The 70,537-nt window shown below is 45.6% G+C and overlaps 3 protein-coding genes and 2 pseudogenes across 7 annotated transcripts; 1 reads left to right on the top strand and 4 right to left on the bottom strand.

Annotated features, from left to right (window-relative positions):
- Positions 1-15,667: 15,667 nt before the first annotated feature.
- LOC103790514 (uncharacterized) lies at positions 15,668-26,324 on the bottom strand. The gene is given in 6 exon segments (XM_078375416.1): positions 15,668-17,592; positions 17,595-17,944; positions 17,947-18,558; positions 21,675-21,741; positions 25,332-25,480; positions 25,905-26,324. Coding segments are annotated over 6 exon segments (1,839 nt in total). The 3' UTR covers positions 15,668-17,351.
- Positions 18,548-30,981, bottom strand: LOC118153498 (leucine-rich repeat-containing protein 37A3 pseudogene; annotated as a pseudogene). Its single transcript, XR_013536264.1, has 3 exons — positions 30,951-30,981; positions 25,905-27,793; positions 18,548-24,021 (listed from the first exon to the last, which is right to left on the bottom strand). The product of XR_013536264.1 is annotated as a leucine-rich repeat-containing protein 37A3 pseudogene (transcript).
- Positions 30,982-31,921: 940 nt separating this feature from the next.
- On the bottom strand, positions 31,922-38,967 carry LOC100392926 (leucine-rich repeat-containing protein 37A). 4 transcript variants are annotated; one of them, XR_013535634.1, is made up of 5 exons: positions 38,129-38,967; positions 37,532-37,633; positions 34,401-34,453; positions 32,365-32,645; positions 31,922-32,081 (listed from the first exon to the last, which is right to left on the bottom strand). XR_013535634.1 is itself a non-coding variant. In XM_078373395.1 (5 exons), the coding sequence occupies exons 1-4, from the start codon at positions 38,280-38,282 to the stop codon at positions 32,510-32,512; spliced, it is 426 nt and encodes a 141-aa protein (XP_078229521.1). In that variant the 5' UTR covers positions 38,283-38,967; the 3' UTR covers positions 31,922-32,081; positions 32,365-32,509. The 4 variants fall into 4 exon arrangements, 1 of the variants encoding a protein (XP_078229521.1); XR_013535635.1 differs by having other exon boundaries at positions 34,401-34,450; XM_078373395.1 differs by having other exon boundaries at positions 38,148-38,967.
- A 10-nt stretch (positions 38,968-38,977) lies between these two features.
- Positions 38,978-41,847, bottom strand: LOC144582813 (uncharacterized; annotated as a pseudogene).
- On the top strand, positions 41,699-68,843 carry LOC108590065 (leucine-rich repeat-containing protein 37A3-like). The gene is given in 12 exon segments (XM_078373382.1): positions 41,699-42,002; positions 44,423-45,341; positions 45,344-45,513; positions 45,515-46,809; positions 48,560-48,631; positions 54,043-54,114; positions 55,171-59,827; positions 60,342-60,443; positions 63,520-63,572; positions 65,341-65,395; positions 65,477-65,621; positions 66,038-68,843. Coding segments are annotated over 6 exon segments (2,139 nt in total). The 5' UTR covers positions 41,699-42,002; positions 44,423-44,818; the 3' UTR covers positions 55,178-59,827; positions 60,342-60,443; positions 63,520-63,572; positions 65,341-65,395; positions 65,477-65,621; positions 66,038-68,843.
- The last annotated feature ends 1,694 nt before the right edge of the window (positions 68,844-70,537 follow it).

Raw genomic sequence — 70,537 nt, 5'->3', positions numbered from 1 at the left:
TCTGTTCTCAAGATACTGTGGGAGTTCTCACAAGAGCTGATGGTTTTTAAAGCCTTTTGGCAGTTCCAGGGCCAGGCATGGTAGTGCACACCTGTAATCCCAGCACTTTGAGAGGCTGAGTGAGGCAGGTGGATTACCTGAGGTCAGGAGCTCGAGACCAACCTGGCTAACATGGTGAAACCTTGTCTCTACTAAAAACACAAAAATTAGCCAGGGGTGGTGGCACATGCCTGTAATCCCAGCTACTGGGGAGGCTGAGGCAGGAGAATTGCTTGAAAAAAAAAAAAGAAAGCGTTCGGCAGCTCCCACTTCGCTCTCTGTCTCCTGCCACCATGTAAGACGTGCCTTGCTTCCCCTCTGCCTTCTGCCATGATTGTGAGTTTCCTAAAGCCTCTCCTGTCATGCAAACTATGGGTCAATTAAATCTCTTTTGTTTATAAATTACTCAGTCTCAGGTAATATCTTTATAGCAGTGTGAGAACAGACTAATACAACTGTGTTACCGACGGAGGGTACAATGGTGAGTGAAATACAGGCCAGGCCTTCTGGGTCATCACATGAGAGTGGGCATAGGCATGTTCACAGGTGATCACACCCCACTGTGGTGAGTGAGGCACCCAGAGCAACTCCTGACCCTAAAAGGGGCGGGGAGGCCTCCAGAGAAGGAGCCCCTGAGCTGAGCCTTGGTGGACACAGGGACCACTCAGGCAGAGATGAGAGAATGATCCGGGCCTGTGAAAGGCACAAAAGAGGCTGGTGATTCATTGAACTGTGGAGAGCATGATGCGTGAGGATAGCAGCAACCAAAGAAGGGACGGTGAGGAGCAAGTCCAAGCTGGCTGAGGCCACATCTGCCCCGCCAAGGGGCTCTGCCCTAGGGCTCTGTCCCTCGTTACCAAGCTATGGTCCATTCTAATTATCTGCAGCAGCTATGTCCCATGAAGTTACCATGAACGTGGCTGAACTGTGGCGGTCAGGTTCCTGTCGGCCTATGACAACATTGTCATCAATTGATCAAGACATAGCCTTTTTATGTGGATTTTTGTTTTAAAACCTTATTTAATATATGCTGTTGATTCACTAACATCGAACTCACAGCCAACAGCACTGTAACTCATGCCTGAATAAAGCTTATCTAATTCTCTATAAGGCACGTCACAGACTTCTTTTTTTTTCTTTCCTTTAGAAACAAGATCTCACTTTGTTGCCCAGGCTGAAGTGCAGTGTAGCAATTATAGCTCACTGCAGCCTCAACTTCCTGGGCTCAAGAGATCCTCCCATCTCAGCCTCTTGAGTAGCTGGGACTACAAGTGGGAGCCACTACACTCAGTTAATTAAAAAAAATTATTTTTGACTGGGCCCAGTGGCTCATACCTATAATCCTGGAACTTTGGGGGGCTGTGGCAGGTGGATTACTTGAGGGCAGGAGTTTGAGATCAGCCTGGTCAACATGGCGAAACCCCATCTCTACTAAAAATACAAAAAATTAGCCAGGCATGGTGGCACATGCCTGTAATCTCATCTACTAGTGGGGCTGAGGCAGGAGAATCACTTGAGCCCAGGAAGAAGAGGCTGCAGTGAGCCAAGATCTTGCCACTGCACTCCAGCCTGGGCAACAGAGCAAGACTCCATCTCAAAAAAATATATAAACTAAAATTTTTTAAATAATAATTTTTTTTTGTAGAGACTATGTCTCACTATGTTGCCCAGGCAGGCCTCCAACTCCTGGCTTCTAGGGATTCTCCTGCCTCAGTCTCCCAAAGTACTGGGATTACAGGTGTCAGCCACCAAGCCTGCCCCAATCACAGCCTTCTTGAATGTAGAAACACTAGACAACACTTCACTGCATTGAAGGGCCATTTTAAATAGTGAAATCGGCTGTGACGGTGGCTCATGCCTGTAATCCAGCACTTGTGAAGCCGAGGTGGGTGGATCACCTGAGGTCAGGAGTTCAAGACCAGGCTGGCCAAAATGGTGAAACCCCATCTCTACTAAAAACACAAAAAAATTAGCCAGGAATGGTGGTGGGCGATTGTAATCCCAGCTACTCGGGAGGCTGAGGCAGGAGAATTGCTTGAACCCAGGAGGTGGAGGTTGCAGTGAGCTGAGATCACGCCATTGTACTCCAGCCTGAGTGACAGAGCGAGACTCCATCTCAAAAAAAAAAAAAAAAAATGAAATCACCACCAATAAAAAGTACAAAATGCAAAAAATATGTGGCACTAAATAGACCATGAAAAGGACACCTGTTATGGTATGAGAGCGGAACAAGAAGTCAGGGTGTTGCTTTGTTTGAGTTCAGCGGGGAACACATCTCAGAGCAAGCAAAGTCTTTGCCACCCCGCACGTGTCCATAAATAGCCACAAATGTGCCCTGAGCCTTGATTTGGGGGTTAAAAACTCATTTTTAGCAAGTAGAAAGGTTTGCAAATATTAGAATCATGAATAATGAGGATCCAAACCATAAATATGAACTCCTAACTTCCCCGTACAGCCAATGACTACTATGTGCATAAGAACATTTTCTAGAATATTTTTATTCTCTCTACAGAGACTTCTCCTCGAATATGGGAGAAGGACATGAGTGAATTTAGAGATATCTACGAGTTGAAGACTAAAGATATGGGAACTCATATATGTCCATGCTACACAGCAGTGTTCAAACAGACACTGTGTCAGCCTAGGGACAGCCTGTCAGAGGGTGACTTACAGCTCATTCCCTGATGCAAGGCAAGCCAGACAAGAGCGAAGCCTCAGAGCCCCCAGGCTTTCTCTGCTGGGTCAGCTGTCAGCACTGACACTCTCTGCATTCATTCCCATGTGAAGAAGCATCAGGAAATCGGTGTGTCTTGCACCCATGAGTTGTGGACAGAAATGTAGCAACCCACCCAGAAATGTGTGGAGAGAACAGTCTAGGCGGCCTGGTGCTTCACAATTTTCCAGAACAGAGGGATGACTAAACTCCTGGAGCTGCTCAGGCCCAGGGATTCTTCTAGGGCAATTGCATATTTGAAACACCAGACACTGCACTGATGGGTTTTATTTACTATTTTAAAGCACATATTAGAAATCATGAATGTCAGTGTATTTTTTTTTAAAAAAGAAAACATTGTATTTGAAAGCACAGATAGTTTCCTATATGGCGGAAAAAAGGTATAGAACACAATTCCTTCAGAGTGTAATCTCCAAGCTGATCCACTGAATTCAGCGGGGACTTTCCTTTGTCATTGAAGTGTATAATTTATTGCTTAGAATTTCATTTTTAGGGCCAGGCACAGTGGCTCATGCCTGTGATCCCAGCACTTTGGGAGGCAGAGGCAGGCAGATCACAAGGTCAGGAGTTTGAGACCAGCCTGGCCAACATAGTGAAACCCCATCTCTACTAAAAATACAAAAAAATTAGCTGGATGTGGTGGCAGGCACCTGTAATTCTAGCTACTTGGGAGACTAAGGCAAGGAGAATCTCTTGAATCCAGGAGGCAGAGGTCTCAGTGAACTGAGACCGCGCCACTGCACTCCAACCCAGGTGACAGTGCAAGACTCCATCTCAAAACATAAATAAAAAAGGAATTTAATTTTTAAAGGATGTATGGTACACACAATAGTTGAAAGTGATCATTTGAAGCTTCGCAGGGGATATCTAACCCCCAATTTTTGTGCATTTCCCCAGTTATGTTTTATTTTTATTTTTATTTTTTTGAGACAAGTCCTCACTCTGTTGCCCAGGCTGGAATGCAGTGGCATAATCCTGGCTCACTGCAGCCTTGACCTCCTGGGCTCAGGCAATCCTCCTACTTCATTCAGCCTTTTCGGTAGCTGGGACCACCACGCCACTACACCCAGCTAATTTTTGTATTTTTTGCAGAGACAGGATTTCGCCATGTTGCGCAGGCTGGTCTCGAACTCCTGAGCTCAAGCTATCTGCCACCTCAACCTCCCAAAGTGATGGGATTACAGGCATAAGCCACCGCACCCGCCTATTTTTCATTTTTAATTTAAAACATAGACTATTTTTAAGAGCAATTTTAAGTTCATAGAAAAATTGAGCAGACAGTACAGAAAATTCCGGTATACCCTCTGCTCATCCATGCACAGCCTCCCACACTATCAACACCGCCCCCCGCCGCCACATAGTGGTACATTTCTCAAAATCCATGACCTTGACAAGTCATTATCACCCGAAGTCCATAGTTTACATTAAGGCTCACTCTTGCTGTTTGTTGTACACTCTGCGAGTTTTAACAAATATACAATGACATGTATCCACAATTATACTATTATACAGAAGAGTCTCACTGCCCTAAAAATCCCTGGTGCTCTGCCTATTCCCCCGCACTAATCCCCGGCAGCCACTGATCTCTTTGCTGTCTTCACAGTTTTGCCTTTTCTAGAATGTCATATGGTTAGAATCCTACAGTATGTAGCCTTTTCAGAGTAGTTAACCCCAAATTCTCAAGATCGATATAAATTTTTATTTTTTTATTTATTTATTGAGACAAAGTCTTGCTCTGTCATCCAGGCTGGAGTGCAGTGGCACAATCTCAGCTCACTCCAAGCTCTGCCCCCTGGATTCAAGCAATTCTCCTGCTTCAGCTTCCTAAGTAGCTGGGATTACAGGCATGCACCACTATGCCCAGCTAATTTTTGTATTTTTAGCAGAGATGGAGTTTCACCATATTGGCCAGGCTGTTCTCAAACTCCTGACCTCAGGTGATCTGCCCACCTCAGGTGCTCTGCCCGCCTCAGACTCCCAATGTGCTGGGATTACAGGTGTGAGCCACTGTGCCCGGCCAGATCAATATAAATTAATAACTCACCTGCAAATCACTACACTGTAAGCAACCTGAGGTCTTAGTCTTCATTGTATTCACAGTGCACAGGGATAATGTCTACCTCTCTGATTTTAAAAGAAAAATCAGAACACTAATCTAACAACAGTGAGTGATTGTACTTAGTATTACTTAGAAAAAGAGATGCTAATTCTTTTTATCCAGAATAAAGAGTAGCTTATGAAAAATGAAGTCCAAGCTAGGGACAGTGGCTTATGCCTGTGGTCCCAGCTACTTGGGAGTCTAAGGCAAGAGGATGGCTTGAACCCAGGAGTTCAAGACCAGCCTGGGGAACACAGTGAGAACCTGTCTCCACAAAAAATGTGTTTTACATTATCTATACATGATGGTACATGCCCGTAGTCCCAGCTACTCTGGTGGCTGAGTTGGGAGGATCACTTGAACCCAGTAGTTCAAGGCTGCAAGTGAGCTCTGGATCACAGCATTACGCTTCAGCCTGGGTGACAGAGTGACACCCTGTATCTAAATATAATAGGTATCGATGCCAGACTCTAGGTCATGAAATTTGACTCAGATCTTAATATTTCTGCAACATCTTCCATAAAGTAGGATTTCACCACTGATAGCATGGTTTACATGAAAGGGATTTCTGCTCATCTTTTTCAAGTTTTGTATTTGGGGCACTCTTCAAATCATCTGTCATCCCCTATGCTAGGATATCCAGAGTGTCTGCATAATGCCAAATATGATGAAAGGTGAGCTCATGGATCTGGGATGCCTTGTCCCTATTTCTGGACCCCAGGATCATCCTTGCTTTTTTGATAACAGTCATGCTGCTGAGTCATGGGTAACTCAATCCCTCATCTGCAGTTACCTGCTTCTTGCCAGAATCCAAGAAACCTAGACAAGGGGCAGTTGTCACTGGCAGGGTAATGGAGAGAAGGGCAGGTGAGAAGGAGGCATCCAGGAAATAGACACACAGAAAGGAACATGTGAGTCTAAACAATAATCAGAGAAAGGTACGTCCAGGGAAATGAAAGCATGGATCTGCCCCATTTTATATAATTAAGATGTTGAAAATGCATGCATAAATCAACTCATATTTCATTTGCAACAGGAGAACTGACGCTTAGGGGAATCTGGTAATGGTTCATTTTGGAGAGTGAAGTATTTGTCTGTAATGTTAATACTCTGTTTCCAATTTAGCTGTATTTTATAGCGATAGTTCCCAATATCGGCTTTGAGAGAGGACTGTTGTGTCTCATCAAAGCACCCTGCCTGGCAGACAGTTGGGCAGAACAAATGCATGTTAGTCTGTCTAAATATGCCCTGGATTTGGTGTCTGAATTTGCAATAGAAAATAAAGGAATGTTGCTCTTGTCATCTCAGTAGAAAATGCCTTTTTATGAAAGTATTTTCATGAAACTATTTCAAAGAGAAAGAGTAAGCTGCTCGTCATAACTGGGAGGAATTACCAGTTGATGGCTTATTAGCATTATTGTGGCTGTTCCCCAATGTCCCCTTCTCCCCCTATAGCTGGTATTTAGCTGGACACAAGACCCTGTAATAAAAATGCATTTTCCAGACTCGCTGGCAACTATGTTTGGTAATGTCTAAATTTTCTGGCCAGTAGGATGTGAGCAAGGATGTCATGTGTGACTTCCAGGAAATGTCCTTAAGGTAAAGTTGTTCCCTTCCTCATCTATTCCTTCCTTCTGGGGGCTAGAATACAGATGTGATGACTGGAGCTCAGGCAGTCATTTTGGACTATGAGGCAGCATGCTAAGGTTGGTAGAGAAACCACATAGCTGGATAGGAGCTCCCTGGTGGTCTTGGAGCTTCTAAAACAGCCTTCGACTCCTACTTCTGGACTTCTACATAAAAGAGAAATCAAATGTGTCTTGTTTAAACAACTGTTGCCTTGCACTTTTGTTACTCCAAAGCTGAACCTAAAACTAATTGATGCAGTCATTAAGGAAATGCTCATTTCATCCCATTGTAGCCTTTATGCAGGTCAATTAAGCGGATTTATTGAACTCCTTTTTATCTAGAAAAAAACATAGAGGCTCTTAACCTGAAGCTTCATGAACTTAGAAGGGAAAAGTTTATCTTTATTTTTTACAACCTCTACTGAAATATAGCATTTTAATAATGAATGTAGTATTAACAATATGAGTGACTTTGTCATTAACAGACATTTTCAGATTATAGGACATGTGTTACAGATATCGCAAATATTTATATTTACCACAATTTGCAATTAGGAGAGTTACTAAGGCCACTGCTAGATTTGGGTGTTAAAGCATTAATGAAGAAGCAGGCTGGGTTCTCTGAGACAGAGTTTAGCATGCAGGGTATTTATTAGGTAGTGCCCGTAGGATCAATACCTGTGGAGGGAGGGAAAGGAAGCACAATCGTGCAGAAGGAAAAGTCAGCTGCAATGCAGGCCCGACCACAGCCTCTGCTGACCACATGGGGAACTGCGGTCAGCAGAGGCTGTGGTCCGGCCTGCACTGGTTCATTCATTAGGTGATTTCTTCACGTGAACGTCGTAGAGTGTACTTACACAGCCTAGATGGCACTAGGCACTGCTAAATTCCTGAGCTATATGGTGTAGCCTGTTGCTCCTAGGCTACAACTCTGTATAGCATATTGCTGTACTAAGTACTGCAGCAATGGCAACACAATAGTAAGTATTTGTGCATCTAAATGTGTCTAAACATAGTATAGGTACAGTAAAAATAGTATAAAACAGTATAAATGCAGTTGCTCATGCTAGTAATCCCAGCATTTGAGGAGGCCCAGGCAAAAAGATCACTTGAGCCCAGGAGTTCAAGACCAGCCTAGGCAACACAATAAGACCTTGTCTCTACAAAAAAAAAAAAAAAAAAAATCGAAAGTTAGCCAGGTAGGGTGGCATGCACCTGCAATTCCAGCTGCCCAGGAGTTCAAGGTTGCAGTGAGCTTCGATTGCACCACTGCACTCCACCCTGGGAGACAGAGTGAGACTCTGTCTCAAAAAATAAATAAAAAGATGAAAAACAGTACATCTGTTTAGGAACTTACCATGAATGGAGTTTTCAGGACTGGAAGTTTCTCTGGGCAAGTTAGCAAGTGAGTGGTGAGTGAATTTGAAGGCCTAGGACATCACTTTACACGCTGTCGACTTTATAAACACGGTACACCTAAGCTACGCTAAAGTTTTTACAATGATTTTCTTCAACGATAAATTAAACTTAGCACACTGTAACTTTTTTTTGCTTTATAAATCCTTCAATTTCTAAAACTTTTTGACTGTTTTGTGGTAATGTTTAGCTTAAAACCCAAATGCGTTTTCAGCTATACAAAAATATTCTTTCTTTATGTCCTTATCCTATAAGCTTTTTTCTATTTCTTTTGGTTTTTTTACTTGTTACACTTTTCTTGGTAAAAACTAAGACACTAATGCACATATTAGTCTGGTCCCACACAGGGTCAGGGTCATCAGTACCACCACTGTCTTCCACCTCCACAGCTTGTCCCACTGGAAGGTCTTCAGGGACAACAACACGCGTGAAGCTGTCATGTCCTATGATCACAACGTCTTCTTCTGGAATCCTTCCTGACGGCCCTGCCTGAGGCTGTTTCACAGTTAACTTTTTTCTTAATAAGTAGAAGAAGTACACTTTAAAATAATAATTTAAAAAATGGTGTAATAAGTACCCAAACCAGTTACACGGTCGTTTATTATCATTATCCAGTTTTTTTTTGAGATGGAGTCTCACTCTGCTGCCCAGGCTGGAGTGCAGTAGCATGATCTCCACTCACTGCAACTTCTGCCTCCCAGGTTCAAGTGATTATTTTGCCTCAGCCTCCTGAGTAGCTGGGGTTACAGGTATGCGCCACCACACCCGGCTAATTTTTGTATTTTTAGTAGAGATGCGGTTTCACCATGTTGGCCAGGCTGGTCTTGAACTCCTGACTTCAGGTGATCCGCCCGCCTCAGCCTCCCAAAGTGCTGGGATCACAGGCACAAGCCACCAGCACTGGCCCTTAGTGCACTCATACCTATGTCATCCACATACCTCTGCCCAGATCTCCTTGTCTCCAATCTTCTAATCATTCTCTTTCCATGTCTATGATCAGCTGGCCAAGCCATTCACCAGCACCCAGGAGTTTATACATATTCTCACGTTGAGCTCTGCTCTGTTTATACAAAATGGGTGAACAGCTGCACCACCCAAATCCCTACCCATTAGGAGTGTTTTGCCTTGCCACTGTCTTTCAAGGCCAGCCCTGAGTGAGGTTGTAGTATATTTCCTGTCATTTTCAGCCTGAACCCGCAAACCAAGCCAAGTCATTCATAAACCAAATTTGCTCTTTCCTCTTCCACCAGCTGGTCAGAAGAGAACCCTCCTATAACTTTAGGTGGGTGCAGAGGGAGGATTCTGGTGCTACTCCGGTGGTGAATGGCTTGGGGATCTAAACAGACCGCACGTGCAGTTTGCTTGTGGCCCGGATCCTGTCCATGCTCAATCCCAAATGTACAACTTCCATCTAACAATGGATTGTTGCTGGGCTTGCCTAACCTTATAATTTAAGTCATCTGATGTAACCCAGTTAGTGAAGGGCAGATCCAGGTGCAAGATCACTTGGTATCCCACCATCAGGCGCTCCATTTCTACCAGGGCACAGCAGCGTGCCAGGAGTTGTTTTCCAAAGGCATATGATCCTCCACTGCAGATGGCATGGCCTTGCTCCAGAACCCTGGGAGCCTGCGCTGTGATTCTCCCACAGGGGCACACTACAAGCTCTACACAGCATCTTTCTCATCACTTGTGCCTTTTGTACTATAGAGTGTGCTGGGTTGATGGCCCAATTGCAAGGCTACTTGCACTGCAGCCTGGTCCTGCTATGGAACCCTTTCTTGTTCTGGGCCCCACTTCAAGCTGACAGCCTTTCAGGTTATCTGGTTAGCATTGGTCAAGGTGGTATTCCCAGGTATCTGGCTATCTCCAGAAGCCAAAGAGAACGTCTAGGTTTTGTGCTGCCTTCTTCGTGATGGGAAATACAAGACACAATCGTTTGATTTTGACTTTGGGTGGACTCTCTTAAAATTGTTCCTGGTGTGCAGGCTCCTAAATCTCTGCAGTATTCATCTCCCACCCTCTGGAGTGTGTGTAACCTACAAATGCCTTTAACAGGCTAGCCACTTTTTGCTCCTCTGGCCCATTTAGCAGGATGTCATTCACATAACAGATCAAGGCGATGTTCTGCAAAATATCCAGATGGCCCAGATCACTTTGTATCATTCAGGGTCCAAACAACAAACAGAAGCCACAAAGTAATTTGGACAGAAAAAGTTTATAAAGAAGTGGTGATTCCAACAGAGGAGGAATTATAAAGATGCTTGTGGGCAGTGCACAGAGGTAATTGGGGCATCAGGAACCTGCTTGCATTGGGGCAGAGTAAGTCCTGGGGTGTGCCATGTCTGCATTAGGGTTGCCCCAAGAAGCAACCCTGCAGGATACAGGTGAGTGAGCGCTGGCAGGTGGATACACGGAGGAGTCAGGGTATTAGGAGCTTAATCCCTAGCAGAGCAGCATGAAGCCCTCTCATTGGGAGAGCCTCAATGAGCTGGGCACTAGCTAGGGCCAATGCTGTGAAGCTCACCAAAAACCCCATATTCCGAGTATGCAGCTGGGGCAGAGGCCCTCTCTACTATGCCTCTGGCAACCAGACAGTAGAAGCAAGAAGAAGCAAAACCCAAGCATTTCAGAAACAGCAAGAAAAGCCTTTTCTTTTTTGTGTGTTTTTTGTTTGTTTGTTTGTTTGTTTGTTTGTTTGAGATGGAGTCTCACTGTACTGCTAGGCGGGAGTGCAGTGGCGTGATCTTGGCTCATCACAACCTCCATCTCCCAGGTTCAAGCGAGTCTCCTGCCTCAGGTGCCTGCCACCACACCCAGCACATTTTTGTATTTTTAGTAGAGACAAGGTTTCACTATGTTGGCCAGGCTGGTCTCAAACTCCTGACCTCAGGTGATCCACTTGCCTCGGCCTCCCAAAGTGCTAGGATCACAGGCGTGAGCCACTGCACCCCACTGGAAAGCCTTTCCTTTTCGCTTTGTCACTCTAGGGCATCTACAACAAAGCTTAACGTAATGCTCACCACAAGCAAGAAATGCTTAAAGTGTCTAGCTCCATTATCACAAAGCAGGTAATGCAGGGTGATTTGGAGATGAGGGTCAATATACTGAAAAATTGTATTGTGTTATAATATGCTATTTGCTATATTATACTGTATTATGTTATCATATATTCTGCTTATGGGTTAATCCTATCATTAAATTATTAGATTCTCACAGAATTTAGAAATAATAACTTTCTAACATTTATATTTGTTTACTTACAGTGTTGGATTATGCCAATTATACAATAAGAAAGCACTTAATTTGATGTTAAATAAATGTATGAATTAAATCTCTGTCTTACTGTATGGGGTTAATTTGGCATCAATATGGCTATTAAGTATATTGGACTCTGATAAGTTCACATATCCATTTAAACAAAAAGGCCCATCTCTCATTTCAAAGACATCTTTCCTAGAAGTCAGTGCTGGAAATAGCATTGTCAAGGTTGTTTTGCTAATCTCAAGTTTCTCTAAATCCATTACTGCCCAAGCTCTAATGTCAATTGCCTATTTTTCTAGATACATTATGCTCTGTAATGCTACATGCAATACTTCCTTGAGGTCATTACTATGACTACAGGTTTCTATTCTGACGTGTGATGTGGTGATAACGGAGCTTCTTTAAGAAGAACCAATTGTTCATTTTTCTGTACTTTCACACCTCAACGTCCCATCTGTCTGTGAGCAATCCTATAAGTATCTCTCTTGTATGGTCCTCCAATCAGTGAACCTCATGGCTGTGCAGAAAATCTTTGACAAGTAAAAATGAGTAAACTGCAGATTTGTTTTTTCATAGTTGCAACTGAGTTTACAGTATAAAGATAACCTCAGTCTCATACATTCAATTTGTCTATCTGATCAATTTCATGTCACACTAGAATTCTGGGCATGTTATACCTTACAAAGTAAAGTAAAACGATTGTTGATCACATCATAGCAAATTATCTACATCTTCAGAAAGAGAATTTTGAAAACCTCACACTGATAATCTAATAATTGTATTGCTTTTATTATGTTTTCTTCAGTAAAACATAAAAAGTACATTTCCTGGGGATATCTTACTCTTCTTTCCCAGTATTTCTGGAAAACTGTGCTGTGTAGAGTTTTAGAAAGTCACATTTGTCAGTAAAATAGAAATTTAAGAGAATTTACATTGCTCTTTAAAGTCATTCAAAATAATGCCTCCACTTTTTTTTTTTTTTTTTTTTTTTGAGACGGAGTTTCACTCTCGTTACCCAGGCTGGAGTGCAATGGCACGATCTCGGCTCACCGCAACCTCTGCCTCCTGGGTTCAGGCAATTCTCCTGCCTCAGCTTCCTGAGTAGCTGGGATTACAGGCACGTGCCACCGTGCCCAGCTAATTTTTGTATTTTTAGTAGAGACGGGGTTTCACCTTTTTGACCAGGATAGTCTCGATCTCTTGACCTCGTGATCTACCCACCTCGGCCTCCCAAAGTGCTGGGATTACAGGCATGAGCCACCGCGCCCGGCCCACTTTTTGTTTTTTGAAATGGAGTCTCGCTCTGTTGCCCAGGCTGGAGTGCAGTGGCATGATCTTGGCTGACTGCAACCTCCACCTCCCGGGTTCAAGCAATTCTCCTGCCTCAGCCTCTGGAGTCACTGGGACTACAGGTGCACACTGCCACACCTGGCTAATGTTTTGTATTTTAGTAGAGACAGGTTTCACTGTGTTGCTAACGCTGATCTCAAACTCCTGAGCTCAGGCAATCAGCTCGCTTTGGCCTCTCAAAATGCTGGGATTACAGGTGTGAGCCACCATGCCTGGCCACCTGCACTTTTTTAAAAAATCAAATTTACCTTGTTTGGAGCAATGTTGAAAATAACATTAAATGCAAATACAGAAGCATTTCATAAATGTTTCAAACTTCTCTTAATTTTTTCATTACAATTCATATAAAAAGTATAGAGTTTTAAATTGCATTTTATTTAGAAAATAATACTGTTTATTAAAAATGCTATGGTTAAGAAAGACACTTTAAATTGAACTGTCTATATTTCATAATAGTAATGGTAAACAAATGTTTTGCATGTGTTGTTATCCTAATTAAACCTAATTGGTAATATTTAAGCAGACTATTTGTTAAGTGGCATATTATGATCATTTACTTTCACTAAAATAAATATGCTTAATATTATTCAGATATTTGTCTTTTGCCTTCAGAATAATTTTTTCCATAAGCAAGACATTTTAATGATCTCTTTTCATAGAAATTGATGAAGTGTACATTCAAAATGGATGTCTTAAAATCAAGCACTTTAGAATTATTGTGTTCAGATAAATCACCAATGATCCTTACCAACTTTTTCAAGCTCACTGTGAAAAACCCTAAAATTTGAGTTTAGTTTACATAAATATAGTTAGGATCATACACTAGGGGAATCATTGCTGTAATAATGAAATCTGAACTATGACTTTTCAAAAATAATGATGGAGAAAAGAAAGAGTGACGGGTGGCACTGTCTAGCAAGATGAGGCTATTTTTTAGGAACGTAGATGTTTTTGTGCAAATTATACCTTGTATGAGTTCAGTCTAGAGATTATGAGAGTCAGAGGATCAAAGAATATTCCCAACCATGACAGTCTATATTGCTTGCCTGGTACACATTAGGGCTTACAGGAAAATCCAAATTGTGGCTGGATATTTTGTGTGAAGCTTTGGAGACATTTGTGAAAATCCAAACATCTCAGATAATGGAGGCCAAGTAATTGAGAGTATTGTTGATTCTCTTGATTTGCAGGTCAAAGAATCAGGAAAGTGGGCTGGAAGCAGGTGTCTGCACACCCTACATGCCTGTGTCTCCCTGCCTCCAAAGCCACACTAATGCCTTCATTTCTGCCTTCCAGAGCCCATGCAAGTTTGGCTACTGGCAAACTCTAACAGAATCATAAAGGGAATGGATTTTGGAATATGAAGTTCTGAAACACTGCCAATATCGTTGCAATACAAACAAAAGAGCCATCTCCAGCTTCTAGTGTGCAATCCAAGGTCTTTCCTGTTAATTAAAGTCAATGTTTTGATTAATAGCAAACAACAATGACAAAGGGCAAGGAGTAAGAGCTGAAAATAATAATTCACATGAGATTATACTCCGTGGTAAACCTTACTTTCTTACAAGGTGATGCCAACTATTTGTTAGCAAGGAAAATGAACTAGACTTGTTTTTCTCCCCCACCCCCCAAATACAGTAGTTTTCCCATAGAAGAGAAAGGTGGAATACATAATAGGATATGGGCTATCTAGAATCTGCCACAGGAGGCCAGTAGGAAAATCCTGAAAATCAGGGTCATTTTTCAATGGTAGTTAATCATGGAACTATTTTAAAACCAAACAAAAATTAAACCTACATCATATTAGATATTCATTTTGATTTAACTATGGGCACAACACATTTCAAAATGGAAGGAGAGAAATGTTACTAATCTATCAGAAAAAAACTCTATTAAGCAAATGCACTGTTCCCTTTATAGCACCCACAGAATTCTGTTATCTCAAGCTTTCCTTCCCAGACTAAGAATTAGAAATACTTAGTCCTTAGCCAGGCCTGGTGGCTCACGCCTGTAATCTCAGCGGCCGAGGTGGGCAGATCATGAAGTCAAGAGATCGAGACCATCCTGGCTAACATGGTGGAACCCTGTCTCTACTAAAAATACAAAAATTAGCTGGGCATGGTGGCATGTTCTGGTAGTCGCAGAGACTCGGGAAGCTGAGGCAGAATTGCTTGAACTTGGGAGTTCAAGCAATAAGAACACAATTCAATATTGCTTGAAAACATTCCGGTAACTTTCACTGGAAAAATGTTTATAACATAGAATGTGAGCTTAATGATAAGAAACTTGTTTGCTCTGTTTAATACTGAATTCTCAATTCCAATTACTGGGCCTGGTATGTGAAAAGAGTTTCTTGGTTTAAAAAATTTACTGTCAATGACTGAGGGAAAAATAAGACAAATTTTATGTAATATTACATACAATAGCAACAGAAATTTTGGAAATGATTTTACTTTTTTTTTTTTTTTTTTTTGAGACAGAGTCTCGCTCTGTCTCCAGGCTGGAGTACAGTGGCACGACCTCTGGTCACCTCGGCCTCCCAAAGTGCTGGGATTACAGGAGTGAGCCACAGTGCCGGCCCAGGTTTTACTTTTTAAATGCTGATTTTACTTATAATCTATACATAAAAGGAAATGGAATTAGGTTTTTATTAACTAGAAGTAGCTGTTATGAGAACATGGACAGAAGTCTTCTGAGCATTTTCAAGTGCAAAGTTATTTACATTTAAGAAACAACTTATATAAAATTTGCAGTTCAGTAAAATTAGAGTACGAGACAAACCATAATTTGTACGAAGAATTCAAAACCTAAATATGTCAATGGATCATAAGTATCAAGTGACAACAAATGAGTCACTTTTATAGGGCTCATCACCTCTGCTTATTACCTTTAAATGACTGTAAAAGAAAGAATAACTCTTTCGGCGGGTTAATATTTGGATTATATTGATCATATCATATCACACCATGGGTCTCCAAAAATGTTCTGGGCTGCATATATGTTCTGCATATGAATCTTGGAAGAACACTAATAGTTGTTTCAAAAAGTGAAATGACATTTTACTCATAATTTTCTTCTTTTCCCTTAGCATGTTGTGTCAGTTTCCTAAGGCTACCAGAACAAATGACCACAAACCACTTAAGACAATAGAAATTTAATTTTTCACAGTTCACGAGGCTAAAAATTCAAAAGGGAAGTATGAGTATGACTGATTTCTTTAGGAGGCTTTCAGGTAAAATCTTCCTCTTAGCTTCTGGTGGTTTCTGGCTGTCCTTGGCATTCCATGACTGTAGGCAGCATAACTCCAGACTCTGCCTCCCTTGTCCCCTGGCCGTCTTCCCAGTGGATCTCTGTGTTCCCATGGCCTATTTATAAGGATACAGCCATTGGCTTTAGGGCCCACCCGAATGCTCTGTGACCTCGTCTTAACGAAGTGCATCTGCAGAGACGCTGTTTCCAAATAGCTTAACATTCTCGGGTTCCAGGTGGACATGACTTTCTGTGGGACACTACTTAACCCGGGAGATATGCATAATTTTTTAGAAAATAATGAGTTCTGCCTCTGCTAAAAAGTCCCTTTTCTTTTCATTAGTGTTGATTATTATAAATAGCATGGAGAGTTGACAGACCTCCAAGTACTTGTGAACGGCTACAGTGTGGGAAACAAATGGGGGAGTGGGAAGAAATAAGATTTGAGAAACCGTTCAGGGCAAGATAATAGAAGGGCATATAATTCATGCTAAAAAAAAAAAAGTGATTTCTGTTTTGTGGCACGGAAGAGCAATAAAAATTTAGAAATATTTATTAGGTGTCTATTCTGCGTCAACAATATACAAAACCATTCTGGGGATAATGAGCTGAAAGAGTCATCGGCTTCATCTGTATCACAGTGCAGTGAGAAACCAATCCCTGAGACAGAAACAACTGGTAAAGGGGCACATTTGGGTTTGTCAAACTTGAAATTGAAAAGTATCAAGTAGAAAACAGGTCTAGCCAAGCTGAAATATTCCTAGCGTAAACAAAATAATAGGATGAAACTCTCTTGATATCTCAATGGGAAGACATGAAGAGATGACGGGAAACAGGATTCAGAGCCTTGCCACATTGGAAAGCATATGATCAGTTACCAAGGTTCCTAAAGGTTCCTAGAAGAAAGGGAAAACATTGGAAAATAAAAAGAGAAAGGCAGTTGGAGTGATAAACTTGGTGTTCAATTAAGGAGAGAGATGGAGGAAGGAAAGAATATACCAACTGGAAGAGCAAGAGCTGAAAAAACAGAACTTATGAGAACATTTTAACTTTAATTGAGGAATGTTCAGTGAAACAATAGAGCTCTCCCCACCTCTTCTCCCTCTCCCCGTGGTCTTCTTCGCACCATCTTCGCCCTCTCTCCGCACTGTATTCTTTTTTTTTTCTTTGAGACGGTGTCTTGTTCTGTGGCCAGGCTGGAGATCAACATCGCGGTCTCGGCTCACTGCAACCTCCGCCTCCCAGGTTCAAGCAATTCTCCTGCCTCGGCCTCCGGAGTGGCGGGGACTACAGGCGCGAGCCACAACAGCCGGCTGATTTTTGTATTTTTAGTAGAGACGGGGTTTTTCACTGTGTTGGCCAGACTGTTCTCGAACTCCTGACCTCGTGATCCGCCCGCCTCAGCCTCCCAAAGTGCTGGGATTACAGGCTTCAGCCACAGCGCCCGGCCTTCTCCCCACTGCATTCTGTCCTGCCCTCGCCTCAGCGTTTTCTTCCACTGTTTTCTCTATCACACCGTCTTCTCCCTGCACTTTCTCCCTCCTCCCCACCTTATTCTCCCCCTCTCCCACTTTCAAAGGTCGTTTCCACTCTCTCCTTCCCCTCCTCTCCCTCTCCCGGGCTGCGACTCCCGAGGTCTCCAATGGGCCGCGGGCGCAGAGCTCCGGGGCCGCTGGGCGCAGGACGCAGGACGCAGCAGCGCGCGCACCTGGAGAGCGCGGAGAAGGGAGTGGGCGAGGCGGCGGTTCCGGGAGAAGACGGTGGGGGAGGAAGAGGGGACTAGAGGGTGCGGAGAGAAAAGCGCGGCGGGAAGACGCCGCTACGGGAAGATGCCGCTACGGGAAGAAGGGGGGGAGATGGAGGCGGGAAGAAGACGGAGGGAGGAGGAAGATGGTGGAGAGTTAAGAGGCTGGGAAAGAAGACGAGGGGGAGAGGGAGGGAAGAGAAGACGGTGGGAAGAAGATGCGGCAGACAGACGCTGCTGCGACAGAGTGGGATGACGGGAAGAAAACGGTGCGAGGGGAAGAAAACGGTTGGGGTGGGGAAAAACGGTCGTGGGGACACGCGGGGAGAAGACGCTGCTGCGTGAAGAAGACGGAGGAAGGAAGAAGACGGAGGAAGGAAGAATAAGAGGGTGGGAAAGAAGACGAAGGGGAGAGGGAGGGAAGAGAAGACGGTGGGAAGAAGATGCGGCAGACAGGGTGGGATGACGGGAAGAAAACGGTCGTGGGGATACGCGGGGAGAAGAGGGAGTGGCGGGAAGACGCTGCTGCGGGAAGGTGGGAGGGAAGCGAGCGGGTGGAGAGGAGGAGGAGGGCGGGGAACAAGCCGCTGCTGCAAGAAGGCGGAGAAACCGAAGGGAAGAAAACGGTGGGGAAGGGAAGAAAACTGCGGGAGAGAAGAAGGCGCGGGAAGAAGACGGTGGAGAGAGGGAGCGGGGAGGAGGGGGTGCGGGGAGACCGCGGTGGGGAAGGAGGAGGGGAGAAGGACGGAGAAGAGGGGAGAGTGGGAGAGAAAAAGGTGGGAAGAAGACTTTGGGGAAGGAGAGGAGTCGGGAAGGAGACGGGAGGAAGAGGGCTGAAGGAGGGGGAAGGTGGGGAAGCAGACGGTGGTAAAGGGGAGAGGGAGGGGAAGAAAAAGTTGGGGAGGGAGAAGGAAGGTAGAAAGACGGGTGCTGAAAGAGAAGGCAGTGGGGAGAGGGAGAAGGAAGTAGGGAGAAGATAGTGGGAGAAGAAGGCAGTGTGGGAGAAGAGTTGGGGGAAAAGCAACAATGGAGAATACTAACGTTTAAACGTCGTCTTGAAGCAAAAGCAGCAAGTGCGCTTTAGAGTCCCGGCCTAACTTTGTTCACTAAATTCCCACTTCCAAATATGTTGTGTCTGCAGTGTGGGTCATTTTTAATGCTTAGATCCAGAGCAGTCTCTGATTGTTAGTGACAGTGCTGTCAAGGTGCATGCTGTTCACCAGCTAGAAACGAAAACATCACATTCTTTCAAGTGCATTTTAATACATAATTTTTCCAAGAATCTCATTGGGGAAAAAATTGAGGGGTGTACCTTTGGCATTGGACATGGAATCTCTGATTTTAGGTTGCATTGTTTCCCCAAATCTGTAAGATGGTGGCCGAAACATTATTGTGAATACCGCATTCTGTAGGGCAGTGCATGTTATTTTAACAGAGGTATGATAAAATGATGTGTCTATAAAAATGTAATTAATTCAATTTAATTCACTCATACAAATTCAGGTTTCCTTAATATAAAAAAACACCCAAAACTCTTAAATTACCTTCAGAGTCAGAATTTGTAAATGCAATCCTGTAATGCTGGTGTTACATTACACCTTTATATACATGTTAAACCTTAATATTGCTTTTTGATTTGGCATTATAAAGCTTCATAGTTTATGTGTATTAATACCTTAATGTTGCTTTTTGATTTGGTATTATAAAGCTTCATAGAAGTTTATATGTATTAATACTTACAGGTGAACTTGACAAATTATTGATGAACGATAACTATTAATGCTTGTAAAATAAGCAGTTAAGTTTAAGGATGTAAATACATTGTGTATTACCCTATGGGTGTTACAAAGATTTTCTTCTTTTGTATTCTACTTTAAAATCCTGGGATACTTACTGATACCTTATTTCCCCATGAAAAGGCTGCAGCTACCTATATTGTATTTCCGAACAAATGTCTGTACCAGAACATCAAGTGTAGAAATGAAGCAAAAACTGTATTTTAGGACAGGGGTGGTGGCTCACACCTGTAATCCTAGCACTTTGGGAGGCCAAGGCAGGTGGATGGCTTGAACTCAGGAGTCCCAGACCAGCCTGGGGAACATGGTGAAACCCTGTCTCAAGAATATACAAAAAATTAGCCGGGCATGGTGGTGTACGTCCTGTATTTTATTCAAATTGAAGACCTTGTTTACGCTTTGAAAACAAAATGATTTAATGTACTCACTTAGAAAATAATTATTTTCATGCCCAAAAGGGATTCACTTATAGCATACATTCATTCATCCTGTCAGACAGAGGGTTATACATGTCTGAGCACCGCCTATGAGTCAGGAACACAAGTCAGTAACCGCACTGACATTACCCAAGCTGTTCCCGTCTATTATATAGAGTAGCATAGATAACTTCATGGACTTCATCTCTTTTATTTGTTGTGGATTACTAACATGATCTTTTTGTATATAATTATCAATGGTGCTCCTAAATAGATGTTATCCTCTAGATAGTTACTAGACTCACCATGACTTACTGCAGATATGTCATCCATATCTAATGCGTAGTATACTAACTGTAATCTTTAATTATTAAGTCTCACATGGTGGTTTTGGCTTTAAATGAGCTCTTGGAGATCAGATGGTTTGTGTTTCTTGTGTTGTGGAATCTGGAACCTTAAATATGAAAATTCCTAAAACTCCTAAGATTTAAAATAGATTAGATTTTACTCTAAAATCTGTTGTGCCATCTGATACTTTAAGTTTTACACATGCACAGTTTTATAATATCACCCATTAGACAGTTTCACTGAGTTAAGCAGATCTTTTAAATGTTGGCACATTTCATTATACAATGTCAAATAAACAAACAAAAGCTTTGTTAAATCATTGCCAGCCTAACAAGAAAGATCTTTAGGTTTTTGGACAGCAGTCTGGCTCACAGTAGTTGATAAAAGTTTTCCAAAATTCTAAGTTTTAATTGAATTTTTTTATTTTATCACTGACATAGAGGTTATTGTTAGATTTCCTTGAAATGAGAAGTTCACTGTTTTTCACTTTATTCAGAGTTTACCATCTAGTAAATGTCACTTCTATTCTTCCATAAAAAATCTGGAATCCTCTGGGACTGCTTTCTCTCTCATACTCCAAACTAAGGCATCAGTAGATCGTGTTGGTGATTCTTTTAAAACATATTGTAAATCCAAGCATCTCTACAGGCCTACTGCTGCCACCCCGCCCAGCCACTATCATCTCAGGTCTCGATTAGCAACCTGTCCTTCTAGGTGCCTTTCACTCCTTCTGCTGTTCCTTTTGTCTTTCCAGAAAGCCACCTAGCTGATTTTTCAAAAATATCATTTAAAATGTCACCCTTTGGCTCAAATTCTTTAAATGAAGGCAAAACTCATGTTTTTTTTTTAATTTAACTTTTAAGCTCAGCGGTACATGTGCAGGTTTGTTACGTAGGCACACTGGTGTCATGGGGTTTTGTTGTATAGATTCTTTCATCACCCAGTTATTAAGCCTAGTACCCATTAGCTATTTTCCCTCTCTCCTCCCTCCCTCCCATCCTCCACCCCCAAAAAGGCCAAAGTGTTTGTTGTTCTCCGCTATGCGTCCATGTGTTCTCATCATTTAGCTCCCACTTATAAGCTTGCTAAGGATGGTGGCCTCCAGCTTCATCCATGTCCTTGCAAATGACGTGATCTCATTCTTTTTTATGGCTGCATATACCCGCTAGTGTATATATACCACATTATCCAGTCTATCACTGATGGGCATTTGGGTTGATTTCATGCTTTGGTATTGTCGACTAGTGCTGGAATGAACATACACATGCATGCGTCTTTATAAAAAATGATTTCTATTCCTTTGGGTATATACCCAGTAATGGAATTGCTTTATTGAGTGGTATTTCTGTCTTAGGTCTTAGAGGAATTGCTACTGTCTTCTACAAGGTCTTAATTGACACTTCCATCAACTGTGCATAAGTGTTCCTTTTTCTGCCACAACATTGCCAGCATCTGTTATTTTTTGACTTTTTAGTAATAGCCATTCTGACTGGTGTGACGTGGTATCTCATTGTAGTTTTGATTCGCATTTCTCTAATGCTAATGACTGGTGATGTTGAATGTCTTCTCAAAAGAAAACTCATTTTTCTTACACTGTTGAGCTGATTACCATCAGTTCGAAGCCTCACCCCTTTGCCCTGCTTGCCGGCTTTGCCTTGTCTGCGGCACAGTGTGAAACTTCATCTGCAGCATCTGCTAGAGGGATGCTGGAGAAGGACGGGGCTCTTCTTCCTGGTACTGAGTGATCATCTTAGCTTGCGCTTGTGATGCATGGCAGCCAACAGTCGTTATCACCTCTCTGGGGACAGAGCAGCTCATGGGCAGCACTTAGGGAAGCAGCTTCCCAATGTTTGTCAGTGTAGCCCCTCAGCAAAATTTTCTGCTGTTGAGCAGACCACAGCCTCACTCTCTCCAAGGAGGTCTAGCACTCATTTCTGGTGTGTGTGGGATTCTTCCAGACTGGTTTCTTCCTGCAGTGCTTTCCTGAAGCCCTGGAGAGCGCCGTGGTAGCTCCCTAAATTTGCTATCCCTATTTTTTTTTGTAGTGTTTGCTTTGTCTTTTACAAGCTTGTCCAACCCACAGTCCAGTACTGCTTTGAATGAGGCCCAACACAAATTTGTAAACTTTCTTAAAGCACTATGAGATTTTTGGCTGGGAGGCAGTGGTTCGTGCCTATAATCCCAGCACTTTGGGAGGCCAAGGTAGGCAGATCACTTGAGGTCAGGGGTTTGAGATCGGCCTGGCCAACAGGGTGAAAATTGAAAATCCATCTTATCTCTACTGAAAGTACAAAAATTAGTCAGGTGTAGTGGCACACATCTGTAATCCCACCTACTCAGAAGGCCTTGCTTGAAACCAAATTGTTCTCTAAAGACCTTGTGCCTAACTTGACTCCATATCGTTCTCTAAACCTCATGTGGAGACCTCTTGCCTTTCTCCTTCATGACCTGTAGGGCAGGGCCAAGAGGAGGAAGCAGCTTCAGAACAGAAAAAACACTCCCTGCCCCAAATGGCAGTCATCCCACAGTCAGCACTTCTGGAAAGAAAGGAGGAAGGTTTCCTTCTGCAGAAAGCTCCTTTTTTGCCTTGTTTCTGAAGCCAGGAAGGGTCAGCAGAGCCCAGCGCACCTGTGGTGCCTGAGTCACCGTCTGTACCTAGATGTGCATCTGTCCACAACCCCCACCCCCAACCCGGGCTCAACATTCCCTCCAGCTGGAGTCAACGTTGCTCCCGACACAGCCTGGCCTGTTTGTCCTGCCCTGGCCGAGTCTGGGAGGGCTAGACCTTGTATTCTCCTGGGTTCTCAGCCTTGACTTCCTCAAAGTCTAGCAGGAGTGACCATGCCCAGTCCTGCAACAGTGGGGGGAATTCCTTTGAAGACCCTGCAAAACACAGACAGACAGAAGAAGGCTCCAGTGAGACAGGACATGGGGCAACCCGGGGGAGGATCAGAGCGTGAGGATTCTGGAAGTCTCCAGCCTTTGGCTCCTCGGTTCCCAGAGAGCAGTGGGGTTTCCTGGGAGCAGGCCTTCCCCCAACAATTGAAAGTATGGATGAGCACTCAGGGTTGTGCACTTCGACCTGGACCTATTCCTTTTTTCCGGTCACCAGGATGCGTCCCTACCCCTGAGCTATGGGTAGCCCAGGTCCTGGCATTAGGTTTTCTCCCAGAAAGGTGATGCTTGCATGGACGGGCAGGACACTGGCAACCAGGCCTGCCGTTCTCTGGGTGAGGTACGGGGTGCTATGCACCCACTGAGAGGCAGATCGTGCCAGGTCACAGCCATGGGTGCCTGTCTCCTGTCTCTGTAGAAGGCCACTATGTACAGGGGCCACTCCCTCCCCATGGTACCTTCTTGCTGCTCCTATATTGTGGCCAGTCTCCAAGCATCTTCAGCCACTTCAGTCAGTTCATTTTATTTCCTGACGTCTTCATTGTCAAATGAGCCATCGATGGAGTTAGCAGAGCTACCAGGCCTCCACCAGTGGCTCATGGATGCGGGGTCCTGGGCTCCAGGAACTGGAAACCAGGAAAGGGCAGACCCTGGGGGCTGAGACCCTCTGATAGAATGAGCATCAGCTGCCTGGCCTTGTCACACCAGGACTCAGCATCCTCAGATCACACAAACCCTGGGTTTGGTTGTTTCCAAGCTTTCAGCGTGGGTACTGGAACAAGAAGGCAGTGACTTCTGAGCAAGACTGTGGTTCTTGGTTTGGGTTTGGATCAAGAACAGAGTCTTGGGGTCAGATGGAGCAGGAACTGCCATTTCTTCCAGTGACAGTGTGTCACTCTAAGTCACGACCACCTCGGCCCACAGGCTGCCCCCCTCTGCCTCACTGACCAGCCCTGCTTCCCTGTCCCTGGGAAAGCCTCCCAAGTAGCAGACACAGGCTCTTACCTTAACCTCCAGGGCACTGACAGGGGCAGCTCCGTCTCACTGTAAGGCAACCCAGGCAGAGCTGAGGACCTGACCAGGCCAGGATCCATCCCTATCCCAGAGAGGACCTCAGGGAAGGACCAGCCCATCCCCATCTACCTTAAATCTCAGCCCGGGAAAAGGCACAGGGAAGGAAGGCAAAAGCCTCCCTGCGGAGCTGACTGCCTGCAAGGCACTGGGAGCCTGGGAGAGATGGAGCTCGAGGCTGGCCTGGTGGGGGCTGCTTGGGGCCAGTGGTGTGCCTTGGACTGCACAATGGGGCTGCCCCTCCTGGGCTGGAGGCAACATCTTCTGTGGGAGGGCATGGTCACTCTTGCTAGACATGGACAAAATCCAGTCCTGAGACCGGATGGGTGCTGCCCAGGATGGGTAGCTGATCCCTGACTGACAGTAGTACCTCAGGAGAGACCACAACACCAGGCAAGTCCTGGGAGCCTGACCCGAGAGCTACCCAGGGCCCTGAGGATGTACCTGGAGCCCATTCCAGCGGACATTCCCCATGGGCCATGCAGGGCAACAAGGATGACCCAAGGGCCCTGCAGGTCATGGGGATGGCCCTACCATCCAGCCTCCAGCCTCAGCTGGCTCTCAGGGACCTTCAGCCCACAGCCTCCTCCTAGCCACTGCAAAACCAGGCCTTGGGTGCCTTGCTGTCATCTCCCTACTCCCCTGGTGACTGTGAGAAACCCAGGCCAGGGCCCTGCCCTTCTTCTCCCCCAGCCTCCTAGAGTTAAAGCCCTTGATGTCCCCATGCCCCTCCCTGTAGGATGCCTCAGCTGGGCCCTGTGTGCCTGAGTCACCGTCTGTGCATCTGACCACAACCCCCACCTACAACCCAGGCTCCACGTTCCCGCCAGCTGGAGTCCTGGGTTCCTGACATGGCCTGGCCTGTTTGTCCTGCCCTGGCTGAGTGTGGGAGGGCCTTACCCTATATTTCCCCGGGTTCTCAGCCTTGACTTTGTCCATGTCTAGCAAGAGTGACCATGCCCGGGCCCGCACCTCCAGGGGAATGCCTTTCTACACGCTTTGAGACAGCTACTGACAGAAGACGACTCCAGTCAGACAGGACATGGGGTGGCCCCAGAGAGGAAAACTGGCAAACAGGGCTGCTGTCCTATGGTGAGGATGGGTGCCACCCACCCACTGAGAGGCAGGGGGTGCCAGGTCACAGCCATGGGCACCTGTCTCCTGGCTCTGCAGAGAGCAGTCACAGGGGCCACTCCCTCCCCATGGTACGTTCTTGCTGTTCCTGTATTTTGGTCAGTCTCTGAGCATCTTCAGCCACGTCTTAATTTGTGTTATTTCCTGACGTCTTTGCTGTGAAATGGGCCATGATGGAGTTAGCGGAGCTGTCAGGCTTCTGGTAGCAGCCCAGCGGCTTCTGGTATCCAACCCCGTGGATGCTGGGTCCTGAAGGGACCTCCCCAGGGAGCTGTGGAAGCCACACTGGGGCTTCTTGCTGGCGTGAAGAGGACTGGATCTCTTCAAGGGTCTCTGGATTTTGAGTTGCAGGCTCTAGATTGAATTGAGACAGTCCAACTTGCTCACGGGGCCCTGGAGGCTCATCCGAGTTCACCTGGAGTTCTGGAGGCAGGCTGCTGGGATACTTGAATATCCGGCATAGCCATACTTGAATCTTGCAGATACTGATCCTGCAAAGTTTGTTTCTGATGCTGTTTTGATAAAAAATGATGTGGAATTCCCACAACTTTAGCAAGTCTCCAGTGCTGAGCTAAATCTTTTTTCAGGTTCTTGGGAGAAACTATAAACTCCGTTGCTTTTGAATCTGCAGCCTGATCTAGATCTGCAGTTTGAACCCTGCTTTTGAGGCGAGGAGGCTGAACTAGGGTCTGTTTCTGATCCCAGTCCGGCATTGGACCCACCTCTGGGAGCCTTTCCTGCCGAGTCAGCCTGTCATTCAGATCCGGGTGTGGAGACGAGAAGTGCTTGGGCCCGGGGGGCAGCTCTCCAGCTGACTCTGGGTCCAGAAATTCAACCAAATTCTCAGTCAATTCCTGGGGTGGGGCTGACCTCTGGGAGGAAGCAGAGGACCCCAGGTAATCAGAGCCCCCCGGGTCTGCCAGGGAACTAAGCCCATGGAGAGATTCCCATGGGAGATCCGAGGAGCGGGAAGACCAGGGCTCAGTCGGCCCCAGGGGGTTAGAGGTCAGCTGGAGTGGGTCCTTGACCCACTCCAGAGGCTGAGCCTCCTGGACTATTCGCCACGTGAGGAGGGGCCATAGAGCCCAGAGACTCAGCCCAGACATGAGAAGCGCTGGTTCTGTGCATTGAGCAGGAACCATTCTGGCAGCCCCTAGAGGCTGGTGTCCCTGACAAGCAGGCGCCCCGCCCCATCCTTTATGACACCTTTATTTACACTACCTTTGTTAGGATTGGGTCCAGTTCTGCTCCATGTCACCAGGGTGATCTTATGTCATAATCCCGCCCAAGCCCCTCTTCCTACCCAGCCCTAGGTAGGGTAGGAAGAGAGCAATGGGTAATTGAAGTTTTGGGGCTTGGGAAACAGGTCAGTGCCCAGGTCATTGTATTCCCATTGTGTTTCACTGGTTTGTTTAAATAACAGTTGGCTCTAAGTTGAACGCAGTCCCAGTGGAATCTGCCTCAGGAGGATTATTGTAGGTTGTGTCTTCAGAGACGGTGCCTTCTGGCATAGCACTGTTTTCCATAAAAATGTTTTCTTCAAAGTCATATCCTGCAGGGGTGTGTTTTACATCTGAAGGAGCAAAAAGTTCTGGGAAAGGATTTTTTTGAGGAGTCCTGTCTCCTAAAGATGAAGAAGCCCCTTCTGAAGGGGAATTTATGAGGCTCTTTGCTGCAGAGAATGGAGGCTTCTTGGCAAGCATCAGTCTGTTGAGAGAACTTTTCTTTCTGAACTTTCGACTCTTTTTAACCTTGGGTGTTCTGTGGACCACATGGGAGTGAGTTTTATGAAAGCGTTATTTTTTTCTGAAATTTATGGTTGGTTTAGCAGCCTTCACATTTTTAACTCTAGCCTTTGCCTTTTCTTAAACCAAAATGGTGTCTTTCGGTCTGACCCCAGGTTGGGCTTTTGCAGAGGTGGAGGCGGAGGGACCGCCCATGGAGAAGGGTTTCAGCAAAGAGGAGACCCCTGTCTTATGCTCTTGGGTGAACAAAGGCTTGGTGTAGATGGTGTTTCCCACTAACTTCTCGGGCCTCTGCACCAGGTGAGGCTGTTCCAGTTCCCTTGGGGCCGCACTCCCGGGCCTTTTTCCTTTGGCAGTGTTTTCCACAAATGCCTGGGCACTCTGTTCCCTCCTGATGCTCTGCTTTCCCACCTCTTTGAGGTGCCTTTTCTGGATGCTCCTTGGGCCCATGAGGACTCTGCTCTCTGCAGGCTTTTTCCTACATTTTGAATCTTTGCCAGGCTGTTTTCCTGTGGTTGGGCAGTTTCTAATTTGGTCCGAAAATTTGGGACCTAAAAGCCTGTACTGTACAAATATGGCAGTTTTTTCTTCCCTTTTAACCTCATCGATTTTTTTCTTGAATTTCTGCATCTAACACATGTTCTTGAATTTCTGCATCTAACACATCTAACACATTCTCAATTTATTTTCATAAGTTGAGTTGTTGGGTGCAGGTTGAAGAGAGGGGCTCTTTATATTGTTTTTCAAAATACCCAGGGGCCTGTCACCATCTTGTGAACCTGAAAAAAGCAGTTTAATGAACGGTAACAACATTGCCTCCACATCCTCTAGATTTCCTGCCTAGAAATAACTTGTCTGACTGTAACCTAAATGAGGGTATTTTTGCAAAAGCGTCGGTAGGGGGAGCTGGTGAGATCACAGTTAGGGGAGTGGAACCATCTGCCTTCTCCCTCTAGATCCCCTAGGTGTTCTGTGGAACTGCCTTTCAGTACATGAGGTACTTGAGGGGGCTATATCTGGTACCATAGAGTGAGCATACAAGGGCTTAATAGAGGCTTTGCTGGGCGCGGGGCTCCCGTCTGTAATCCCAGTACTTTGGGAGACCAAGACGGGAGGATCACTTGAGACCGGGAGTTCAAAACCAGCCTGGGGAAAAAAGTGAGGCCCATCTTTAAAAAAAATTAACTAAAGGAATAAAAGAGGTCCCCTTTTCTGGGAGATTGATATAGGAGAGCGGGCATGTGAGTTAGAGGGAAGCATTGAGGACCAGCCATTTAAAGCAGCCTCCAGGGATATTCACGGCTAGAGATCCACAGGTGTAGTTTTAGAAACTGAATTTCCTGGTGGCGTACAGTGCCTCACGCCTGTAATCCCAGCACTTTGGGAGGCCAAGGTGGGTGGATCACTTGAGGTGAGGAGTTCAAGACCAGCCCGGCCAGCATGGTGAAACTCTGTTTTTACAAAAAAAAAATATAAAAATTATTCGGGTGTGGTGGTGGGTGCCTGTAATCCTAAGGATTCAAGAGGCTGAGGCAGGATAATCCCTTGAACCTGGGAGGCAGAGGTTGCAGTGAGCCAAGATCACGCTACTGCACTCCAGGCTGGGTGGCAGAGTGAGACTGTCTACACACACACACACACACACACGCACGTGCAACGCACACACACACACACAAACCCAAAACAGGCTGGGCAGGTGGATCACCTGAGGTCGGGAATTCTAGACCAGCCTGAGCAACATGGTGAAACCCCATTTCTACTAAAAATACAAAAATTAGCTGGGGTGGTGGCGCATGCCTATAATCCCAGACTGGGGAGGCTGAGGCAGGAGAATTGCTTGAACCCAGGAGGCAGAGGATGCAGTGAGCCAAGATCGTGCCATTACACCCAGACTGGGCAATAAGAGTGAAACTCCAGCTCAAGAAAAAAAAAAAAACCTAAATTTCCCTGTAGACACCTTTACTCTGGCAGCCTTTTTCAATGATGGCTATGTTTTCTTCAAGTATACTATATGGCCTACAGACCACTCAGCTTTCATTCCAGTGAGAACATTCCAGAACGAACTTTGGGTCAATCCCAAGTGCTCCTTCAATGAACTCAGAGGATGGTTGTGTGTCAGCTGCTGCCCAGCTAGAATGACACCTCTCCAGGCCTCTGACTTAACTAGGTCTTCACCATGTGACTCCACCGTGGACTCCCACCTTATTCTTTTGCAAAGCCTCGGACACCCAAACAAAAGTGGGTAAAGGGCCAGGAGGGGGGTACACCCCAACTCCACAAGGACCCTTCCAGACCTCACCCTGTGTTATTCACCTGGCTGTTCATTTGTATCCTTTAATGTATCCTTGGTAATAAATCAGTAATAGTAGATAAACTGTTTTCCTGGGTTCTGTGAGCTGCTCTAGCAAATGGTCGAACCTGAGGAGGGAGTTGTGGGGACCTCCAGTTTATAGCCAGTGGGTCAGATGCATAGGTGATGCCTGGCCTTGCAACTGGGATCTGATGTGGGGGTGGTCCTGTGTGACTGAGCCCTTAACCTGTGGAGGTTGATGCTCACTCTGCTTAGGGGTTCTCTGCCTTTGTAGTGTTCTGTCTAGAAGGCCTCTCCTTCCTCTTGTCAGCTCAGAAACCTTGTCTTCCACTTCCCTTCTTCTAAGCTAACCCTTACATCTACTCCTTTCCAGCTGACCGAGAGCAGAACCACACCTGGCTCCACAGCCACTATGCCGTCCCATGCTGTCTACTCAGAATGTATTCAGATGTCCGTTCCTCCCCCCAGTCTAGGAGCCCTTTGAGAGGAATGCTGTCCTAGTCAACTCTTTCCCAGCACTAGGCACAGCATCTGGCACATTCTGTCTTTTTCAAGGACTCTTCCCAGGTGGCTGGACCTTCCCTCCTCTGAACTGCTGCATTTCTTGTCTGCATCGTGTTTACCCTAATCAGACATCACCTTATTTCGCTATCTTTTTCCAAATGCTTTATTTCTCTGGCAGGTTTGATTGGAATCAGAATTTTCATTCATTTGGTAGCTGTTGGCCTTGTGTCCACCTCTCTCTGGCACTCAGGTCTCACTTAAGAGCTGGCCCTCTGAGCCGTGGTTTGCCGTCAGTGAGATGGAGACAGGGGCAGTCCTAGGCAGTCACGCTTTGTTCCACCTGACCCTGGGCGCCCCTCCCTCTCCCAAGCGACAGGCAGGGATGGATACCAGCCTGGGAGACACAGCTCATCCACAGGCTGGCCCAGCAGAAACTCTGGGCTCAGCCAAAACTGCTCAGTTGAGGACAAACTGGGCAAAGTAGAATATTACTCTTGGGAGTTTTTAGAAATATGGTGGGGTAGCATTTGGGAATAATAAGATTTGTAGCTGGGTATGGTGGTGCATGCCTGTAGCTCCCAGCTACTCTGGAGGCTGAAGCAGGAGGATCTTTTGAGCCCAAGAGCTTGAGGCTACAGTGAGCTATGAATGTACCACTGCACTCCAGCCTGGGTGACAAATCAAGACCCTGTCTCCAAAAAACATGTACACATTTGAGATACATAAAATATATTTAAAAATTAAGCATAAAAATTATATAAATATGCCAAAATAGGAACCTGGAGATGATTGGAATCCAGACTTTGGGAGCCTAGCAGTGTAAGGATCTCTAGTCTTGGCTTTTTCTTTGAGATGGAGTCTTGCTCTGTCCCATGCTGGTGTGCACTGGTGTGATCTCGGCTCACTGCAACCTCTGCCTCCTGGGTTCAAGCAATTCTCCCTGCCTGAGCCTCCTGAGTAGCTGGGATTACAGGCACGCATCACCACCCCAGCTAATTTTTTGATTTTTTAGTAGAGATGGGGTTTCGCCATGTTGGCCAGGCTGGTCTTGAATTCCGGACCTCAGGTGGTCCACCCACCTCAGCCTCCCAAAGTGCTGGGATTACAGGCATGAGCCACCGCACCTGGCCCGAGAACAGGTGTCTTTTGTCCGGCTTCAGCAAACTCATTGGAACTGATGGGCGACTAGCTTTGCTTAGAACCCCCACCAGCACGCACGCGGGGCTGCTTCTCAGTCATACTGCTCCTGGGAGCAGTCATACTGCTGTTCTGCAGTCGGCACCATTCTTTACCTCCTATTACTGAACTGCCAGCATTCACTTGTGTTCTGTTAGGTAGATTACCAATTCTTGTTCATTCAGATTTTCTTTTGCTACTAATGTGTTTAACGTTCACTAACTTACCAAATGGGACTTATTAGTGACTTTTTCTTTGAAGATGGAGTGGAGGAATCCTTGCGCCTTCTGCAGAATTCTACTGCTGGTATGGAACAGTGCAGCTATGGATGTGCATCAGTGAGGGATTGGGAGAGGCTAGGGGAGTACATGTGAATGGAGACGTAGCCGCACCAGCATGTTTTCTGAAATATAGTCTTGCAGAGGGCAGTTTGGGAAATTACTGCTCTCACACACTCTTCTTGACCCTACGCCTCTAGCATCTCTCTGCTATCCAAGGCTTGGGATTTTTAAAAAGAAAAACAACAACAAAACCAAAAAACAATGTGAATTTTCCACCATCTTATAAAGGTGAAAAGCCCCCTCCCACGTCTGGACGAACATGCATGCATGGGTTTGAGGGCTTGGGAAAAAGACAGGGCTTGGCCCCACAGTGCAGGTAGGCCCAGTGATCCTATGAGAGGGGCCAGGAGGTGGGGGAGGTCCCCTGTAGGCAGGAGGTCAAGCATGTTGTATTATATGACTGGTGCTTGATGAACCAGGGGAGAGGGCACCAAGAACAACAGTATTTAATTGAAAAATCTCCACTACCTAAGGGTATGTTTTCAGGTCTGGGTGACTAATTAGACTGGGAAACAAGGGAGGGCAAGATGGCCTGTGCTTCCCCTGCCTCCTGCCTCTGGTGGATGCATGGGCCACTGGCTTCAGTACTGTTTTTCTTTCTGATGGCCCTTGTTATTTCTGCATAAATATTTAACTACACATTCAAATGTCTAAACTATATATTGTAAGAAAAGCAAGTATTTATTTGTCAGAAGGTCTGAGGTAGGCTGGGGTTACTCTGTGTTGTCTTCCTACAGCAGGGCCTCACTGTCCTCCCCCTCAGCAGTGGACTCTCCGGTTGCGGTGTTCTCTGATGGAGTTTCTGCTGGGGCTTTGCTGTCCCTGGGATAAGAATAACAATGGCAAGGTTTTAATTCTTGAAAGGAGCAATTAAGCTTCTCGTCCCCTCCTCATTTTAGATGGGAACTGTGAGGGCCCATCATTTACCCCCCTCTTCATTTTAGATGGGAACTGTGAGGGCCCATCATTTACCCCCTCCTCATTTTAGATGGGAACTGTGAGGGCCCATCATTTATGCCCGTCCTCATTTTAGATGGGAACTGTGAGGGCCCATCATTTACCCCCTCCTCATTTTAGATGGGAACTGTGAGGGCCCATCATTTACCAAGTGTACCTGTTGAAGATCTCATCCTCACTGGCAGACTTCTTGTCGTGCAGCTTCCGTGCCATGTCATGTTTTTCATGCGTGTGGCACTGAGACGTCTGTACATATCCCTAAGCCAGAGCGGCCATCTTAAGAAAAAGCCACCCTAGAAGATAGAAAGGGAAATATTAATTTTGCATGTCTTCTGCTTTCTCTGGCCACAGCAATGAATCCTGCTCCAATGTACCTGAATCATACTTTTCGGTGAGGATGTCCTGTGTGGTAGACCTCTGGAAATGCCCCTGGGGAGACACAGGCACAAGACAGTGAGTGATGCTGCTGTTTCCCACGTCTCTCACATTGTACATCTCTGGTCTTAATTAGGACTAAATGAGTACCTCAGTCCAAAATCACAGGGAGCAGAACCACTGCAAACCACATACCTGGGGTCTTGAAAATTATTCCATGCAGGTGGGACTTTTAGAAGCTCTCCCCGTCTGTCCAGAAGGGCCCCACAATATAGCTGGAGGGACTTTGTGTGTGGCTCAGCATGGAGCACGGGGAGGATGTTCAGTCCCAAGCGCCCTTGTACAGTGAACAAATGGCACAACCATGCTAGGCAGAAGCATTTTACATCAGTCCCCTTCGGACTTGGTCTCAAGGCATCATTTGATGGGGGGTGGAGGATGAGGTCGCTTTTTTTTTCTAGATGCTGTATTTGCTTTATTCTTTAAGTTGAATCACCTCAAGCAAGTGCCTGAGTACAACTAGCCAAGTTGTCTATCTCATAGATCTTCATACAGCAGGCTGTCGCTGGTGAGTGAGTGAGCTGTGACATCAGCTTAAAGGACAACATATTCTTTTGAATGTGAATAAAATAGAAAAACCAGAGTGCATTGTGGACCATGGGGCAAGACACTCTCCCTTTCTCGTCCTCAGGTTTCCTATCACAAAGGACAAACTACTGTCTAAATTCTCTCCTATTTCTTCCTTTTTTTTTTTTTTTTTTGAGACCAGTTTCACTCTTTTTGCCTAGGCTGGAGTGCAAGTGGTGTGACCTTGGCTCACTGCAACCTCCACCTTCTGGGTTCAAGCGGTTCTCCTGCCTCAGCCTCCCAGGTAGCTGGGATTATAGCTGTGTGACAGCATGCCTGGCTAATTTTGTATTTTTATTAGAGATGGGGTTTCATCATGTTGGTGAGGTTAGTCTCCAACTCCCGACCTTAATTGATCCACCTGCCTCGGCCTCCCAAAGTGCTGGGATTATAGGTGTGAGCCACCTGGCTTGGCCTTCCTAGTTAAAATTCTGTGAGGTTTGTATAAAAGGAATACAGTGAGAACCCAAAAACCAGTAAGATGAAAAAGTAGTGTTTCCCCAGTTTGTGGATCCAGGGAAAAAAGAAAGGAAAAAAAGAAAAAAGAGAAAGTAGTGTTTCCTGCCACTTTAGAGGAAGGACTCACATATTCTTCCTTCCATCAGCCTTGATGGAGACTAGCACCCTCACTCCAACACCAGGTGGCCTTCCATGCCCCTACCCCAGAGCCTCCAAGAAGATCCCTAGCCTGCCACCACCAGCAGGAACAGGCACCAAAACCTTTCCCCTTCCTGTCCCTTCCCACCTCCGCAAAGGGCTGGGGACATCAGATGTGTCCTTGTTAGTTCCATCCAGCTCAGCTTTGGCTGGGGAGCTAATTTCAGGGGAATCAGGCTAAGCATTACGGTAAGTAAGTATTCTTCCTGTCTTGGGTAGTTTCCTCCCTAAAAAATGAGGACAGAGTTCTAAGCTTTCCTCTATTTCTTAAATTATAATTTAAAAATTGCTGGATTGGCTGGGTGCGGTGTCTCACACCTGTAATCCGAGCACTTTGAGAGGCTGAGGCGGGTGGATCACGAGGTCAGGAGTTTGAGACCAGCCAGGCCAACATGGTGAAACCCTGACTCTACTAAAGATACAAAAAATTAGCTGGGCATGGTGGTATGTGCCTGTAATCCCAGCTACTCAGGAGGCTGAGGCAGGATTAAAAAAAAAAAAAAAAATCACCAGACTAATATTTACCTTCGGAATTCTTCTTCACCGTCCTTTGGTGCCCTTCTATGATGGTATATCTGCTTTGGAAGAAAACACAATTAAGATTACCCATCACAACCACCACTATCTCCAAATCTGTATTTATTCCTTTTATTCATTATAAGACTCATCCACCTGAGGACAGAACTTTTTGGAGACAGGAATTGTATGCTGTTTACAGTGCTTTGATTCTTCCACAGTACACTCATCCTTGATATCTTGTAGGGGATTGGTTTTAGGATACTGCCCCCACACCATACCAGAATCTGTGGATACTCAATCCCTTATATATAATGATGCAGTATTTGCATATAACCAACACACATCCCCCATATACTTTATTCATTTAGAGACAGGATCACCCTGTGTTGTTCAGACTGGAGTGCAGTGGCACAATCACAGCTCGCTGCAGCCTCAGCCTCCTGGGCTCCAGTGATCTGCCTAACTTAGTCTCTTGAGTAGCTGGGACTACAGGTGCACACCACGATACCTGGCTATTCTTTATTTTTAGTAAAGACCACGTATCGCTATGTTGCCCAGGCTGGTCAAGTGATCCTCCCACCTTGGCTTCCCAAAGTGTTGGGATTACAAGTGTGAACCATCATGCCTGGCCCCATGTACTTTAAGTCATCACTAATAAAATGTATAGATATTGTACAATGGTGACAGTTGTTCTGCTGTAATTTCTATTTGTATTTTGCTGTTTTTTTTTTTTCAAATATTCAGCCTCATCTAGTTGAGTCTGAAGATGTGGACCTGCTGATACAGAGGGCTGACTGTATCTAACTTAGGGTCTTACATGCAGCTGGCACTTAATATATTTTATTGACTGTTTTAGATAAAATTCAACAGATAATTCCTAATAAAAACTCTTAAAAGTAGGAAAAAAAGGAAACCTGATTCCTTCCTCTAAAATGGCAGGAAAACCAGCCTGGGCAGCATAGCAAGACCTTGTCTCTACAAAAAAATTTTTAAAATCAGCTGCTGGCCTGTAGTCCTAGCCACTCAGGAAGCTGAGGCAGGAGGATCCCTTAAGCCCCAGACTTTGAGGGTACAGTGACTGCTCTCCAGCCTGGGTAAAAACAGGAAAGGAAGGAAAGAAGGAAGGAAGAGAGGGAGGGAGGGAGGGAGGGAGGGAGGGGGAGGGAAGGAAGGAAAGAGGGAAGGAAGGAAGGAGGGAGGGAGGGGGAGGGAAGGAAGGAAAGAGGGAAGGAAGGAAGGAGGGAGGCAGGGAGGGAGAAAGGAAGGAGGGAAGGAAGGAGGAAGGAGGGAGGAAGAAAGGAAGGAGGGAAGGAAAGAAGGGGGAGGTGGAGGAGGGAGGAAGGGAGGGAGGAAGGAGGGGAAGGAAGGGAAGAAAGTAGAGTATAACTATTGGAAAGGAAGAGACAAAACTATCATTATTTGCATATGAAATGATAAATATTAGACAGCCAAGAAAGCCTAAGAGGATCAACTAACATTTTACTGGAAGTAATATAAGAATTCAGTACGGTGGCTAAATACAAAATCAAGAGATCAGCATACAAAAAATTTTTTTATAAAGATGGCTACCTCGAATACTTTTCCCATGTACCACCAATAACTATTTATAAAAATGGGAAGAAAGATCCCATTTACAATGGCAATAAAAATGTATCAAGTATTTAGGAACAAAAATACAAAGATCTTTTATCTAACAGAAGATGTGTAAGATCTATATGATGAACACAGACTCTTCTGAAAGACATTCAAAAAAATGAATACATGACAAGAGATGTCACGTTCCTAGAATGTTGTACAGATGTTACTTGTCAAATTAATCTGCAAATTTAGTGTGATCCTATTCAAATCCCAAGACAGGTTTTGGTGGTGGCTATTTTTGAGACAGGGTCTTGCTCTGCTGCCCAGGCAAGAATGCAGTGGTATGACCACAGCTCACTGCATCCTCGACCTCCCAGGCTCAAGCAATCCTCCCACTTCAGCCTCTGAAGTCTCTCGTATGGTGTCTAAGCAATGGTGACAAATCTCACAAAGGGAGTAGGCTCAGAAGGGCTGGAGTATTCAGGGAAGGTATCAAGAAGAAAGACGAACTTGAGATGGCTTTTGAGAGATTCATAGCATTCCCTCAGGCAGAGTGAAACAAGGGAATTTTAAATGGACAAAGGTACAGACAAAAGTAGAAATGGGCATGGTGTGACCAGGGTATGGTGAGGGGCTGCTCTGGCTGGAATGGAGGGCTGCCACAATAATGGAAATGGTGAGTGAGGGAAATAAAGTTGGATTGGCAGCATAGCGTCAAGGTTGCCAGCTTATTAACTCACTCTTCCAATATGCTAGCACTGGCCTGTTGGGAAAAGTAATACATCGTGTAATCGAACAAAAGGCAAACAGAGGCAAGCTCTGGGAATGGGCGCTATAAACAGGACTCGCCCCAGAGTAGCCAGATACAGGCTTTAGATATGTAATGCAGAGTGAGCATCCCTAATCCAAGGAGAAATGTCTCATATGGTGTCTGAGAAATGGTGACACATCTCACAGAGAGCCTGGGCTCAGGAGGGCTGGAGTATGAGACATTCCCCCTCCCCTGTGAAATTAAATAAGTGGCCAACTACTTTTTTAAAAGATGGCTACCCTGTAGTGCTTTAACTGGACCTATTTAGACAATGCCCTACACACTGGAGAAGGAAGACACTGTGTGAGTCTGGTAAGTCTACAAGACGAGACCTCTCTTTTGCCTTGTCCTTCCTCTCCAGGGTGATGACAGCTCTGTGAGGGTGAAGATTAGACATTTCTCTTCATTTCAACAACAAGGAAGTAAATTAGTGGCAGAGTACATTCAATTGTCGACATAGTTTTGGGTGGGAGAAATTTTGCCATTATATCAACTTAATTTCTTAAAATAGTCTAGTGGGATTAACTTAATTTCAATTGACAGAAATGTCCTGGAAGTGACAATCCTTTAAAAATCCTGGAATATACATTACAGTAAAAGAACAAAGCATACCTCGGCCTTAAACAACTGAAGGAGAATGTCAAGTAGTAGTAGGTGGGAAAGTGGCTTTGATTTTCAGTTTGTGGGTTCTGAATCTACACAAAGACAGGATTGCATTCTGAAAACCTGAATTAATTATTGTCCTTACCTGAATGAGACAGAAAATGATGATTAAAATTGTTACAATTACAGTCACAGATACTGCCAGGATGAGTTTGTTGTTGAAGCCATATCCTGGAACTTTAGTGTGCTAAAAAACAACAATTTTTTTAAGAAAACAAAGAGATAGGATGAAAGCTAACTATTCAAAACCCCAGTATTCCAAGTGAGTAGCTTACAGGTTCTTTTTTATTTTTTTTGAGACAGGATTCCACTCTGTTGCTCAGGCTGAAGTACAGTGGTACGATCACGGTTCCCTGTAGACTTGACCTCCCTGGGTTCAGGTGATCCTCCCACCTTAGCTAGCCTCCTGAGTAGCTGCGACTACAGGCATGTGTCACCACACCTAGCTAATTTTTGCGTTTTTTGTGGAGACAGGGTTTCACTATGTTGCCAAACTCCTGGTCTCAAACTCCTGACCTCGAGTGTTCCACCCACCTTAGCCTCCCAAAGTGCTGGGATTACAAGCATGAGCCACCTGGCCAAAGTCACATGGCCAAGACAAGCTATGGCCTGTGAGTCCCAGGTTCTCTTGTGTTGGCACTTCCCTGACATATGCTAAATGATGGGAAAGTCCGGGTCTCACCTTTCTGTGTGGTCCTCACCTCACTTGACCTCTGCTCTTTCTGTTCACTCTGGGCTTCCGTGCTCTCATTGATATAGTTGTTGGTTTTCCACTGGTCCGTATCCCACTCTGCCTTGGATGCCTTTACTTCTTGCCGTTCACTGAGAAGCTTCATCAGGAGGCCTGTCTTGGAGATGAGCTTAGCACAGGCTAATTACACTTGGGTCTCAGAGCAGTCCATCTTCAAGGTCCGGATAACATGAGATATGTCGTCTCACACTGTTGTCTGGTTTAGCTGAATTTCAAACTGATCACCGGGGCGACGAGAGCAATGAGTAATTGAAGTTTTTGGGCTTGGGAAACAGGTCAGTGCCCAGGTCATTGTATTCCCATTTTATTTCACTGGTTTGTTTAAATAACAGTTGGCTCTAAGTTGAAGGCAGTCCCAGTGGAATCTGCCTCAGGAGGATTATTGTAGGTTGTGCCTTCAGAGATGGTGCCTTCTGGCATAGCATTGTTTTCATTAAAAATGTTTTCTCCAAAGGCATTTCCTGCACTGGTGTTCCTACATCAGTGTTTTCTATAAAATGCTCTGAAGTTCTAGAAAAGGATTTTTTTGGGGAGGCATGTCACCCAAAGATGAAGAAGCCCCTCTGCATGGAGGCCTGGGCCTTTTTCTGACTCCAGATGCAGATCTCTTAAACCTTAAATCTAATTGCCTCCGCACACCTAGTCTGCCTCCATATGCGTCCCGCTTGCCTTTCAAACTGGTTTCACTGTAAACGCAGTTCAATTCTAGTTTACACTTGGTCCAATCTAATCCCCAATCACATAGTCTTCAACGGCTCCCTCTGCCCAAGCCCCAAAAGACTAGGTCTCCGAACCAGGCCCCATCCATCCACGGGCTCGGACCTCCGAAAGCAGTATTTTTTTCTAAAATTTATGGTTGGTTTTCTGTCTAACCTCAGGTTGGGCTTTTGCAGAGGTGGAGGCGGAGGGCTCATCCATGGAGAAGGGTTTCAGCAAAGAGGAGACCCCTGTCTTATGCTCTTGGGTGAACAAAGGCTTGGTGTAGATAGTGTTTCCCACTAACTTCTTGGGCCTCTGCACCAGGTGAGGCTGTTCCAGTTCCCTTGGGGCCGCACTCCCGGGCCTTTTTCCCTTGGCAGTGTTTTCCACAAATGCCTGGGCACTCTGTTCCCTCCTGATGCTCTGCTTTCCCACCTCTTTGAAGTGCCTTTTCTGGATGCTCCTTGGGCCCATGAGGACTCTGCTCTCTGCAGGCTTTTTCCTACACTTTGAATCTTTGCCAGGCTGTTTTCCTGTGGTTGGGCAGTTTCTAATTTGGTCCAAAAATTTGGGACCTAAAAGCCTGGACTGTACAAGCATGGCAGTTTTTTCTTCCCGTTTAACCTCATCGATTTTTTCTTGAATTTCTGCATCTAACACACGTTCTTGAATTTCTGCATCTAACACATTGAGAAATACAGCTTTCTCAATTTATTTTCTTAAGTTGAGTTGTTGGGTGCAGGTTGAAGAGAGGGGCTCTTTATATTGTTTTTCAAAATACCCAGGGGCCTGTCACCATCTTGTGAACCTGAAAAAAGCAGTTTAATGAATGGTAACAACATTGCCTCCACATCCTCTAGATTTCCTGCCGAGAAATAACTTGTCTGACTGTAACTTAAAATGAGGGTATTTTTGCAAAAACGTCGGTAGGGGGAACTGGTGAGATCACAGTTAGGGGACTGGAAATATCTGCCTTCTCCCTCTAGATCCCCTAGGTGTTCTGTGGAACTGCCTTTCAGTACATGAGGTACTTGAGGGGGCTATATCGGGTTGGGCTGCTAGGCCTATGTAAAACGGTGGCTGTGGATTTAAGCATAGCCAGCAATCTTTTCCTAGATCTGGGTTTGTCTGGTTGAGCAGGTGGTGTGTGGCAGACAACATGTTTAGAAGGTTCAAGCCTTCTATGTCTGGGGCGGGGGGCTTCTGTGAATAGGTTCAGAATGGTGATAGCAGAGCTAGGAGTGGAGGATAGGTTGGGAGTAGCAGGGCTAGGACTGGGGGCTTTCTGGACCTTGGGGATGACTTCTGGGGGCCTTAGGACCTCGGCTACGGGTCCCACTGGGCGGTCAGTTCTGGGCAATGGTATACGCTGGATGGTAAAGATGTTTTCCTTATCACGTCCACTCACATATACCCTAAGACCCCAGGTTCGTCCTGTTGCTCATCTCCCATCTGGTTACAGAACCGTTATTTTGAGTGGGTTACAAGAACCGGTGTGGCAAGGGCTCGGGGGAGAGTCTCGGATGAACTTTGGCTCCAGATGGGACCAACAGTAACAGCTTAGTGCACCGGTCTCAGGTGAGAGCATCAGAGCCAACACTCAGGGTGGGAGGAACCAGAGAAGGGGCCCCATCTAAGGGTGAACTTGCAGAATGGGAGAGAGATGGAGAGTTGAACAGTGGATCCTGGGGTGGCAGGATCAGTAGGGCTCCTGCATTTGGTGCACTTGTATGTTGTGCAGGACAGGTCTCAATTATGCATAGTTATGTGTAGTGCTCCCTTCAGAGTGAGGAGCTCTCGTGGGTGTTGCCTGTTTTGTGGGTAAGCCTGACTCTGGGGACAGTCAAATGGAAGAGGCAAAAGAGCAGTTGAAAAAATGTTTGCGTTAGGCTGAGCAGCTCCCAAGAAGCAGCTCCCAATTCGTTCCATGCCAAGGCCTGCCCCTGCCTCACCTCCCTTCCTCCTGAGCCAGGGGTTCAGCCCACTAGCACTAGTGAGGGGTTGGGGGCCCTGCTAGAGCTGGGACCACCATTGACCTGACCTGTGGTTTGTTTCTCTGCCAGGAAGTCCCTCTGGATTGGACTCCAGTTAAAACACTGTCCTTCCTCACATGGTCTCTTACAGTGCTGCCGCTCATACCCTATAAATTGCTTCCACTCGGTCCCCTCCATCCAGGAGGCCTGTCCTGGAGATGAGCTTAGCACAGGCTAATTGCACTTGGGTCTCAGAGCAGTCCATCTTCAAGGTCCGGATAACATGAGATATGTCTTCTCACACTGTTGTCTGGTTTAGCTGAATTTCAAACTGATCACCGGGGGACGAGAGCAATGGGTAATTGAAGTTTTTGGGCTTGGGAAACAGGTCATTGTATTCCCATTGTGTTTCACTGGTTTGTTTAAATAACAGTTGGCTCTAAGTTGAACGCAGTCCCAGTGGAATCTGCCTCAGGAGGATTATTGTAGGTTGTGTCTTCAGAGATGGTGCCTTCTGGCATAGCATTGTTTTCCATAAAAATGTTTTCTTCAAAGTCATATCCTGCAGCGGTGTGTTTTACATCTGAAGGAGCAAAAAGTTCTGGGAAAGGATTTTTTTGAGGAGTCCTGTCTCCTAAAGATGAAGAAGCCCCTTCTGAAGGGGAATTTATGAGGCTCTTTGCTGCAGAGAACGGAGGCTTCTTGGCAAGCATCAGTCTGTTGAGAGAACTTTTCTTTCTGAACTTTCGACTCTTTTTGACCTTGGGTGTTCAAAAAGAACTCCCTTGGGAGCGAGTTTTATGAAAGCGGTCTCAGCGCGGTCGCCTCCGTCCCTCACCGACCCTGCCGCAGGCCCAGCCTGGCCTCCTCCCCGGCGGCTGGCTGCACGCGCCGAAGCTCCTGCGCCTTCCGGGTCTCACGGCGCGCACAACTCCCCGCGCCCGCCTGCACAGCCGCGCCCGGACGTCGCCGGCCCATGGACGCGGCCTCGGGCCCGTTGCCTCCCGTTGCAGCCCGCCTCTGAGGCGCGGTTCGCCACAGGCCCGGCTCATCCGCGCCGCAGCCGAAACCCTGGACGCCAAGCAGCAGCTGCAACTAGCAGCGGAGCACCCCACGCACTGCACCGAGCGCGGGTAGGTGATGGGGTGTACCGGGTGGGGGTAGCGCCCGACGCGATTGGCAGCTCCGCCGGCCAACGGCGGCGGCGCCCAGGGTTAAGTAGTGCAGTCCGGTAAGGCTGGGGTCCCGGCTTGGGACGTTCAGGTCTGGTGGACTGGCGCCGAGGCCCGCCGGGCTGACAGCTGCCGGGCTCCTGCGGCGGCCGCGGGGAAGGCGGAGCTGACCTCCTGCTGGCTCTCGGCAAGCCCCCAGCCTCCACGGTCCCTTCCGTAGGCATCTTCCCGAAGCCCAGCTCAGAGAGGATTAGTTTAGCACCTACTGTGTACCAGGCCCTCTCGTAGGAGTCATTTTAGCGTCGGAAAGCGCTGGATACGGCTCCAAGGGCTCGCTCATTAAAGTTTCCCAACCTCTCCATTCTCAACCCCATCTTACACAGGAGGAGACTGAGGAACAGAGAAGTAATAGCGGGTAGCGTTTCAAGGGATGACTAAGGGAAGATGTCCGCGGACTTGAAGAGTGTCAGCTCCATTATGGGAGATTAGCCAAGGCTGACTCTCTGCCAGGTACTGAGCTAGGCATTCTTTCCCCAGTGATATGCTTGAGGAAATGAAGGGTCAGACACCTGGAGTAATTTGTGCAGGATCACTCTGCTAGGAAGGGGCTGAGCTGTCACTCCCGTCCTCCCCTGTCCAGCCTCCTGGCCAAACCTAGAGAAGGCTGTCAACGGCTCAGGCAGAAGGTTGCAGGAGCCCAGAGAGGGGGGAGAGGCGCTCTTTAGAAAACTTAGGTTGGCTTCAAGGAGGAGGGGACTTCAGGATTCAGTACAGTAACGTACATTACAGGTTTGTATCCTAGGGGTCATAGGCCATACCATATAGCCTAGGTGTGCTGTAGGCTATACCACCTAGGTTTGTGTAAGTAAATGCTATGATGTTAGCACAATGGCGAAATCACCTAAATCAGTATTTACTATATATGGAATGCTTTTTTTAAAAGGAGCAAAAGTTTCCTTTCAGTGGGAACTAAATTTGGGGCTAGAGTGTTTTATTTAATTTTTACCCCAAAGTTGCAAAGTGTTTTGAAGTATTTCCCTGTAAAATAATAATATATATTTTTTTGAGACAAACCTTCATTCTGTCACCCAGGCTGGAGTGCAGTGGCTGGATGTCAGCTCACTGCAACCTCCGACTTCTGGGTTCAAGCGATTCATGTGCCAGCCTCCTGAGTAGCTAGATTACAGGCACCTGCCACAATGCCCAGCTAATTTTTGTATTTTTAGTAGACACGGGGTTTCACTATATTGGCCAAGCTGTTCTCAAACTCCTGACCTCAGGTGATCTACCCACCTCGGCCTCCCGAAGTGCTGAGATTACAGGTGTGAGCCACCATGCCCAGCCAAAATAATTATTTTAATTTAAATAAAACCCACCAAGGAAACTTCAAGCTTTAAGAAATCTAGCTTCCTGGGAAATGTGAGAGGAAGTCAGCACTGATTTCAGAACTCTGATTATAACAATAGATCCATCCCTAAATGAGGCAAATCTTGGAATCCCTTCCATTTTATTTTATTTTATTTTTTTGAGACGAGTCTCACTCTCTCACCCAGGCTAGAGTGCAATGGAATGATCTCACCCCACTGCAACCTGCACCTCCTGGGTTCAAGTGATTCTTCTGCCTTAGTCTCCTGAGTAGGTGGGATTACAGGCATGTGCTACCGATTACAGGCATGTGCTACCGTGCCTGGCTAATTTTGTATTTTTAGTACATGTTGGTCAGGCTGGTCTCAAACTTCTGACCTCAGTGATCCACCCACCTCGGCCTCCCAAAGTTCTGGGATTACAGATATGAGCCACGGTGCCTGGCCCCACTTCAATTTTTAAAACCATCACTACGCACCATATGCCTATGCTAGGCACTGGAATAAGATGAAGCACCTTCTTGGAGTTTATATACTGATAATTATGCCAGTCAGTCAGTAATAAGATAGGTAAGAATGGCTGTAGGGGAAGTCAGCTGGGTTCTAGCTTATAGTCACATTTCAGGAACTTATTTAACCTGCTGACTTAACAACCTAAGCCTCTTCTCCATGTGTGCACACAGGGTAGACCTCTGAAGGGTGGCACTGTAACTTCTAGGGTGATGTGTTAAGTCAAGGCAGGATGACAGTTCAGCCTCCACCCAGGCTAGTGCAAAGGGCTCTTCACTCGGATTGAAGCCTTCTCTCCCAGACTGAATTCCCCACCCCCAACAGCCCTCCTACAGAAAATTTGGAGTCCTTGCTTATTCCCTGGTGGCCCCTACCCAATAGGGTCATGAATCAATTATCAAACATGCAACAAAAGATATAGAAAGTTAAGCGAAAATGACAACATTTTGGAATAAATGACTGTAATGTGCGTTCTGCCTGCCACCCTAACTGGCACACATTTTGCAGGTCATTTGCTCTCCCTGGAAGGAGGAGTATTCTCAGATTTCACCTTGGTGGAGGAAGAGTTCAGGCTGCCAGAACTGGGCTAGCACTTCTGAATATCCTGAGACAAGGTCCTGTGACTTCCCTGGGAAGCTCTGCAGTGCCCCCACCAGACTCCACCCCACCCCACCAGGCTGCTGGAGTCCTGGGACCCACCCGGGTCTTCAGCCCAAATCCTTCCTTGCTAAGGGGGGGCAGGGCTGGGTAGGGGGCTTGGGCGGGATTGTGACATAAGCTCACCCTGGTGACATGGAGCAGAACTGGACCCAATCCTAACAAAGGTAGTGTAAATAAAGGTGTCATAAAGGATGGGGCGGGGCGCCTGCTTGTCAGGGACACCAGCCTCTAGGGGCTGCCAGAATGGTTCCTGCTCAATGCACAGAACCAGCGCTTCTCATGTCTGGGCTGAGTCTCTGGGCTCTATGGCCCCTCCTCCCGTGGCGAATAGTCCAGGAGGCTCAGCCTCTGGAGTGGGTCAAGGACCCGCTCCAGCTGACCTCTAACCCTCTGGGGCCGACTGAGCCCTGGTCTTCCCGCTCCTCGGATCTCCCATGGGAATCTCTCCATGGGCTTAGTTCCCCGGCAGACCCGGGGGGCTCTGATTACCTGGGGTCCTCTGCTTCCTCCCAGAGGTCAGCCCCACCCCAGGAATTGACTGAGAATTTGGTTGAATTTCTGGACCCAGAGTCAGCTGGAGAGCTGCCCCCCGGGCCCAAGCACTTCTCGTCTCCACACTCGGATCTGAATGACAGGCTGACTCGGCAGGAAAGGCTCCCAGAGGTGGGTCCAATGCCGGACTGGGATCAGAAACAGACCCTAGTTCAGCCTCCTCGCCTCAAAAGCAGGGTTCAAACTGCAGATCTAGATCAGGCTGCAGATTCAAAAGCAACGAGTTTATAGTTTCTCCCAAGAACCTGAAAAAAGATTTAGCTCAGCACTGGAGACTTGCTAAAGTTGTGGGAATTCCACATCATTTTTTAACAAAACAGCATCAGAAACAAACTTTGCAGGATCAGTATCTGCAAGATTCAAGTATGGCTATGCCGGATATTCAAGTATCCCGGCAGCCTGCCTCCAGAACTCCAGGTGAACTCGGATGAGCCTCCAGGGCCCCGTGAGCAAGTTGGACTGTCTCAATTCAATCTAGAGCCTGCAACTCAAAATCCAGAGACCCCTGAAGAGATCCAGTCCTCTTCACGCCAGCAAGAAGCCCCAGTGCGGCTTCCACAGCTCCCTAAGGAGTTAGAACCTTCTTCAACCCAGCAAGAGCCCCCAACCCAGCCTCTAGAGGAGGTAGAACCTTCTGCAACTGAACAGGAAGCCCCAACTGAGCCTCCAAGTCCTCCTATGGAGCCTGAACTTTCCCTCAGTGAGCAGGAGCTGCCAGCTCAGCCTTCTGAATCTTCTGGGGAGCTTGAACCTTCTCAGACCCAGGAGGAGACCCTAGCTCAGCCTCCAGAAGAGATGGAACCTTCTGCAATCCAGGAGACCCCAACTGAGCCTCCAGGTCCTCCTATGGAGGCTGAACTTTCCCCCAGTGAGCAGGAGCAGCCAGCTCAGCCTTCTGAGTCTTCCGGAGAGCTTGAATCTTCTCCAGCCCAGCAGGAAGCCACAGTTCAGGCTCTAGAGCCCCCTAAGGAGGTAGAACCTTCAAGCCAGCAGATGGTCCCAGCTCAGCTCCCAGAGCCATCTAAGGAGGTTGCAGCTCAACCTCCAGCTCATTATGAGGTGACATTTCCAACACCAGGTCAGGATCAAGCTCAGCATTCAATGTCATCCAGCGATACAGTTCAACCACTGGATCTGGGACTTACCCTATCTCCAGAACCCAGTACAGAGGTTGAACATTCTACACCCCTGAAGAAGACTATAGTTCCTTCAAAGCACCCTAAGGTGACACTTCCACATCCAGACCGTGTTCAGACTCAGCATTCAAACCTGACTCAAACCACAGTTCAACCTTTGGATCTGGGGCTTACCATCACTCCTGAATCCACTACAGAGGTTGAATCTTCCACAGCCCTGACGACTACAGCTCCTCCTCCAAAACAGCCTGAGGTGACACTTCCACCTTCAGACAAGGGTCAGAGTCAGCATCAAAACCTGACTGAAGTCACACATCCACCTACTGAACTAGAACCTACTCAGGATTCACTGGTGCAGCCTGAAACTTACACCCAAAATAGGGCTTTAACTGCACGGAAAGAACAGGCCTCCACAAGCACCAACATATGTGACCTCTGTACCTGCAGAGATGAGACGCTGTCGTGTATTGCTCTCAGCCCGAAGCAGAGGCTCCGCCATGTGCCTGTGCCAGAGCCGAACACCTACTACAGCAACTTCACGATCTTGTAAGAATCACCTTTCCCTCCATTGTCCTCTGTGTCCTGCCTGACATGGCAGGCTTTTCCTGGAGGCCTTCCCAGGCCTTCTTTATCTCCCCAAGCCATACTGACAGCTGACTTTCTGCTTTCACCTTTGCTTGTCCACGCTTCCTTCTCCTCATTCTCCTTTACTGTTAGGCCCCTTCTCTAGTCTTTTACTTTTACTCTAGTCTTTTACCCTTACTCGTTTTCTTATCCATTTTTCTTTAGCCTCATCACGTCATTGTTTAACCGCTGCTCTCCTCCCATTTTCACTTCAGCCTCTTTACAGCAGCCTGTCCCTCTCCCCATCTCAGTGATGATGCTCTAAGTGATTAAGAGTTGATTCTGGAGCCAGGCTGCCTGGGTTTGAACCCAGGTCTGTCATTTATTAGCGTGGTGACCCAGAGCGAGTTATTCTGCTCTGTGACTGTTTCCTCATCTTTAAACTGGGGATTATGCTAGTTACTGTTTCACAGGATTGTTGCAAAATTTAGTTGAGTGAATATATGAAATGCTTGCATTGGTGCCCAGCATATGTAGGAGAGTTGGTTGTTAACATGATTACTCAGTCCTCTAGTTTTGTCCGGAACTCACCTTTGTCCCTGGCTTTCTATATGTAGCACTCGTTTTGTGTCCAACCCAGGGCCAAGTATGCTACCGTCTCCGGAACATGAAAATGATAGGAAGGAAGAGAGAATAGGCACAAAAAGGGAGGTATATATAATTAAGTACTAAAAGCTAATGCAGAACATCAGTGCTAGAATTTACCAGAATCTGTGATCCCTGAGGTGTGGAGGTCAGGGAAAGCTATGTAGATAAGCTAAAATTTTACTTGGGTCTTAAAGAGTAGCTGTAATTTGTTCAACAGAAAAAAATGGGAGTATAATCCAGGCAAAGGCATGGCTACAGGTATGGTTGGAATTTAGTAGACCAATCTCGCTGCATAGAATCACATGAGGGAACAATGAAGATATGATTGTGTAAAACCTTGATTATCAGCTATAGGAGTTTGAAAGTTACACAGTGAGATATGGAAAGCCATTGAAAGTTTCCAAGCAAGAGAGATGAAATGATTAAAACAGGAAGATCATTTTATTTTATTTGGTTTTTTGCTTTATGTTCAAGTGTAGACATGCAAAGGATTGTTTTAGAATCCATATGTAGAGAGCCCTAGAGGAGAAAGCTTAATTCAGGGAGACAAACAGAAAGGTCTAGCAAAACCTAGGAGTAAAGTGTGAAGGGGCTAAATCAGATCGGTTGCAATAGAAGTGGAAAGAAAAATCCTAGGATGTTTCAGCAGAGGGCACTGGGCCAAAGCTTTGGTGTTACCTGGCATAGGGTTTCTTTCTTCTTATTTGTTGATAATGATAAGCCTTGCCCATTTTCTGTTGAATTATTTACCATTTTTGTATTGATTTTTTAGAAGGAATTGTTTAGACACGTAAGTACTTTTGGATAAAATACTTACATTCAAAGTAATTAACTGGCATCATCTGTCTAAGAGTTTGGAGGGATAGGAAGTTAAACTTCAGGAGACGCCTCATCATTTGTGCCAGTGGCCCCACATTATTTTTTGATTAATTGTACAAACTGGAAAGCTGATAGCTCTGGAAATTAAAAGGCAGGTGTTATTTTCTGTAACTGAATATCCCTGACAAGGCTGCCATGATTCTTTTACTTATCCTGTTCATTCTTTTCATACCTATTCAAGGATATAAACTGTGTTTCTTTACAGAAATTTACAAGGAAACTATATTTCTTATATTGATGGAAAGGTATGGAAGGCATACCATTGGACCGAGAAACTGTGAGTATATTCTCTCCAAATATGACAAAAAAACTAACTGCATTGTAAGATCCTTCTTGGTCCAGAATTTTGAGGTCTGTACTTCTGAGAAAAGGTATTTCCCCTCCATACCCCAAATCAACCTCTGTTGATTGCAATCCTATGGTTATTTTAGAATTAAATTTGGTGAGCTTTCTTTAAAATAAGAGGCAATTTAAACTTATTTTTTATCATACAAATAATACATGATTATATTCCGTTTTTTTTTTTTTCCAGAGACAGGGTCTTACTTTGTTCCCCAGGCTGGAATGCAGTGGCACAATCACAGCTCACTGCAGCCTCCACCTCCCAGGCTCAAGAGATCCCCCGCCTCAGCATCCAAAGTCTCTGGAACCACAGGTGCATCACAGCACGCCCACCTAAGTTTGTATTTTTTGTAGAGACAGGGTCTCCTTATGCTGCTGAGGCTGGTCTCAAACTCCTGGGCTCAAGTGATCCTCCCACCTTGGCCTCCCAAAGTGCTGGTATTACAGGCATGAACCACCACCTCCAGCCCATGATTTATTTTTAATGTATAAAAATGAAATAACAGATAGAACAAAAACCCTCCTTGTGCCCTACTCCCTCATTACCTCCTTGTGCCCTACTCCTTTGTTACCTGAGGTAATGCTACCCTGCATATAGTATATATTCCTCAAGACTTTTTCCCTTTGCCTACATACATATTAACATAAAGCAAAATAGATTTGTTGTGTGGTTTTTAAGATCTTTTTTCTTTACATAAGTGGTAACATCTTGTAACTTGATTCTTTCACTTCATGATATGCCTCAGATTTCTTTCCTTCCCAGTACTTAGAATCCACAACCAGTACTTAGTTACCCTATTCATTTAAACAATCCCAGTACTTAGTTACCCTATTCATTTAAACTACTGCATAATCCATAGTATGGATGCATCATAGTTTATTTAATAATTCTCCCATTGATGAATGTTTAGATTAACATTTCGTTTTCTTGTTATGTGCATTGCTGCAATGAAATCCCTGCACATGCTTCTTAGTGAAAATGGGAAATTATTCCTGTAGGATAAATATCTAGAAATGGAATTGTTGGGGTAGGGGGTATTTATTAAAATTGTAATTGCCCTAAAAAATGTTGTGCCAACTTACTCTGTTGTCAGTAGAATATGACAGCATTCATTTCCCCACAATTTTTCACCACTGGGTATTCTCCAACTTTTGTTGATGTTATAGGTGAATAAAAGGGATTCCATCTAAATTTGAATTGTTCTGATTACTCATGAATTTAATTAACTACCTTTATATGTTTATTGAACATTCGTGTTTCTTCTCTGAGCTTTCTGTCCTTTGTTCATTTTCCTGTTGAATTGTTTTATCATTTTCTTACTGATTTATAGAAGGAATTAGTTTAGACACATAAATGATTTTGGAAAAAATGCTTACATTAGATGTAACTGGCATTTTTCAAAAGAGTTTGTGTGTCACATCATTAGTTCAACTTACATTGAACTAATGTAATTATATTATATAGACAAGTCACACGTGAGTTCTAAATTAAAAATAAAACACATGCTGGGTGCAGTGGCTCACAACTGTAATTCCAGCACCTTGGGTAGCCAAGGTGGGTGGATCACCTGAGGTCAGGAGTTTGTGACCAGCCTGGCCAATATGGCGAAACCTCATCTCTACTAAAGATACAAGAATTAGCCAGGCATGGTGGTGGGTGCCTGTAATCCCAGATACTTGGGAAGCTGAGACAGGAGAATCGCTTGAACCTGGGAGGTGGAGGTTGCAGTGAGCCAAGATCATGCCACTGCACTTCAGCCTGGTCAACAGAGTAAGACTCTGTCTCAAAAACAAAACAAAAAGACAATCATAATAATCTAAGAAGAGGAATTATGGTCACTTTAAAATAGTTTCCCCCACCCTTGTCTGAGGTCTTATTGATAGGAAAAAAAAAAATGCTAGAACCAAACAATTCTGTTTTCTAGCTCTAGAGGAGAGGTGCAACTCTCTGGGGGTTGTGTTCCAGATGTCGTCTTCTGAGAATAAGGAAGGTGTGGGAGATGGCTAGTAAGGGAGTCTACACCCTTCCTCCAGGGTTCCAGGACGCTGTCCACTTTCAGACAATTGTTCCTGCCTGGAGGAAGACACTCTTTGCTGCCTGGTCCAAGGAAGAAGAATATGGGGTTGATGTGCCTTTGTGCTGTTCCAACCAATAACCGAGTATTTCTGATAAAGAAGCATTTGTAGAACTGCTTCCACATTTTGAGCTAACATTGTGGATTTTTTTTTTTTTTTTTTTTTGAGGCTGAGTTTTGCTCTTGTTACTCTACCCAGGCTGGAGTGCAATGGCGCGATCTCGGCTCACAGCAACCTCCACCTCCTGGGTTCAGGCAATTCTCCTGCCTCAGCCTCCTGAGTGGCTGGGATTACAGGTACGCACCACCATGCCCAGCTAATTTTTTGAATTTTTAGTAGAGACGGGGTTTCACCATGTTGACCAGGATGGTCTCGATCTCTTGACCTCGTGATCCACCTGCCTTGGCCTCCCAAAGTGCTGGGATTACAGGTGTGAGCCACTGCGCCCAATCCCCGTTGTGGATTTTACAATTATTTCTGTTCTATAATTTTTAGGGATTTGGTAGTGGTTGGATGGATAGAGACCTGGCATTTTCTCAATCTGCCACTTGAAATAGCACAACTTTTTAGGAAAGCAATTTTGTACCCTTATTATTACATTCTAGAGAAACTCAGGCAAAAATGTTATGTTTCAACAATGTTGAAAGCAGCATTGTTTGTAATAAGTAAAAATTAGAAAAATCTCAGCATCCACCCACAGTAGATGAATCAGTACATTGCAGTATAATCATTCAATGGCATACTCTACAGCTGCATTATTCATTAGAAACCTAATGCAAGCCACATACATAATTTTAACTTTTCTGGTAGTCACTTAAAAAATAAAACTAAAAGGGAAACAGGTGAAACATGTTAATATATTTTATTTCACCCATGTGTCTAAAGTATTATCATTTCAACATGTTATTATGCTATTAATGAGATAGTCTATTTTCATACCAAGTCTTCAAAATATCCAAAGTGGTATCATTTCCACTAAATACATTATACATGTAATTAGTATAAAAATTAATTGTGGAGTTTACATTCTTTTTTCCATAGTACCTTTTTTAAACTAAAGTCCAAATTTGGTTGCTAAATTTTTGTCAAAAAAACTTAATCTGTTCTGCTGAGAAATCTAGGGAGAAAGTTAATAATAATAATAATAATAATTAATCTGGCAGGATGTTAGGTAGCTCATGCCCGTAATCCCAGCACTTTGGGAGGCTGAGGCAGGTGGATCACCTGAGGTCAGGAGTTTGAGGCCAGCCTGGCCAATACGGCAAAACCTCATCTCCTTTAAAAATACAAAAAATTAACTGGGTGTGATGGCAGACACCTGTAATCCCAGCTACTCGGGAAGTTGAGGTATAAGAATTGCTTGAACCCAGGAGGTGGAGGTTGCAGTGAGCCAAGATCGTACCATTGAACTCCAGCCTGGCTGACGAATGAAACTCCATCTCAAAAACAAAAACACTCACGCCTGTAATCCCAGCACTTTGGGAGGCTGAGGTGGGCGGATCACCTGAGGTCAGGAGTTCGAGACCAGCCTGACCGTTATGGTGAAACCCCATCTTTAATCTCTAACAACTGCATTGGGTGTCAGCTTTGAAACTTAAAAATAATTAAAATGATTGAAATCAAAGATTCAGTTCCTCAGTCGCATTAGCCACTATCACTAGCCAAATGTAGCTAGTGACCACCTTATTGGAAGCACAACACAGGTCTTGAACCAGCCTCAGCAACATACATCTTAAAAGTACAAACAGATTATTGAGTGAAAGAAGTGATACAGAAAGTAATATGTATAATATGATTTCATTTATATAATGTTCAAGAGACTAAACTATGTTGTTTATGACTGACACATAATAGGTAAAACTACATTTCATTTCATTTTATTTTGTTTATTATTGGGACAGAGTCTGCAGTGGTGCAAACACGGCTCACTGCAGCCTGGACCTTTCATGCTCAAGTGATTCTCCCATCTGAACCTCTAGTAGCTGGGACTACAGGTGATGCCAACATGCCCAACTAATTTTTAAATTTTTCTAGAGAGGAGGTCCTGCTATATTACTCAGACTTGTCTCAAACTCCTGAGCTCAAGCAGTCCTCCCTTCTTGGCATCCCAAAATGCTGGAATTACAAGTGTGAGCCACCATGCCCAGACAGAACTACATTTTATTTCTTATTTATTTATTTTTTTGAGATGGAATTTCATTCTTGTCACCCAGGCTGGAGTGCTATGGTGTGATCTCAGCTCACTCCAACCCCCACCTCCCAGGTTTAAGCAATTCTCCTGCCTCAGCCTCCTGGGTGGCTGGAATTACAGGTGCCCGCCACCATACCCAGCTAATTTTTGTATTTTTAGTAGAGACAGGGTTTCACCATGTTGGCCAGGCTGGTCTCGAACTCCTGAACTCAGGTGATTCACCCACCTTGACTTCCCAAAGTGCTGGAATGATAGACGTGAGCCACCATGCTAGGCCAGAACTACATTTTAAAAGCAAGAAAATTATTACAAAAGTCAGGATAGTGGTTACCTATAAGGATTAGAGAGAGGTTTATGATTGGAAAGGGGCACATTGGGGGCTTCTGGGATGCTAGCGGTGATCTTTTCTAACAATGTTACATGGGTATCTGCTTTATAATTATTAAACTGAATATTTGGCCAGGTGAGGTGGCTGACATCTGCAATCGCAACACTTTGGGAGGCTGAGACAGGAGGATCGCTTGAGCCAGGAGTTTGAGACTAGTCTGGGCGACAGAGTGAGACCCTGTCTCAGAAATTAAATTAAATATAAACAACATTTATATTTTGTACACTTTATGCATATTGTAGTTCTCAAATCTTTTTAATGGGGAAAAATGTTGAATGGCTTCACTTGCAGCCCTGACATAGTTCCATGTGGGGCTTTCATAATAAGGTTTGGGGAAAGAGAGGAGGAAATGGAGGTTCTGCTGATCTTGGTGCCACCCAGAGTTGGATTCTAACAGGGATTTTGTGATTTAGAGAGGAGGCATTGAATATACAATTTGGTGGGAAGAGTGGGTAGGGTGTGCTTGTGTGTGTGTGCGTGCATGTGTGTGTGTGTGTGTGTGGTGGTGGTGGTGGTGGTGCAGAGAGATGGACACAGAAATGAAAATGTAAGAGAAGGTTTTATGAAAGTAGAGCAGATGCCATCTTGAAATTACTATTACCCAGCTTTCCTCCACATATAGGAGATAGTCCTGTGTAGCAAATAGTTGTAGTTTGCATTTTAATCTAGAAATAACCTTTTCACTTTCCAGAATTCTCAGTGAAAATTATTTGACTGAATTACATAAGGATTCATTTGAAGGCCTGCTATCCCTGCAGTATTTGTAAGTTAGTTAGTTAATCCTATTTATGAGTTTTAGTCATATTATCTGTAAAATGAGATAATCTCTAAGATTTCTTCCAGGAATAAAATTCTTTAATTCTGTAAGTTTATATAGGGTCTTAGCCCATCTCTAGCATTAGTTACTTCTTATGCATTTTCAATTTTTAAATTATATAGACAAAATACAGACAGAAGAAAATTCAAATGGTGAATCTGAGCAGTGATTGACATTCATATGAACCTTGTTTTATAACTGTTCACATACCATCTTCTTATATTCAATCTACAACCAAGAGATCAAATCTAATCTAGGGTCTATTTTTAAATAGTTCATTAAGTTAATGGTTTTTGCATTTTTTTTTTTTTTTTTTTTTGAAACGGAGTCCTGCACTGTCACCCAGGCTGTAGTGCAGTGGCTCGATGTTGGCTCACTGCAATCTCCGCCTCCTGGATTCAAGCAATTCTCCTGCCTCAGCCTCCTGAGTAACTGGGATTACAGGTATGCACTGCCACGCCCAGCTAGTTTTTTTGCATTTTTAGTAGAGTCTGGGTTTCACCATGTTGACCAGGATGGTCTCGATCTCTTGACCTCGTGATCCACCCGCCTCGGCCTCCCAAAGTGACTAAGCTGTTTTTAATGCCCAGAGAATGTCTAATTAATTTTTCACTCCCAACAGGAATTGAAAAAGGGACTACAGAAGTTGGGGGCTTATTCAGACTCTTCTTAGAAGTCTACCTTCTTCCTGTGTACTTTCAACCCAAAGTGAAATTTTTGAGTTGGGAAGAGATACTTCTGAATTAAACTACTGATCAGTGTCACCCAGTTCTAATCCCAACCACATTTATTCTAGGCATACCATACTCACTGCCATGCTTACCCTTCTGTTGTGCATCTCTGCCCTCCTTCCTGTGGCCTTCTGGTTCCTACCCAACTGTCCAGTCCATAGGCCTCAATAACAGCTTTTTGCACAGCCCTGTGGTAGCATTGGTCTGCCTCCTTTACCTACTCAAGAAACCCCTTCACCATTAATTTATTGTTCTGTGTTTTTATCTATAGGATCTGACCTAGCCATATGGCCTGCTGCCTCTGCCAATTTAAAAATAGCATTGAGGTTGCCTGCAAGACAGTCAAGCTGCATTGCAACAGTGCATGTCTGACAAACACCATACATTGTCTTGAAAAAGCATCTATAGGGAATCCCGAAGGAGCGTTCATGAAGGTGTTACAAGCCGGGAAGAAGCACACAAGCACTGAGCTGACTACTGAGCCAGAGACACCCTCAGACAGCAATGGCATCAACTTGTCAGGCTTTCGGAGTGAGCAGCTAGACATCAATGATGAAAGTGATGTTATCAGTGCACTAAATTATATCTTGCCTTATTTCTCGGCAGGAAATCTAGACGATGGGGAGGCAATGTTGTTACCACTCATTAAACTGCTTTTTTCAGGTTCACAAGATGGTGACAGGCCCCTGGGTATTTTGAAAAACAATATAAAGAGCCCCTCTCTTCAACCTGCATCCAACAACTCAACTTACAAAAATCAATTGAGAAAGCTGTATTTTCTGGAAAATGTGTTAGATGCAGAAATTCAAGAAAAAATTGATGATGTTAAAAGGGAAGAAAAAACTGCCATGCTTGTACAGTCCAGGCTTTTAGGTCCCAAATTTAAAAGGCCAATTTTTGGGACCAAATTAGAAACTGCCCAACCACAGGAAAACAGCCTGGCAAAGATTCAAAGTGTAGGAAAGAGCCTGCAGAGAGCAAACAGAGTCCTCATGGGCCCAAGGAGCATTTAGAAAAGGCACCTCAAAGAGGTGGGAAAGCAGAGCATCAGGAGGGAACAGAGTGCCCAGGCATTTGTGGAAAACATTGCCAAAGGAAAAAGGCCCGGGAGTGCGGCCCCAAGGGAACTGGAACAGCCTCACCTGGTGCAGAGGCCCGAGAAGTTAGTGGGAAACACCATCTACACCAAGCCTTTGTTCACCCAAGAGCATAAGACAGGGGTCTCCTCTTTGCTGAAACCCTTCTCCATGGGCGGTCCCTCCGCCTCCACCTCTGCAAAAGCCCAACCTGGGGTCAGACCGAAAGACACCATTTTGGTTTAAGAAAAGGCAAAGGCTAGAGTTAAAAATGTGAAGGCTGCTAAACCAACCATAAATTTCAGAAAAAAATAACGCTTTCATAAAATTCACTCCCATGTGGTCCACAGAACACCCAAGGTTAAAAAGAGTCGAAAGTTCAGAAAGAAAAGTTCTCTCAACAGACTGATGCTTGCCAAGAAGCCTCCATTCTCTGCAGCAAAGAGCCTCATAAATTCCCCTTCAGAAGGGGCTTCTTCATCTTTAGGAGACAGGACTCCTCAAAAAAATCCTTTCCCAGAACTTTTTGCTCCTTCAGATGTAAAACACACCGCTGCAGGAAATGACTTTGAAGAAAATATTTTTATGGAAAACAGTGCTATGCCAGAAGGCACCATCTCTGAAGACACAACCTACAATAATCCTCCTGAGGCAGATTCCACTGGGACTGCGTTCAACTTAGAGCCAACTGTTATTTAAACAAACCAGTGAAACACAATGGGAATACAATGACCTGTTTCCCAAGCCCAAAAACTTCAATTACCCATTGCTCTCGTCCCCCGGTGATCAGTTTGAAATTCAGCTAAACCAGACAACAGTGTGAGAAGACATATCTCATGTTATCCGGACCTTGAAGATGGACTGCTCTGAGACCCAAGTGCAATTAGCCTGTGCTAAGCTCATCTCCAGGACAGGCCTCCTGGATGGAGGGGACCGAGTGGAAGCAATTTATAGGGTATGAGCGGCAGCACTGTAAGAGACCATGTGAGGAAGGACAGTGTTTTAACTGGAGTCCAATCCAGAGGGACTTCCTGGCAGAGAAACAAACCACAGGTCAGGTCAATGGTGGTCCCAGCTCTAGCAGGGCCCCCAACCCCTCACTAGTGCTAGTGGGCTGAACCCCTGGCTCAGGAGGAAGGGAGGTGAGGCAGGGGCAGGCCTTGGCATGGAACGAATTGGGAGCTGCTTCTTGGGAGCTGCTCAGCCTAACGCAAACATTTTTTCAACTGCTCTTTTGCCTCTTCCATTTGACTGTTCCCAGAGTCAGGCTTACCCACAAAACAGGCAACACCCACGAGAGCTCCTCACTCTGAAGGGAGCACTACACATAACTATGCATAATTGAGACCTGTCCTGCACAACATACAAGTGCACCAAATGCAGGAGCCCTACTGATCCTGCCACCCCAGGATCCACTGTTCAACTCTCCATCTCTCTCCCATTCTGCAAGTTCACCCTTAGATGGGGCCCCTTCTCTGGTTCCTCCCACCCTGAGTGTTGGCTCTGATGCTCTCACCTGAGACCGGTGCACTAAGCTGTTACTGTTGGTCCCATCTGGAGCCAAAGTTCATCCGAGACTCTCCCCCGAGCCCTTGCCACACCGGTTCTTGTAACCCACTCAAAATAACGGTTCTGTAACCAGATGGGAGATGAGCAACAGGACGAACCTGGGGTCTTAGGGTATATGTGAGTGGACGTGATAAGGAAAACATCTTTACCATCCAGCGTATACCATTGCCCAGAACTGACCGCCCAGTGGGACCCGTAGCCGAGGTCCTAAGGCCCCCAGAAGTCATCCCCAAGGTCCAGAAAGCCCCCAGTCCTAGCCCTGCTACTCCCAACCTATCCTCCACTCCTAGCTCTGCTATCACCATTCTGAACCTATTCACAGAAGCCCCCCGCCCCAGACATAGAAGGCTTGAACCTTCTAAACATGTTGTCTGCCACACACCACCTGCTCAACCAGACAAACCCAGATCTAGGAAAAGATTGCTGGCTATGCTTAAATCCACAGCCACCGTTTTACATAGGCCTAGCAGCCCAACCCGATATAGCCCCCTCAAGTACCTCATGTACTGAAAGGCAGTTCCACAGAACACCTAGGGGATCTAGAGGGAGAAGGCAGATATTTCCAGTCCCCTAACTGTGATCTCACCAGTTCCCCCTACCGACGTTTTTGCAAAAATACCCTCATTTTAAGTTACAGTCAGACAAGTTATTTCTCGGCAGGAAATCTAGAGGATGTGGAGGCAATGTTGTTACCATTCATTAAACTGCTTTTTTCAGGTTCACAAGATGGTGACAGGCCCCTGGGTATTTTGAAAAACAATATAAAGAGCCCCTCTCTTCAACCTGCACCCAACAACTCAACTTAAGAAAATAAATTGAGAAAGCTGTATTTCTCAGTGTGTTAGATGCAGAAATTCAAGAACATGTGTTAGATGCAGAAATTGAAGAAAAAATCGATGAGGTTAAAAGGGAAGAAAAAACTGCCATGCTTGTACAGCCCAGGCTTTTAGGTCCCAAATTTTCAGACCAAATTAGAAACTGCCCAACCACAGGAAAACAGCCTGGCAAAGATTCAAAGTGTAGGAAAAAGCCTGCAGAGAGCAGAGTCCTCATGGGCCCAAGGAGCATCCAGAAAAGGCACTTCAAAGAGGTGGGAAAGCAGAGCATCAGGAGGGAACAGAGTGCCCAGGCATTTGTGGAAAACACTGCCAAAGGAAAAAGGCCCGGGAGTGCGGCCCCAAGGGAACTGGAACAGCCTCACCTGGTGCAGAGGCCCGAGAAGTTAGTGGGAAACTTGGAACAAAGGAAACCAAGCCTTTGTTCACCCAAGAGCATAAGACAGGGGTCTCCTCTTTGCTGAAACCCTTCTCCATGGGTGAGCCCTCCGCCTCCACCTCTGCGAAAGCCCAACCTGAGGTTAGACAGAAAACCAACCATAAATTTTAGAAAAAAATACTGCTTTCGGAGGTCCGAGCCCGTGGATGGATGGGTCCTGGTTCGGAGACCTAGTCTGAGGGTTGGGGCTTGGGCAGAGGGAGCCGTTGAAGACAATGTGATTGGGGATTAGATTGGACCAAGTGTAAACTAGAATTGAACTGCGTTTACAGTGAAACCAGTTTGAAAGGCAAGCGGGACGCATATGGAGGCAGACTAGGTGTGCGGAGGCAATTAGATTTAGGGTTTAAGAGATCTGCATCTGGAGTCAGAAAAAGGCCCAGGCCTCCATGCAGAGGGGCTTCTTCATCTTTGGGTGACATGCTTCCCCAAAAAAATCCTTTTCTAGAACTTCAGAGCATTTTATAGAAAACACTGATGTAGGAACACCAGTGCAGGAAATGCCTTTGGAGAAAACATTTTTAATGAAAACAATGCTATGCCAGAAGGCACCATCTCTGAAGGCACAACCTACAATAATCCTCCTGAGGCAGATTCCACTGGGACTGCCTTCAACTTAGAGCCAACTGTTATTTAAACAAACCAGTGAAATAAAATGGGAATACAATGACCTGGGCACTGACCTGTTTCCCAAGCCCAAAAACTTCAATTACTCATTGCTCTCGTCGCCCCGGTGATCAGTTTGAAATTCAGCTAAACCAGACAACAGTGTGAGAAGACATATCTCATGTTATCCGGACCTTGAAGATGGACTGCTCTGAGACCCAAGTGTAATTAGCCTGTGCTAAGCTCATCTCCAAGACAGGCCTCCTGATGAAGCTTCTCAGTGAACGGCAAGAAGTAAAGGCATCCAAGGCAGAGTGGGATACGGACCAGTGGAAAACCAACAACTATATCAATGAGAGCACGGAAGCCCAGAGTGAACAGAAAGAGCAGAGGTCAAGTGAGGTGAGGACCACACAGAAAGGTGAGACCCGGACTTTCCCATCATTTAGCATATGTCAGGGAAGTGCCAACACAAGAGAACCTGGGACTCACAGGCCATAGCTTGTCTTGGCCATGTGACTTTGGCCAGGTGGCTCATGCTTGTAATCCCAGCACTTTGGGAGGCTAAGGTGGGTGGAACACTCGAGGTCAGGAGTTTGAGACCAGGAGTTTGGCAACATAGTGAAACCCTGTCTCCACAAAAAACGCAAAAATTAGCTAGGTGTGGTGACACATGCCTGTAGTCGCAGCTACTCAGGAGGCTAGCTAAGGTGGGAGGATCACCTGAACCCAGGGAGGTCAAGTCTACAGGGAACCGTGATCGTACCACTGTACTTCAGCCTGAGCAACAGAGTGGAATCCTGTCTCAAAAAAAATAAAAAAGAACCTGTAAGCTACTCACTTGGAATACTGGGGTTTTGAATAGTTAGCTTTCATCCTATCTCTTTGTTTTCTTAAAAAAATTGTTGTTTTTTAGCACACTAAAGTTCCAGGATATGGCTTCAACAACAAACTCATCCTGGCAGTATCTGTGACTGTAATTGTAACAATTTTAATCATCATTTTCTGTCTCATTCAGGTAAGGACAATAATTAATTCAGGTTTTCAGAATGCAATCCTGTCTTTGTGTAGATTCAGAACCCACAAACTGAAAATCAAAGCCACTTTCCCACCTACTACTACTTGACATTCTCCTTCAGTTGTTTAAGGCCGAGGTATGCTTTGTTCTTTTACTGTAATGTATATTCCAGGATTTTTAAAGGATCGTCACTTTCAGGACATTTCTGTCAATTGAAATTAAGTTAATCCCACTAGACTATTTTAAGAAATTAAGTTGATATAATGGCAAAATTTCTCCCACCCAAAACTATGTCGACAATTGAATGTACTCTGCCACTAATTTACTTCCTTGTTGTTGAAATGAAGAGAAATGTCTAATCTTCACCCTCACAGAGCTGTCATCACCCTGGAGAGGAAGGACAAGGCAAAAGAGAGGTCTCGTCTTGTAGACTTACCAGACTCACACAGTGTCTTCCTTCTCCAGTGTGTAGGGCATTGTCTAAATAGGTCCAGTTAAAGCACTACAGGGTAGCCATCTTTTAAAAAAGTAGTTGGCCACTTATTTAATTTCACAGGGGAGGGGGAATGTCTCATACTCCAGCCCTCCTGAGCCCAGGCTCTCTGTGAGATGTGTCACCATTTCTCAGACACCATATGAGACATTTCTCCTTGGATTAGGGATGCTCACTCTGCATTACATATCTAAAGCCTGTATCTGGCTACTCTGGGGCGAGTCCTGTTTATAGCGCCCATTCCCAGAGCTTGCCTCTGTTTGCCTTTTGTTCGATTACACGATGTATTACTTTTCCCAACAGGCCAGTGCTAGCATATTGGAAGAGTGAGTTAATAAGCTGGCAACCTTGACGCTATGCTGCCAATCCAACTTTATTTCCCTCACTCACCATTTCCATTATTGTGGCAGCCCTCCATTCCAGCCAGAGCAGCCCCTCACCATACCCTGGTCACACCATGCCCATTTCTACTTTTGTCTGTACCTTTGTCCATTTAAAATTCCCTTGTTTCACTCTGCCTGAGGGAATGCTATGAATCTCTCAAAAGCCATCTCAAGTTCGTCTTTCTTCTTGATACCTTCCCTGAATACTCCAGCCCTTCTGAGCCTACTCCCTTTGTGAGATTTGTCACCATTGCTTAGGCACCATACGAGAGACTTCAGAGGCTGAAGTGGGAGGATTGCTTGAGCCTGGGAGGTCGAGGATGCAGTGAGCTGTGGTCATACCACTGCATTCTTGCCTGGGCAGCAGAGCAAGACCCTGTCTCAAAAATAGCCACCACCAAAACCTGTCTTGGGATTTGAATAGGATCACACTAAATTTGCAGATTAATTTGACAAGTAACATCTGTACAACATTCTAGGAACGTGACATCTCTTGTCATGTATTCATTTTTTTGAATGTCTTTCAGAAGAGTCTGTGTTCATCATATAGATCTTACACATCTTCTGTTAGATAAAAGATCTTTGTATTTTTGTTCCTAAATACTTGATACATTTTTATTGCCATTGTAAATGGGATCTTTCTTCCCATTTTTATAAATAGTTATTGGTGGTACATGGGAAAAGTATTCGAGGTAGCCATCTTTATAAAAAAATTTTTTGTATGCTGATCTCTTGATTTTGTATTTAGCCACCGTACTGAATTCTTATATTACTTCCAGTAAAATGTTAGTTGATCCTCTTAGGCTTTCTTGGCTGTCTAATATTTATCATTTCATATGCAAATAATGATAGTTTTGTCTCTTCCTTTCCAATAGTTATACTCTACTTTCTTCCCTTCCTTCCCCTCCTTCCTCCCTCCCTTCCTCCCTCCTCCACCTCCCCCTTCTTTCCTTCCCTCCTTCCTTTCTTCCTCCCTCCTTCCTCCTTCCTTCCCTCCTTCCTTTCTCCCTCCCTGCCTCCCTCCTTCCTTCCTTCCCTCTTTCCTTCCTTCCCTCCCCCTCCCTCCCTCCTTCCTTCCTTCCCTCTTTCCTTCCTTCCCTCCCCCTCCCTCCCTCCCTCCCTCCCTCCCTCTCTTCCTTCCTTCTTTCCTTCCTTTCCTGTTTTTACCCAGGCTGGAGAGCAGTCACTGTACCCTCAAAGTCTGGGGCTTAAGGGATCCTCCTGCCTCAGCTTCCTGAGTGGCTAGGACTACAGGCCAGCAGCTGATTTTAAAAATTTTTTTGTAGAGACAAGGTCTTGCTATGCTGCCCAGGCTGGTTTTCCTGCCATTTTAGAGGAAGGAATCAGGTTTCCTTTTTTTCCTACTTTTAAGAGTTTTTATTAGGAATTATCTGTTGAATTTTATCTAAAACAGTCAATAAAATATATTAAGTGCCAGCTGCATGTAAGACCCTAAGTTAGATACAGTCAGCCCTCTGTATCAGCAGGTCCACATCTTCAGACTCAATTAGATGAGGCTGAATATTTGAAAAAAAAAACAGCAAAATACAAATAGAAATTACAGCAGAACAACTGTCACCATTGTACAATATCTATACATTTTATTAGTGATGACTTAAAGTACATGGGGCCAGGCATGATGGTTCACACTTGTAATCCCAACACTTTGGGAAGCCAAGGTGGGAGGATCACTTGACCAGCCTGGGCAACATAGCGATACGTGGTCTTTACTAAAAATAAAGAATAGCCAGGTATCGTGGTGTGCACCTGTAGTCCCAGCTACTCAAGAGACTAAGTTAGGCAGATCACTGGAGCCCAGGAGGCTGAGGCTGCAGCGAGCTGTGATTGTGCCACTGCACTCCAGTCTGAACAACACAGGGTGATCCTGTCTCTAAATGAATAAAGTATATGGGGGATGTGTGTTGGTTATATGCAAATACTGCATCATTATATATAAGGGATTGAGTATCCACAGATTCTGGTATGGTGTGGGGGCAGTATCCTAAAACCAATCCCCTACAAGATATCAAGGATGAGTGTACTGTGGAAGAATCAAAGCACTGTAAACAGCATACAATTCCTGTCTCCAAAAAGTTCTGTCCTCAGGTGGATGAGTCTTATAATGAATAAAAGGAATAAATACAGATTTGGAGATAGTGGTGGTTGTGATGGGTAATCTTAATTGTGTTTTCTTCCAAAGCAGATATACCATCATAGAAGGGCACCAAAGGACGGTGAAGAAGAATTCCGAAGGTAAATATTAGTCTGGTGATTTTTTTTTTTTTTTTTAATCCTGCCTCAGCCTCCTGAGTAGCTGGGATTACAGGCACATACCACCATGCCCAGCTAATTTTTTGTATCTTTAGTAGAGTCAGGGTTTCACCATGTTGGCCTGGCTGGTCTCAAACTCCTGACCTCGTGATCCACCCGCCTCAGCCTCTCAAAGTGCTCGGATTACAGGTGTGAGACACTGCACCCAGCCAATCCAGCAAATTTTAAATTATAATTTAAGAAATAGAGGAAAGCTTAGAACTCTGTCCTCATTTTTTAGGGAGGAAACTACCCAAGACAGGAAGAATACTTACTTATTGTAATGGTTAGCCTGATTCCCCTGAAATTAGCTCCCCAGCCAAAGCTGAGCTGGATGGAACTAACAGGGACACATCTGATGTCCCCAGCCCTTTGGGGAGGTGGGAAGGGACAGGAAGGGGAAAGGTTTTGGTGCCTGTTCCTGCTGGTGGTGGCAGGCTAGGGGTCTTCTTGGAGGCTCTGGGGAAGGGGCAGGGAAGGCCACCTGGTGTTGGAGTGAGGGCGCTAGTCTCCATCAAGGCTCATGGAAGGAAGAATATGTGAGTCCTTCCTCTAAAGTGGCAGGAAACACTACTTTCTCTTTTTTCTTTTTTTTCTTTTTCCTTTCTTTTTTCCCTGGATCCACAAACTGGGGAAACACTATTTTTTCATCTTACTGGTTTTTGGGTTCTCACTGTATTCCTTTTATACAAACCTCACAGAATTTTAACTAGGAAGGCCAAGCCAGGTGGCTCACACCTATAATCCCAGCACTTTGGGAGGCCGAGGCAGGTGGATCAATTAAGGTCGGGAGTTGGAGACTAACCTCACCAACATGATGAAACCCCGTCTCTAATAAAAATACAAAATTAGCCAGGCATGCTGTCACACAGCTATAATCCCAGCTACCTGGGAGGCTGAGGCAGGAGAACCGCTTGAACCCAGAAGGTGGAGGTTGCAGTGAGCCAAGGTCACACCACTTGCACTCCAGCCTAGGCAAAAAGAGTGAAACTGGTCTCAAAAAAAAAAAAAAAAAGGAAGAAATAGGAGAGAATTTAGACAGTAGTTTGTCCTTTGTGATAGGAAACCTGAGGACGAGAAAGGGAGAGTGTCTTGCCCCATGGTCACACAATGCACTCTGGCTTTTTCTATTTTATTCACATTCAGAAGAATATGTTGTCCTTTAAGCTGATGTCACAGCTCACTCACTCACCAGCGACAGCCTGCTGTATGAAGATCTATGAGATAGACAACTTGGCTAGTTGCACTCAGGCACTTGCTTGAGGTGATTCAACTTATAGAATAAAGCAAATAAAGCATCTAAAAAAAAAAAAAAAAAAGACCTCATCCTCTACCCCCCATCAAATGATGCCTTGAGACCAAGTCCGAAGGGGACTGATGTAAAATGCTTCTGCCTAGCATGGTTGTGCCATTTGTTCACTGTACAAGGGCGCTTGGGACTGAACATCCTCCCCGTGCTCCATGCTGAGCCACACACAAAGTCCCTCCAGCTATATTGTGGGGCCCTTCTGGACAGACGGGGAGAGCTTCTAAAAGTCCCACCTGCATGGAATAATTTTCAAGACCCCAGGTATGTGGTTTGCAGTGGTTCTGCTCCCTGTGATTTTGGACTGAGGTACTCATTTAGTCCTAATTAAGACCAGAGAAGTACAATGTGAGAGACGTGGGAAACAGCAGCATCACTCACTGTCTTGTGCCTGTGTCTCCCCAGGGGCATTTCCAGAGGTCTGCCACACAGGACATCCTCATCCTAAAGTGTGACTCAGGTACACTGGAGCAGGATTCATTGCTGTGGCCAGAGAAAGCAGAAGACATGCAAAATTAATATTTCCCTTTCTATCTTCTAGGGTGGCTTTTTCTTAAGATGGCCACTCTGGCTTAGGGATATGTACAGACGTCTCAGTGCCACACGCGTGAAAAACATGACATGGCACGGAAGCTGCACGACAAGGAGTCTGCCAGTGAGGACGAGATCTTCAACAGGTACACTTGGTAAATGATGGGCCCTCACAGTTCACATCTAAAATGAGGAGGGGGTAAATGATGGGCCCTCAGAGTTCCCATCTAAAATGAGGAGGGGGGTAAATGATGGGCCCTCACAGTTCCCATCTAAAATGAGGAGGGGGTAAATGATGGGCCCTCACCGTTCCCATCTAAAATGAGGAGGGGGTAAATGATGGGCCCTCACCGTTCCCATCTAAAATGAGGAGGGGGTAAATGATGGGCCCTCACAGTTCCCACCTAAAATGAGGAGGGGGGTAAATGATGGGCCCTCACAGTTCCCATCTAAAATGAGGAGGGGGGTAAATGATGGGCCCTCACAGTTCCCATCTAAAATGAGGAGGGGATGAGAAGCTTAATTGCTCCTTTCAAGAATTAAAACCTTGCCATTGTTATTCTTATCCCAGGGACAGCAAAGCCCCAGCAGAAACTCCATCAGAGAAGACTCCAACCGAAGAGTCCACTGCTGAGGGGGAGGACAGTGAGGCCCTGCGGTAGGAAGACAACACAGAGTGACCCCAGCCTACCTCAGGCCTTCTGACAAATACTTGTTTTTCTTACAATATATAGTTTAGACATTTGAATGTGTAGTTAAATATTTATGCAGAAAAAACAAGGGCCATCAGAAAGAAAAACAGTACTGAAGTCAGTGGCCCATGCATCCACCAGAGGCAGGAGGCAGGGGAAGCACAGGGCCATCTTGCCCTCTCTTGTTTCCGAGTCTAATTAGTCACCCAGACCTGAAAACATACCCTCAGGGGGTGGAGATTTTACAATTAAATACTGTTGTTCTTGGTGCCCTCTCCCTGGTTCATCAAGCACCGGTCATATAGTACAACATACTTGACCTCCTGCCCACAGGGGACCTCCGCCGCCTCCTGGCCCCTCTCATAGGATCACTGGGCCTACCTGCACTGTGGGGCCAAGCCCTGTCTTTTTCCCAAGCCCTCAAACCCATGCATGCATGTTCGTCCAGACGTGGGAGGGGGCTTTTCACCTTTATAAGATGGTGGAAAATTCACGTTGTTTTTTAGTTTTGTAGTTGTTGTTGTTTTTCTTTTTAAAAATCCCAAGCCTTGGATAGCAGAGAGATGCTAGAGGGGTAGGGTCAAGAAGAGTGTGTGAGAGCAGTAATTTCCCAAACTGCCCTCTGCAAGACTATATTTCAGAAAACATGCTGGTGCGGCTACGTCTCCATTCACATGTACTCCCCTAGCCTCTCCCAATCCCTCACTGATGCACATCCATAGCTGCACTGTTCCATACCAGCAGTAGAATTCTGCAGAAGGCGCAAGGATTCCTCCACTCCATCTTCAAAGAAAAAGTCACTAATAAGTCCCATTTGGTAAGTTAGTGAACGTTAAACACATTAGTAGCAAAAGAAAATCTGAATGAACAAGAATTGGTAATCTACCTAACAGAACACAAGTGAATGCTGGCAGTTCAGTAATAGGAGGTAAAGAATGGTGCCGACTGCAGAACAGCAGTATGACTGCTCCCAGGAGCAGTATGACTGAGAAGCAGCCCCGCGTGCGTGCTGGTGGGGGTTCTAAGCAAAGCTAGTCGCCCATCAGTTCCAATGAGTTTGCTGAAGCCGGACAAAAGACACCTGTTCTCGGGCCAGGTGCGGTGGCTCATGCCTGTAATCCCAGCACTTTGGGAGGCTGAGGTGGGTGGACCACCTGAGGTCCGGAATTCAAGACCAGCCTGGCCAACATGGCGAAACCCCATCTCTACTAAAAAATCAAAAAATTAGCTGGGGTGGTGATGCGTGCCTGTAATCCCAGCTACTCAGGAGGCTCAGGCAGGGAGAATTGCTTGAACCCAGGAGGCAGAGGTTGCAGTGAGCCGAGATCACACCAGTGCACACCAGCATGGGACAGAGCAAGACTCCATCTCAAAGAAAAAGCCAAGACTAGAGATCCTTACACTGCTAGGCTCCCAAAGTCTGGATTCCAATCATCTCCAGGTTCCTATTTTGGCATATTTATATAATTTTTATGCTTAATTTTTAAATATATTTTATGTATCTCAAATGTGTACATGTTTTTTGGAGACAGGGTCTTGATTTGTCACCCAGGCTGGAGTGCAGTGGTACATTCATAGCTCACTGTAGCCTCAAGCTCTTGGGCTCAAAAGATCCTCCTGCTTCAGCCTCCAGAGTAGCTGGGAGCTACAGGCATGCACCACCATACCCAGCTACAAATCTTATTATTCCCAAATGCTACCCCACCATATTTCTAAAAACTCCCAAGAGTAATATTCTACTTTGCCCAGTTTGTCCTCAACTGAGCAGTTTTGGCTGAGCCCAGAGTTTCTGCTGGGCCAGCCTGTGGATGAGCTGTGTCTCCCAGGCTGGTATCCATCCCTGCCTGTCGCTTGGGAGAGGGAGGGGCGCCCAGGGTCAGGTGGAACAAAGCGTGACTGCCTAGGACTGCCCCTGTCTCCATCTCACTGACGGCAAACCACGGCTCAGAGGGCCAGCTCTTAAGTGAGACCTGAGTGCCAGAGAGAGGTGGACACAAGGCCAACAGCTACCAAATGAATGAAAATTCTGATTCCAATCAAACCTGCCAGAGAAATAAAGCATTTGGAAAAAGCGAAGTAAGGTGATGTCTGATTAGGGTAAACACGATGCAGACAAGAAATGCAGCAGTTCAGAGGAGGGAAGGTCAGGCCGCCTGGGAAGAGTCCTTGAAAAAAACAGAATGTGCCAGATGCTGTGCCTGGTGCTGGGAAAGAGTTGACTAGGACAGCATTCCTCTCAAAGGGCTCCTAGACTGGGGGGGGAGGAACGGACATCTGAATACATCCTGAGTAGACAGCATGGGACGGCATAGTGGCAGTGGAGCCAGGTGTGGTTCTGCTCTCGGTCAGCTGGAAAGGAGTAGATGTAAGTGTTTGGAAAACTCTGCCCCTACCGCAAAATCTCTCTCTCTTTCCCTCCCCCACAAAGAGGCTCCCTTATCTCTCACTTTACATACCGGCCCTAGCCCTCCCGCCGCCCAGCTTCCCGCCGCCCAGCTTCCCGCCCAGCAGTTCAAACTGACCAACAGTTGCCCACCACCTCGGCTTTTGGCTTCCCCACCCCCCAGCCCTTCAGCCCCCTATAAAACAACCCTGCCCCTCTGAGCGGCGCGGCCATTTTTCCTTTTCGTCCCGGCTGGCCTGCCCGGAGGCTCTTTCCTCTCAATAAAGCCTGAACTTAAGGAATTTCCTCTAGCCTGCGGTCCGGTTTTTTCCGAACGAGCTCAGTCTTCCCGCAGAGGGTAGGTCGGACAGTAAGAGTCAGCTTAGAAGAAGGGAAGTGGAAGACAAGTTTTCTGAGCTGACAGGAGGAAGGAGAGGCCTTCTAGACAGGACACTACAAAGGCAGAGAACCCCTAAGCAGAGTGAGCATCAACCTCCACAGGTTAAGGGCTCAGTTACACAGGACCACCCCCACATCAGATCCCAGTTGCAAGGCCAGGCATCACCTATGCATCTGACCCACTGGCTATAAATTGGAGGTCCCCACAACTCCCTCCTCAGGTTCGACCATTTGCTAGAGCAGCTCACAGAACCCAGGAAAACAGTTTATCTACTATTACTGATTTATTACCAAGGATACATTAAAGGATACAAATGAACAGCCAGGTGAATAACACAGGGTGAGGTCTGGAAGGGTCCTTGTGGAGTTGGGGTGTACCCCCCTCCTGGCCCTTTACCCACTTTTGTTTGGGTGTCCGAGGCTTTGCAAAAGAATAAGGTGGGAGTCCACGGTGGAGTCACATGGTGAAGACCTAGTTAAGTCAGAGGCCTGGAGAGGTGTCATTCTAGCTGGGCAGCAGCTGACACACAACCATCCTCTGAGTTGATTGAAGAAGCACTTGGGATTGACCCAAAGTTCGTTCTGGAATGTTCTCACTGGAATGAAAGCTGAGTGGTCTGCAGGCTATATAGTATACTTGAAGAAAACAGCCATCATTGAAAAAGGCTGCCAGAGTAAAGGTGTTTACAGGGAAATTTAGTTTTGTTTTTTTTTTTCTTGAGATGGAGTTTCACTCTTATTGCCCAGTCTGGGTGTGATGGCACGATCTTGGCTAACTGCATCCTCTGCCTCCTGGGTTCAAGCAATTCTCCTCCTCAGCCTCCCCAGTCTGGGATTATAGGCATGCGCCACCACCCCAGCTAATTTTTGTATTTTTAGTAGAAATGGGGTTTCACCATGTTGCTCAGGCTGGTCTGGAACTCCCGACCTCAGGTGATCCACCTGCCCAGCCTGTTTTGGGTTTGTGTGTGTGTGTGTGTGTGTGTGGAGACAGTCTCACTCTGCCACCCAGCCTGGAGTGCAGTAGCGTGATCTTGGCTCACTGCAACCTCTGCCTCCCAGGTTCAAGGGATTATCCTGCCTCAGCCTCTTGAATAGTTAGGATTACAGGCACCCACCACCACACCCGAATAATTTTTGTATTTTTTTTTTTGTAAAAACAGAGTTTCACCATGCTGGCCGAGCTGGTCTTGAACTCCTCACCTCAAGTGATCCACCCACCTTGGCCTCCCAAAGTGCTGGGATTAGAGGCGTGAGGCACTGTACCCCACCAGGAAATTCAGTTTCTAAAAATACACCTGTGGATCTCTAGCCGTGAATATCCTTGGAGGCTGCTTTAAATGGCTGATCTTCAATGCTTCCCTTCTAACTCACATGCCTGCTCTCCTATATCAATCTCCCAGAAAAGGGGACCTCTTTTATTCCTTTAGTTAATTTTTTTTAAAGATGGGCCTCACTTTTTTCCCCAGGCTGGTTTTGAACTCCCGGTCTCAAGTGATCCTCCCACCTTGGTCTCCTGAGGGATCTGTGGGGATCGCTCCCGCGTGAGGCCCCTGGGAAATGGGCCTCGCCATACGGTGAGCTTGAGCCTGGACAC

Source organism: Callithrix jacchus, chromosome 5, assembly GCF_049354715.1.
Source record: "Callithrix jacchus isolate 240 chromosome 5, calJac240_pri, whole genome shotgun sequence".
Taxonomy (NCBI): Eukaryota; Metazoa; Chordata; class Mammalia; order Primates; family Cebidae; genus Callithrix; species Callithrix jacchus.
This window is presented reverse-complemented; position numbering and strand designations above follow the sequence as displayed.

Bases quoted from the DNA above. Each gene is read 5' to 3' on its own strand.
- LOC100392926 (XM_078373395.1), bottom strand. From the start codon at position 38,282: ATGAAGCTTCTCAGTGAACGGCAAGAAGTAAAGGCATCCAAGGCAGAG. The intron at 34,454-37,531 runs GTAAGGACAATA...TTTCTTCCAAAG, and splicing joins TCATTTTCTGTCTCATTCAG to CAGATATACCATCATAGAAG. The intron at 32,646-34,400 runs GTAAATATTAGT...GTGTCTCCCCAG, and splicing joins GGTGAAGAAGAATTCCGAAG to GGGCATTTCCAGAGGTCTAC.